The sequence below is a fragment of the Anabrus simplex genome, chromosome 2 (assembly GCF_040414725.1).
Source record: "Anabrus simplex isolate iqAnaSimp1 chromosome 2, ASM4041472v1, whole genome shotgun sequence".
Lineage (NCBI taxonomy): Eukaryota > Metazoa > Arthropoda > Insecta > Orthoptera > Tettigoniidae > Anabrus > Anabrus simplex.
Genome location: NC_090266.1, coordinates 1,167,293,362 through 1,167,365,450, shown reverse-complemented (window position 1 = coordinate 1,167,365,450; position 72,089 = coordinate 1,167,293,362).

Here is a 72,089-nt window from a genome sequence, read left to right as displayed (position 1 = left end):
CATGTCTATCCTATCCCACTCCTCCTAATAGGCTTTCCAGAGGCCACTGATAGTGCATGGACGTCTATTTCGCAAGACGTTTTTAGGAGTCGAAATGCACAGAAGTTCAAGGGTGACCCATGGGTGCCTTCATAGGAATGTCAGTAAAAGGAATTGCACGGATTCCAGTTCCCATCTCCATTATCTCTAAGAACAGACGACTAGAACGAGAGGTGTGGTTGGATGCTTTATCTTGATATGCCCATACCTGATTTTTCGCCGTTCCATACAGTGCTGGGATATCTGTGTTGTAACTGACTGTAATTGTTGATAGCATGTAGGGTTCACCTTCATATTATTAGCGACATGGCGTATGGTTAACTTGTCAATGTAGCAGTATCCAGCGATGATCATGAACCCCTCAGGAAAACTTTCCTGGCATTTTTTATACCATGTTTGATAATTTCGCATGTCCCTAGGGCGGTAGTAAACCGAGCGGGATTTGTTACAGTCACTAAGGTACACATATGTTCCGTCTAATGCCACCACATTCTTCCATACAGCTTTCTTTCGTTACAGCGACGTTCCAAAATGTGACGAGGCAACAGCTTATGAACTCGGCGCTTACGTCCTTGTTTATTATGGTGTTAACTGTTGAAAAAGACATCAGCAAGTTACGTGCGATAGCCCTTTGGAGGCGGGGGGGGGGGGGGGTACCACCTGAGATAAGGGCCTTCACTTTCCTCACCACTTCTGGTGTACGACTGGTGGCTGGTCGTGGATTTGTCTATTTCCCTCTGGAATTAAGCCCAATCATCCTTTGCCTGTTTTATTTCATACAGCACTGATCTTGTTCTTTGATATCGAGAAATCGCTCTTCTTGCACACTCCTTGAATTGCAGTGTAGCTATATTTAGCAAAATCATTTATATCATTCAGAAGACTGGGTTGAAACAGTAAATATGGACAATACTTGGGTTAAAATTGACTCTACTCAACACGTGGTCACTGAGTGTCTAGAAAATTGTATTATTATTATTATTATTATTCAAATGCTGTAAAACTCTTCAACGGGTGCTCACTTCACCGGAACGCATTATATCGCGTTACTAATGCTTCCAAAAATTTTACATTTGCCCGCAGCAGGTAAACATTTTCCAGGTAAATATTTCTACAGCTGAATACAACTTCATTTTATTCCACATGAGCAAATCTATTTTCATTTATCACTCACGACCTTTATGTCTCCATTTGACCCGATCTTAACTTGCCTTATTATTATTATTATTATTATTATTATTATTATTATTATTATTATTATTATTATTATTATTATTGTAGATTTTTAAATCTATCATAGACGTCTGAAATACACATGACTGGAAGATGACACAATTGCAATGTTACGTGACAATGCAATGAATGAAGCACAACCTAGAATTTATCCCACAATGTTTCATGAAATTCATAAATGATTCTTTAAAATCTCATTTATCCGGGAGGGCAATAAATTATTAAATTCTTATTTTTTGAGAATACGATATGGTGGTAACATTTCAGAAACTACCCTACTTTTAGTCTAATAGAACCCAATACACACACGTTCACTTTCAAATCTACCTGTACCTGGGTAAGAATTAAATATTTCAAAACTACTATCTATATACTGTATACAAAATAACCGCTACCAGCCCCATGCTCGATAAAATGCACCTTCTACTGCTCCTTCCTCAAAATACCTTCCTTTCTCACCAAATCTACCACATTATTGTAACCAACACAACCTCAAACCAAACTGCTACCACCCCCATGCTTAACAGTTGTGTTAGGCAGTCTCCAAGCATTCTATCTCCTGGACAATAGCGGATAAGGACGACGATTTGACCCAAACGTCTCAAATTTTGACTTATCGGCCTTTAGCACACGTTTTGGCTTGTCAATGGTCGAAATTTTGTGTGGTCTGGCCCACAAAAGTACCTGAATTTATGTCTGCAAGTTAAGAAAAAGTGTTTTGTCTGATACTTACCCACACAACCCAACATCACATAATACTGTATTTCGCAGTACACGCCGACACAGGCTTTTTTTCTAGTTCTGTTGAGCATAAAAGCAGAGCAGAAGGCCGTACTTAAGACATTCCTAATTTTGCAGGAACCTGCTGATTTGAACACACAAGCGTTCCGTAGGCAAAAATGGAAGCTTTTCTGCCCCATTCCTGCAATGCGTCTCACATTTGCAAAATCTAGGGCTGTAGCCTACTGACTGGAAGTCAGTGTTGAGAAATAGTCCAAACCATCAGAGGCAAACAAAAAACGATGGAAAGTAGGCTATTTTGTATTGTACCTAACAACAGAAGATTTCATCAGCAAATACAACCGAGTCTTTTAAGTTTCGTAAATGTTATGGTATAGCAGAATCCAGGCCGACGTATGGTGAACGGCTGTAGAAAGCATATTACAAGTATCACTCTCCAGGCACCTGTATTATAATAAATACCACATTTTAGTATGTAGTAGATCAGAATGGACAAAAAATATGCTGCCGGAATTTATTTATTTATTTATTTATTTATTTACTTATTTATTTATTTAGTCTGATCCAGGACACCCTAGATCTGCCATAAGACACAGAATAATACACAATAACAATTTTGAGGGAAGATAAAAAAGATTAATGTTTAAAAAATGATAGGTTACAATTAACCATGTTAAATGGCATGAACTCCATATAAATGGTGACGAAGAATCGAAACGGAGTATTTGATGAGTGAGACGACTATCTCATCTTGTAGGCTTCTCGCTAGTTTATATTTTTGTCGCCATGTGACGAAAGATTTGGGAATTATTTATTTATCCGAAAGTACACAGGTTTTACACACAATTAAGTACCTCATTGACACTCAGTAACAATCTGTATCTATGAAGTTTAAAGTTTAACAAAAACAAAGTTAAAAATCAACAAAAAACAAAATAGAACAAAATTAACATTACATATGAAACCATTTGCAATTTACAATTTAAAAGAAATGAAAAATTCACTAAGAAATCACACGGTAATACAAAGAAAAAGACAATACAAGAAACAGAGAAACTTAAAACACGAATGAGTACACTGGGAAATATGATGAATACCAGAAAGAAGGAATTATTAAAAATTTACAAATTGTAAAGACAGGCTTCTGGTTTCTTATTGAAATCATTATCCGATTCGGTGAATATACCGACTTCTTTTGTTACAGTGTTATAAAACGTTGTCATTTTTACGAAAGGTGAATTTGACTGATGCAAGGTTTTTGACCTTTGAACGTGAAATAATTGGTGCTGACGTGATCTTGTCTGCGGAATATGGAATGGAATGCGTTTTAACAGGTTCAAAGAATCAAATCGTCCTATTACAATTTTCCTTAGTATTTGTATAGAAATTAGGGACCGTCTGGTTTTCAATGAAGGAAATTGAAATATATTCCTTAATAACTGGGTTGATGTGTCGAAAGGGCAAAAAGTATTAAACGTTTTGAAATAAAGATAACGTAGGAACTTCTTTTGTACAATTTCAATAGCTTTCACTTGTTGCTTTGTATACGGACTCCAAATTATTACAGAATATTCCAGTATGCTGCGTACTAAGGTAATATATAATTTATTCATATATTCATATTATATATGGAGGTATGCCATCTGGGCCACTCGATCTTTTAGGCTTTAGTTTACCATTAATAACCTTTTTCATCTCTTCAACAGATACCTTACTGACATGTAATATATCAACAGAGGGAAATAGAGGAATGTCATCCAAAGCCAAATTATCCAACTTATAATTAAAATCTGATCTGACGTAAACTGACGGAAAATATCGAGCAAAGCCATGAACAACATTACCGCCCTCGTAGCTCTCACCATTATACTCAAACGTAATTCCTTCTGATCTCGTGAGTCGCTTATTTTTAATGTGCCTCCAGAAATGTGTTATATCAGATTTTAAAGTAACCTCTCATTCACTGATGTAATCGCGATATGCGGAATTTATTTTTACTTTCAATTCAGATCTGAGCTGCTTGAATCGTTGTTCCTCTTTTTGGCACACTTCCTTTTCTTTTTGACTATCTGAATGGTGTCGTGATTAAACCAGACTGGAAATTTTGATTTTTTTTAATGACTTGACCCTTAGGTATGCAATTATCGAAGCATCTATATATTGACGAGTAAAGGAAATCCACACCCTCAACCACACTCTGATATGTACACAACGGGTTCCAATCCATATCTTTTAACTCGTAATACAGTTGTAGAAAATCCGCTTTCTTGAAATCGTAGTATTCTCGATTTATATTTTTTGATAATGAACGTCTCTTTACTGGAGGTAATGATAAACAGAGGGGGGGTGGATGATGTAAATCTTCAGACACAAGAGCAAATTCCTCACGTTTCACGTCAACTACGAAATTGGCCAGTACAAGATTCAGCGTCCTAGAATTGTAATTAAGAATATTATTGTACGACGTTAAACCTAAATATGATATCAATTGACCCAATCTTTTACCAGTCACAGTTCCTTCTGTAAATGAACAACCAGTACCATTAATTTCAGGAAGATTGAAATCACCCACGATAACGCAATCCGAAATCTTAAGATTGTCAGTGCTTTCTAAATAACCAAAGTAGTCCTGATAAACATTTAAAGATGATGCTGGAGTAATGTATAAAACATTTATAAATAACTTCCTATTATTATTTGAGATGCAGATAGTAAGTGATTCACAATGCTGTTTAGAGTACTTGGATAATAGTTTCGCCTTAAAACCCTTTTTGACGGCAATCAAAACTACCCCGCCCCGCTCCTTACCGGTTACTAAAGGATCTTTGTCATTTCTGAACACTAAATATCTATTGTTAAATAATTCACTATCATATATACTATTTGATAGAGAATTTTCAGTCAGTACAACATTATCGTATGAAGAGCACAGGAGATTTTGGATAAATCTATCAACCTTAGTTCTAAGTCCTCTAACATTTTGGTAATAAACGAAAAACTCAATATCATGGCTCATGAAAAAATCGAAGTTGTAAGAGTAACCACATAACGATGAACATTACAATTTATCCAAATCTCCCTCACAACGAATAGCATGCACTTGACCTCCATCAGTCTTTCTCATCAAAATGTTTCCACTCCTCTTCACCCACAGATACTTATATTCCCTATCAAGTTGCAATTGTTTAGCTTTAGCAAATAGAATTCGCCTATTAGGAGCTAAAGACTGATTAACCCTATAATGCCCGGCGTGACAAATTTGTCACACGACTTTCAGATGCTATCAGAAGCTATAATACATCTCTTTTATTCTTCCCGGACCACAGTTGAAGAAAATATCCACCAGAGTGTGTTCACGACTGTGTGACAAATGTGCTACGCTGGGCATTAAGAATAAAAGAGATGTATTATAGCTTCTGATAGCATCTGAAAGTCGTGTGACAAATTTGTCACGCCGGGCATTATAGGGTTAATATATATAGGACTAGGGACGGAAAGACCAAGATGAGTTGTGGACAAATTCCTTTTGATCTTACGTTTTTCTAAGATCTGTTCCTTATAACACCTTCTAACACATTTTAAAATAATGCCAGGACTTAGGCGATTATGAACTTTTTCCAGCCCATGACACGCATCGATCATATTGTCTTTTATTTCTACATCTAGCGCGTTGGCGATACTGATGACAGTCGGGCAGATATTTACATTCGGTACTTCCGGAATACCGTATATCTCAAGTGTGTTAATTCTAGAATATTACCCATTGTCATCGCACTTGATTTTAAGTTCACTGAATTCTTTTGCAAGCCGATTGTTTTCAGATAATAAGTTATCAATAATATTTTGCTGACTATTAATTATTGCCTGCTGATTTTCTAGAATTCGTTTGTGCTCGTCCAGCTTTTCATGACACACATCAATGGACTTACCTAACTGTTTTTCTATTTCACTAGATGTTTTCTTCAATGTAGCCATATCTTCAATTAAAATTTGCAGCAGTTTATCCCCAACTGATGGTCTGACGCAAGTGATTGCGCTTCTTCTTGCATGCTCCTACGCCGCTGTGAGTTGCACTGGTCACACCTCCATGTCTGATCCTGGGACTTCAAATATTCAACATCTTGATCGTTAAGGTTAACACACTTACTGCGAAACCAACTGCTACAGGTGTTACATTCAATTTTAGATGCTATGTCCTGCCTAGGTACTGCTTTCCCACACTTCACACAGGTACTCATATCACTATTCCTTAATATAATATTAACCGATGGGCAAGTGATGTGATGTGAGTAGTGTGTTGTGACCCCGATACTATACGTTCAAGTTATCTTGACTCGAAATATCGATTCGAAACCAAAGACATTATATAAAAGTGTTATAACCTTTCAAAAGCTCATTAAACTACCTTGATGTCTTTGTTTACATACACTTGGCCTTAACCCAGACAATAATGATCACAAATGTAACTTTTAGAGAAGGATTAGTTCCAATATTTATAGTTCCATAGCATCCATAACACTTACAGAATCTGCGGGTCCAGGTTCTAATCACTAAACTTACATACTTTTTATAAAATAACTCACATTTACCGGAGCACTATTCACACACAACCTTACCCAATCATTGCCAACTTCGGAAATCCAACAATATCTCAATAAATATCACTTCCAAAAAGGTATAGAGAAGAGATTAAATTTTTAATGCGAGGGTATGTATGCATTGTGAATGTATTGTTTGTGTATTCTTTGTCTTTGGCAGCCTCCAAGTGGGGGAAGATTTTGAAAATAAAAAAATAAGTCCCACTCCATCTCTGGCAGACCTCCTCAACCTAACTAAGCTATCTGCACAAATTCCCGATCTCCCCAAATGTTTTGCACAAAAGCCACTCCAACTGCCCTCAACAGAAATCCAGAATGATTCTGCAACCCATAATGTTCTGAATATCTCACATCATACTCTCAGTGATCATGAAACATCAGTCCTGTCCAGGGGCCTCAGTTTCTGCCCTCTACGATATCTGCCATATTTCGAATTCTGGTTGTTAGCCACTCTTTTGTAAGAAAACTCCGCCGTTGTTTTCAATACAAAAACAGTTAATCGTCAACTGATGACAATGAGCCATCCCTAACTTACTTCAAAGGGCCCATCTGGTATTGAACCTCAACCATCTGAACATCCCCTTCTAACAGCCCGCCTAGTGGGCATACATCCATAGAAACCCATTCGGCATGTTTTCACCCTAAGTTGATATTGGCATTTAAAAGCGGTTTAGTGCTCCTCAACCAAGATATTGTTTTATGCAAAGTGTAGATATTAAAAATGGCAACAGAAGGAAACTTCCAGCAGAAAAAATGTGCTGCTATGGTTAGTTTACACACATCAGGCCTGAAATAGCAATGCAAGAACGTCTGTCATTGGAAAGTGTGCATATACTGTGAAAAGACAAGTGTCTAATCAGAGTATCAGCCATAAACACTGTATTGCCTTCCATGTTAATGCGTCGAGCACCGACTGTGCCCAAGTTCGATCCGTAGATGATCACGTACCTTATCATTTTCTGCATTTTCCGTACCAAATGTCATCACAGCCTCATGGATTTCTTGATTTAGGGTTTAATACACTACAGAAACATTTTTAGGGTCACTGAGGCAAATACACTGCTAAAACTTTCAACAATGTTTACAGATTTCTCAGCAAATCAGGACGATTACAGTCTCCATAAATAGACTTGCTCCTTCAGAAAGTTCGCGGTGTTTAAAGCATTCTTCATTTCTGTTGTATTCACGCAATGGACCACATACAGTGGTGGTCAAAATAATAGAGCCACCTGGCAAAGGTTTGGAATAAAGTACAAATTTATTACTAGACATGTTTGTACTATGATGGAAACAAAATTTTACGTTGTACAGGAACCATTACAACAGAGTCACATTGTACCACAGTCAGTTATATAGATAACACAACTCAAACTAATCAATAATATTCAAAAGAATACCAGACCACAGGGTCAAAAAATAGAGCCAACTGACACAAATATTTTGTACTTGATCTCAGTCTTACGAAATTTACAGGAAAAGTTGTTTTTGCATAGGAGTGAATTAGTACTCCGTGCGGTAACCCGTAGTTTTGACGATTGCCCTGCACCTCTTACCCACAGAGTTGGCTAAATGCCTGCATTCGTCGCTGCTGATCGCATACCAGGCTCTCTGGATTTCTTCCCAAAGTTTATCTAAAGATGTAGCTTTTGAGCGGTCAATTTTCTTGTCTACGATCTCCCATGAGTTCTCAATGGGTGATGCGTCAGGGGACTGAGGTGGCCACTCTAATACTTCGATATGGTGGTCTTGAAAAAACTGCCTTATGATCCTTGCAGTGTGCTTTGGATCGTTATCGTGCTGAAATTTCCATTTCAGCGGCATTTCCTCTTCAGCATAAGGCAGCATAACATTTGCCAAGATGTCTTTGTACATTTCTGCGTTCATTATACCATTGATACGGTGTATTAGACCAATGCCGTACCATGAAAAGCATTCCCATACCGTAACACTTCCACCACCGTATTTCACAGTTTTTAAAGTGTACTTGGGATTAAATTCCTGCTTTGGTGGGCGGCGCACATAGACTTTTCCGTCTGAGGCAAACCTATTATACTTGGATTCATCGGACCAAAGGATGTTCCTCCACCAAATATTAGGTGTTTGTTCATTTCTCCGGGTGAAGGCCAACCTTTTCCGAACATTAGCTTTTGAAACATGTGGCTTCTGTCTCACAATGCGCCCATTCAATTTTGCGGATCTCAGTCGTCTTTGAATCGTTTAGGTTGATGGTTGAACATCATTTTTGTCGCTAAACAAAATGGCTTTCAGTTGTGGTGTTGACAAAATGGGTCTTTCTTTAATTCCCTAGTGATGAGTCTGTCTACGCGAGGAGAAGTTACACGAGGTCGCCCCCAGTTCTCCACCTGCGGCTTTGTTTGTTTTGCCAGTCTAATGGCGTTCTGGACTCGTTTTCGCGAAACGTGTAAATCTTTGGCTGTTTGATTCATGGACATCCCACTTTTGAACATCCGGAACATTACGCTCATCATCACTCGTATGCATTGCTCCGCCCATCTAGAAGAATGTAAATAAAACCAAACGTCAATTTACATACAAAATAATATTGAGTGGAGATTTGTTGACAAATAATATCGCTAGCCTCCAAAAGAACTGCAAAAAATTATTTTGAACGGGACTTCTGTAAAACGGCTCTATTATTTTGACCCATAAGATTCTTACCTTTATGCCTCTTTTCGCACGTCTAGCTCAAACGCTCCCTTTCGCACGACTACAGATAGCAGCGACGTCTTCCCTGATGATGTCTAAAACGGACTGACAGCAGGGCACTCGTGGAGATTTTGCGAACTAATAGATATCCTAGTTCTTAATCTCCTCAATAGAGGTGGCTCTATTATTTTGACCGCCACTGTACATTAGGCTGGGATTCACAGTCGGTGGTCTAGGGCCTGGAAATTCTTTTACGATTTACTTTATGTCACGCCGACATGCCAGTCACAATCGAATTAGGGTGTTTTCATAAAAATGGCAGGCCCACTTGCTTACTGCCGGTTGCACTCGACTTCGCGATGATGGAAAAGGTAAGGGCTAGAAGTTGGAAGCAAGCGACCATGGTCTTAATTAAGGTACTGCCCCAGCATTTACCTTGCGCACATTTGGGAAACCGCGGAGAAACATCTTCAGGGCTGCCGACAGTGGGGCTCGAATCCACTATCTTCCAATGCAAGCTGGCAGCTACGCGACTCATACCGTGCAGCCATTCACTCGGTTATAGAGGAAATCATACCTGATATGAACATAATGCTTCTCACGCATTATGTCTTGTTTTTCATATTCATGTGCACGTCACCTCAACACCTATGATTTGATTGTGTAGACAGGTTTGTTTTGTGGCATAGACCACAATAAGTCCAGATGGTCGTAACCATTTACGATGAGAAGAGTATGCATACCTACATATATTACTTGATTGAATGACTTTGGCTTAATGCTGACAACAGTATACACAAAGTATTTGTCCACAGTCGATTTTTAAGTAGAAATACTTATTACTTTGGAGAGATTGGATCACCTTGTTTAACGCCTCTTACGATAGGGAATTCTGGAGTTGCTTCACCGACATTAACAAAGGCTGAAGAGGACTTGTAGATGTTGTTGAGAACTCTGATATAAGCCACCTCAACTCCCTGTTCATCTAAGACTTGTAAGATAGCTATAGCTATTTTCAGCTGTTTTGGAGATGGCAATGTCGAAGTTAAATTGGGAAGGAAAGGGTATAAGGATCAATGGCAGAAGGCTTAATAACTTAAGATTTGCTGATTGCATTGCACTACTGGCAAACGACAATGATGAACTCCATACATTAGTTACTGATCTCTCCACGGAATGTGAGTCAGTCGGCTTGAAGATGAACCTTTCCAAAACAAAAGCCATGTCCAACAAGTGGGTCACAGCAGGAAGTGTGAACATCAACAACATGCCGTTAGAGAAGGTCAATGAATATATCTATCTGGGCCAGTTGATGAATATGAAAGGTGATATAAGACCCGAAATTTTTCGACGCATTAAGCTAGGATGGCAGGCGTATGGAAGAAACTCAACTGTCTTCAGATCAAACATGCCAGTAAATCTGAAGAAAATAGTTTATGATCAGTGCATTCTACCTGTGCTGACTTACGGCTGCGAGACTTGGACACTGAACGAATTTACGAAAGGGAAACTTAGGACAGCGCAGAGAGGCATGGAAAGGTCAATGCTGGGTTTTACAAAGAAAGATAAGAAGAGAGCAGATGACATCAGATCAATCACTAAAGTTAATGACATTCTTGAGAGAATAGCCACCTTAAAATGGCAATGGGCTGGACATATTGCTCGAAGGGAAGATGACAGATGGACGAAGCTAGTGTTAGAATGGAGTCCAAGAGATCATCAAAGGCCTAGAGGAAGACCGCCAGACAGATGGGACAAAGACATCAAGAGAATAGCTGGTGCTACCTGACAGAGAACTGCTCGAGACCGTTCTACCTGGAGAGTTCTGTTAAAGACATACCTGAGTTCACGACTTAAAGAGGCCACATCATGTAATGATAGAATTGGCTGATGATGATGATGATGATGATGATGATGACTTATTACTACCTAATGTACCCGTACTTCGCTACTGAATTCTACATTGTATACGGAATTCTCGGTAAAATACTATACACGTTTTGAGTAAGATTTTACTACATTCCATTGTTCTTAGTATTACCCGAGAACACCAAGGGGAGGTCGCCGTGCGTCGTTTCTCATGTAAAGTCAGGGTTGGGGAGTTTTAATTACAAAGGCAGACCCCCTTTCCTACTTCCAATCATATTCAAGTTGGGGAGTTTTCAATATAATGACAGACCCCTTCTCTCCTGCCAGCTACAATGATTCGGGGAGTGTTAATTACCAAGGCAGCTCTCTTCATACTTGCAGTAACATTAGTTCGGGAATTTTCGTAATAATGAAGGGCCGCCGTTTCCTACTGCCAGACAAAATCGAACTGGGGCGTTTTCATTATAATGGCAGGCCCTGTTACCTACTGCCACTTACAATCGAGCTGGGGCGTGTTTTCATTATAATTACAGACCCACTTGCCTGCTGCCGGTTACACTCGACTTCGAGAGTTCAATAATGTCAGGCTCCACTGCTTACAGCCACTCACAATCGAGTTCGGGTGTTTTCATAATAATGGCAGGCTCCGTTGCCTTCTGCCTGTCCAAGGTTGTTGTTGAAGTCAGATTAATTTATAAAACTCCCTTCTTAACTACCGGTACATTTTTCGTTCGCCCCTGTGGCTACAGAGTCAGAAAGATATCAGGAGAAATTACACGCGAACTGGCTACCTATAACTGTCAAAGGAAAAAGCTATCATTCCTTAAGTCCACACTAGCAACATTCAAAGACTGCCCCTGAGTTTTGTTTATTGCCATTGCGAAGCATACTTTAACAGGAAGATGCAGTCGTTTGAATACGAAATGGTGGTCAGAGGGAGTCGAAGAAATGCAAGGGATAAGAACCCGTTTCTCACATACTACATTTCGTGACGATGGTTACTTCTATCACGTTACTATGTAAACACTTCTACCGCAGCCTGGTGCCATGACAAAGTTTAGGAGATATCAGATTCTGTAGCAGCAATATATGTACTCCAACTTTCAGACTGAGATTGTGAGGTGGAACTCCACAGGGTAGTGGACCACGTTCTCTACCTCCACCACGGAGCCCACAGACCAGGGGCGTAACGAATAAGTTACGGACCCACCTGCCAATATAAAAATTCATGCCCCACTCAAATAAAATGTAAAAAAAGCAATGAATAACTAATATAAATTTCACTGCTGCAGGTAGAAGTAATGCAATAGATTGTCAAGTTATATTATTTATTATTATTATTTATTTTTATTATTTTTCTCTAGATCACAGTAAACAAATACCAAATCGATCCGTTGAATGAGAAAAATAACAGCGTTCATCTTTAGCCACACACACAAACTACTACTAACTTTAAAACAAACAGACATAGTTAATATACATAAAAAGAACGAAAAGAACACCATAGTTTATAGACAAAAAAAACAAAAGGAAAAGAACACCTTATAATAGCCTACCGTCCGGCCGAGTCATCACCCCTGGTGAGAAGAAGGCCGCCCTCCCAATGATGACCCCGACCGGCCCTTCCCGTGGAGACCTCCTGAAGGCCCCAAGATCTAACCAGATGACTATGCTTTCCCTCTCACCATTCCACTCCTAATCGTACTCCTTGGACATGCCATGAAGTCCGTCAGATACTCCGGATATGTGACCCCCTCAGATAGGGCCACCCAGTAGCCATCCTCAGTGTCTTCATGTCACGTCCAGCATAAGTATATTTGTCTTGGGCCCTTCCCACCTCGACTTCTTACGGGTGAGTCCATCTCACCCTTTCCCCGCTTTTCTTGCCATCTACACCATCGTTCCTCTATACTTTTTCAGCACCACCTTTCAACATACAGCCAACTTCACTTACAACTTAAAAATAAACATAGAATACCACATATGCAATCCCGGAGCAAGACTACGCCTCCTACCCAACTGTCCTTGCCGACACGGCACATTCCATCACCGCCATTGTTTTTCTGCTTGACCTACTCCGGATTGCTGAGTCCAGACAACCTTACCTCACCAGCCTTGTCTGTGTTTACATTATTCCTCTCCTGTTGAAACTTCATTCTTGCTTCATCCTTGCTTAACCATGCTTGATCTAATTCAATACCAAGCCATACTCTACATTAAATTTGCCATCTCGTCCACAAAACCACAATTTGCCAACTCTCACAAATACATATAGACCCCTATGTACTACTTCTCTAAAATACAATATAGTTAAAAGATATACCTCTACCATCATTTCTCCAACTCCACACTATAGCAACGAATACACCACACACCCTTCCATCTCCACAATTCCACCACAGATAGATTTACATATTACAACAATACATACACCATCACTTCACCGTATTCTCTAACACCCCATTTCCTCATACCACACACACTTCATCTCCCACACCACTTTTCAACATCCAGCCAACTTCACTTGCCACTTCCTCGATCCTTCATTCAATACCCACACATATTCATACTCCTTGGACATGCCATGAAGTTAATCGGATACTCCGGATATATGACCCCCACACGGTCACCCAGTAGCCATCCCCACTGCCTTCATGCCACGCCCAGCCTCTAATGAATAATACATCGATACCTAATATTCATCAATATCCAATACTACAACCCTATACCAACACTTCTCCATCACCACACTTCAACCTCCACAATCATAACTCTACTCCCTCTCCACATTCACACATTTCATCAATAACTAACCATCCACCAACTCCGCATTGTACATCCAATTAAAACATCCCTTCTCCATCACCACATTTCAACCTCCACACTCATAACTCTGCTCCTTCTCAACACTCACATATTTCCTCACATATTTCATCAATAAATAACCCTCCACCAACTTCTCATTATACATCCAATAACAACATCACTTCTCCATCACCACATTTCAACCTCCACCATTCTAACTCTACTCCCTCTCAACAGTCACATATTTCATCAATAAATAACCCTCCACCAACTACACTTTATACATCCAATTACAACTTCTGTCATCACTATTCAATACTCTAATGTTATTTAATTCGAGTAATAACACCCCCTTCATTTCCACCTGTACCCCACATGTCTGTCAATTTTTTATTCCTTCCTGCTTCTTTACCACCTCTCTTGGCCGCCGTTTCATCGCTATCTTCACTCTGTTGACTTTCTTTGCCATCAACTTCAGCTCCCTTCAGGTCCCTTAAGCTTCTGCTCCTCCCTCTGCTCCTACTCAGATCAAGACTCCCCCAGGTTGCCTCTGACCTTGCCTTTTTCCCCTGCTCTTCCCTTACTTTGCTGCCTTGACTTTCCTGCCTTTCCTCTTCACTGTTTCTGGTCACATTTTCACTTGGTACCTCTCCCTGCTTCTGATCACACAGTACATTGTTACTTTTGATATTTTGCCTATCTTCCCCACTGATCGCAGCACTTCTCTCTTTTTCTTCGGCTTGTTTTATCTTCCTTTCTAAGTCCATCAAACTATTCACAGTCCATATTTTCTTCCAGTTGCTGCCTGACACCACTAGTTCTTGACCTTTGATAGTTGCTGTCAAGTTATATAAAACTATTATCATTTGCAACTTGCTTTACGTCGCGCCGACAAAGATAGGTCTTATGGCGACGAAGGGATAGGAAAGAGTTAGGAGTGGGAAGGAAGCGGCCGAGGCCTTAATGAAGGTACAGCCCCAGCATTTGCCTGGTGTGAAAATGGAAAACCACAGGAAACCATCTTTGGGGCTGCCGACAATGGGATTTGAACCCACGATCTCCCGAACGCAAACTCACAGCTGCGCGACCCTAACCGCACGGCCACCTTGCTTGGTCTTTTGAGAGCCATGAAAGGCACTAATAACAAATCTATACTAATATTATAAAAGGAGAAAAGTTGTGAGCCACACAACCGATTTCAGTATTTCTTTCACCATTAGAAAGGTTATTTCTCCCTGTGTGTTTTTATGCTAGTTTTTAAAAAAGAGAAAGTCGGAAAAATTATGCGTTGTGACCCTGGAAAGTGAATACGCTATCTGAACTAGTCGCTCTATGAATAACACGTACTTAGAATTCATATTTCTGCAGAAAAGTTCGTATGCTTTCGTTCGTTTTGGCACGTGTTTAACAGAAATTCCTCCGTGCTAAGTGTTCTATATATTCTATGACTCTATGACTGTTACCCGGCGCTTCACTCGCTTGGATTTCGTAATTTGATAAAAAGTAATCTTTCCTCGGTACTGCACTAAGACATTATCTGAACATCCCTAAAGTATAAAAACTCACGGAAAAACTGAGTTCCATTTACCCCAGAACCTCTTTTGTGGTGTTGCTTTTTTGGGGCTAAAATAACCAGGCTACTGGCAGAGCTAACTCTGAAACATGCGACAGTCCTTTCGCAAGTCAAAAACACAAAAATGTGCATTTCCTTATTTTTAAAGGGGGTTCCATTACCTACTTCCATGTCTGTAACATCTTCAGTTTTGAGATACATGTATCCCCATAAAAAGAATTGAACCACTATTTCAGTGCTTCCCCTCGCCCCAACGAAGTGGACTTTCCGGAAACAAAAAGTAGGCCTACGTGTCTTTTATTTTTAAAGGAGATTCCAAATACCAATTTTCACGTCTGTAACATCTTCACTTTTTGAGATAGAAGTATCTTCATAAACAGAACGCAACCCCTTCACGTATTCACCCGCTTTTACAATTCTTTTTACCCCCTAGAGTGGATTTTCCAAAAACAAAAAAATATACATTTTCTTTATTTTTAAAGGAGATCACAAGTACCAATTTTGGCGTCTGTAACATCTTCTGTTTTTGCAATGTAATATGTGTCCTCATAAAAAGAAATCAACACCTTCACTTATTTTCACCATCCCCCTTTCCCTTACATTTCCGAGGAAAAAAAACCGTTTATTACTTTTAATAGGGATTCCAAATTTCAATCTTCATGTCTTGTACATGTTAAATTTGTTAGATATACTGTATTGTAGATATACTCATTTTAAAAATTTGCCCAATTTTACAATTCTGTCCACCCCTTAAATGGACTTTCTGAAAACGAAAAATTACGTGTTTAATTATTTTAAAAGGCATTCCAAATACCAGTTTTCACGTCTGTAACACCTTTAGTTTGTTTTAGATATAAGTAACCTCATAAAAAGTATTCAGCACCGTTTTACTTATTTTTACCCCTTAAGAGAATTTTCCGAAAACAAAAATATACAGGTTTCTTTATTTTTTAAAAAATTCCAAGTACCAATTTTCAAGTCTTTAATATGTTACTTTTTTGAGATATAGACTTATTCATTTTTTAAATTAACCCCTCTTTTCATCCCATTGCTCATAGGGTCGGTTGGTGCATGCATTTCAGTGGGTTTGGCAGACTGATATGTGACAGCAACTTCTGGCTCGGCGAGGAAAGCAACGGGAAACTACCTCACTCCTCATTTCAATAGTACGATTCTTCAGTGATGCCTAGGTGATGGCAGGGCTGTTGAAGATCCAACCAGCCTTCGGGCTGACGACTGAACACACACACACATACATCCTCCCTTAGTGAGTAGCTATAATGTAATGCAAGTGTATTCCTTTCCATGGGAGCTAAACAATATAACATTTACCAAAGCACTGTGAAACATCAAATTACTCACCACAATAAATGATCATATTTAGTATTATCATCCCACAAATGTGAGCTGTTTAACTCACGATTATTATTTCAATCAGTCATCAATGATCTGCATGTAAGGCTGTCGCCCAGGTGGTACATTCTGTACCAATGGTTTACCTAACATTTTCTTAAACGTTTTCAATGTTCAAAATTTAATGGACATTTCCCTAGATAATTTTTTTCCAATTCCTACTCCTCGTCTTATAAATTAATATTTGATCCAATTTGTCCTCTTGAAGTCCAGCTTTATCTTCATTTTACGATTTTTATACTCTCAAAATGTCTACTCAAGCTTATTCGTCTCATAATTGTCTTTCCAAGCCATCTCGCCTCTGAAAATAGAACTTAGAGACTTAGAGTAGGTGATGCATCATCTGATCCTGTAATCATTAAGACGGGAATTCCACAAGGCAGCACTTATTGGCCCTTTATGTTTTCTTATATGTATCAATGGTATGAGTAAAGAGCCCGAATCAGAGACAACGCTTTTTGCGGATAATCTTATACTGTATAGAGGAATAAATGAGTTACAAGATTGTACGAAATTGCAAAAATACTTCGACGATGTTGTGAGATGTTTTTTTTTTTTTTTTACAATTGGCTATACGCCGCACCGACACAGGTAGGTCTTATGGCGTCGAAGGGATAGGAAAGGCCTAGGAGTGGGAAGGAAGCGGCCGTGGTCTTAATTAAGGTACAGCCCCAGCATTTGCCTGGTGTAAAAACGGGTGTTGTGAGATGGACAGCACGCAATGGTATGATGATAAACGGGGCTTAAAAGTCATGTTGTGAGCTTAGTTAATAGGAAAAAGGAGTCCTCTCAGTTTTAATTACTCCGTTGATAGGGTGGAAGTTCCTTATGAGGAATCACTGTAATTACATACGTGTTAATATAAGGAAAGATCTTCTTTGGGGTAATCACATAAATGGGATTGTAAATAGAGGTTACAGATCTCTTCACATGGTTAGGAGCAGTGGCGTATACTGAGGGCTACCAAGGCTATCAGTGAAGCCCAAACCTCAAATGCGAGCGATGGAACTCTAAAGCACATTATATTGTAAGCATCTGACACATTGTTCCATTTGCAAAACTTGAAAGCAATGAGAAACACGTCGCAAGTATTTCTGAGAACAAGGCTTCGGAGACTGATATTGCAGCCCAGACTCTCGTCCCTTCACATCGACTCGCCTCACGCGGCTTGCTGCTGTCTGCCTACAGGCGAGGGGGCCGGCGGAGGATAGCTGTGCTAGGCTTCGGTCCGTCAGATCGCCACTGCTGTCATCCATGCGTTACTCATCGTATATACTTCCTCACCTCATCCTTCTGCCTTAAATATATGGATAAGGGAGTGCTGGTATTTCACTCCCGTTTACTTCTACATCCTTGTAGGAAGACACTGCAGGGCTGCTGTTATAGGATTAATATAGTTTTCTTTTTATTGGTAGATCTGCTAAAATGAAACGCAATCTTTTAGGTTTAGTGTTCTCTTTTGTTGGTTGGAATCGAACCCGTGATCATGGGTCGGACACCACCACTGATCTTCCGAGGAAGACAATTAACCATTGAACGATGGGTACGACCGCTGTAAAATTCAACATTGTTATTTAACGATTATGATGTTAATAATAATAATAATAATAATAATAATAATAATAATAATAATAATAATGGTGCATGGCATCTACATAGGCTTGGTGGTGACCTAATAAGGATAAAATGAATGACGAAGACGTCATAAAGACCCAGTTCCCAAGTCAGGGGAATTAACACTATAAGGGGGTTGATTCCGAAAATTGAACCGAGGCCGTCGGACCAAAGACAAGCATTCTATCCATTTAGCCTCAAAGCTGGACTTCAATTTGCTAAACGTTAGGCTACCAACTCGATTGATCAGGTGTTGCGTATTGACGGTGGCAGAGGCCAGGGCAGTAGCTTGTGAAGCAGCCTTGACAACACAGCGGGCAACTCCGTTGGCTGTTGGCTGCAGCTCAAAATGCTTAAGGCTTGATGTTCCCTAAACCAATTATCGAAAAGGGGTAGCCTAAGTCTAGTGGTAGCCCACGTCTTGATACCACCATACGCCACTGGTTAGGAGGGTATTTAGGGGTTGTAGTAAGGATGACAATGAGAGGGCATGTAAGCCTCTGGTAAGACCCCAATTAGGGTATGATGTATGGGACCCCCGCCATTATTACTTGATTTGAAAACTGGAAAAAGTCCAAAGAAAAGCAGCTCGATTTGTTCTGGGTGATTTCCGAGAAAAGAGTAGCGTTATGTGATAAATGTTGCAAAGTTTGGGCTGGGAAGACTTGGGAGAAAGGAGACGATCAATTCGACTAACCGGTATGTTCGGAGCTATCATTGGAGAGATGGCGTGGAATGACATTAGTAGACGAATACGTTTGTGGGGTGTTTTCAAAAGTAGGAAAGATCACAATATGAAGATAAATCTGGAATTCAAAGGGACAAATTGAGGCAAATATTTGTTTTTAAGAAGAGGAGTTAGGGATTGGAATAGTTTACCGAGGGAGATGTTAAAAAATGTCCATATTCTTTGCAATTATTTAAGAAAGTACTAAGTAAACAAGAGAGACGTAATCTGCCACCTAAACGCAGATCGGTGGTGGTTGACTGGTAAGTAACCTGCGGTATGTTAATTGCTGAAAGTATCAAGTTTTCAAGATTAATTTTGAAATCCAGATGCCTAGTCTGTCCTACTCACTCTTGATTAACACACGTACACGCCGTCTGGTCTGGTTACACATGTTTTTCTGCTCTTGAATTATGCCCCGAGTTGAGGTTATTCTTCGATACAGACTGAACCGTATCTATGGCTTTGTCTGTCACTAATCTCAAGTATACTGGGCGAGTTGGCCGTGCATTTAGGGGCACGCAGCTGTGAGCTTGCATCCTGGAGATAGTGGGCAGACCTGAAGATTGTTTTCGGTGGTTTCCCATTTTCACACCAAGCAAATCTGGCAATTAAAGCCATGGGCGCTTCCTTCCCACTCCTAGTTCTTTCCTATCTCATCGCCACCATAAAACCTATCTGTGTCAGTGTGACGTAAAGCAAATAATAATCATTCAAGAAAATATCAAGTATCTTTTTTTTTTGCTATTGGCTTAACGTCGCACCGACACAGATATGTCTTATGGCGACGATGGGACAGGAAAGGGCTAGGACTGGGAAGGAAGCGGCCGTGGCCTTAATTAAGGTACAGCCCCGGCATTTGCCTGGTGTGAAAATGGGAAACCACGGAAAACCATATTCAGGGCTGCCGACAGTGGGGTTCGAACCTACTATCTCCCGAATACTGGATACCGGCCGCACTTAAGCGACTGCAGCTATCGAGCTCGGTATATCAAGTATCGCGCTTTCTAAAGATGAAGTCGTTCGCCAAATGAGGAAGAAATGTGAAGGATTATTATTAGTGCTGAAAATTACAGCAGTCAGCATTTAGTAGTGAAATTTCGGACAGTGACACTGTGACGCTGTCCGCCTCTGTAGTGTAGTAGTTAGCATGATTAGCTGCCACCCCCAGAGGCCCCAGGGTCGATTTCCGGCTCTGTTACGAAATTTGAAAAGTGATACGAGGGCTGGAATGGGGTCCGCTCAGCCTCAGGAGGTCAACTTAGTAGAGGGGGATTCGATTCCCACCTCAGCCATCCACGCAGTGGTTTTCCGTGGTTTCCCACTTCACCTCCTGTCAAATGCCGGGATGGTACCTATCTTAAGGACACGGTCGCTTCCTTCCCTCTTCCTTGTCTATCCATTCCAATCTTCCCATCCCCCTACAAGGCCCCTGTTAAGCATAGCAGGTAAGGCCCCCTGGGCAAGGTAGTGGTCCTCCTCCCCAGTTGTACTCCCCGACCCAATGTATCACGCTCCAGGACACTGTCTTTGAGGCGGTAGAGGTGGGATCCCTCCCTGAGTCCGATGGAAAAACCGACCATGGAGGGTAAACGAATAAAGAAAAGAAAAGAAAGAAAGAAAGAAAGAAAGAAAGAAAGAAAGAAAGAAAGAAAGAAAGAAAGAAAGACACTGAAAAATCTAATTTTGCGTGTTTTGCAGAATGCAGGTATAGAAAGGTGTTTTGAAATGACAGGTTATCCGAGATGTTTGAAAACTAGTCCTGTATAGGATGAACATATCAAGGACCAATTTACTAGGAACCATCAGTTAACTCTATGCAACAGCGAATTCAATAATAATACAGAATATCTCAATAACGGGTTTGAAAAAACAAGTTCTCGTTAAGCTGACTGCAGTACGATTACGAATCGGGGATTGCCACGTTCTTGTGATACCATTTCCACGAATAACAGGGCTCGTGCCTAACTGACGAGTTGAAAAAAAAGACGCAAACCGCATACATGTTTTGTTAGTTACTCGTGGCATGTATGCTACATACTCGTGCGCAAGCAAGGAGGAAGAACAGAGAATTAAGAAGTAGAATATTTTTAATGTTTTTTTTACTTAACATCCCTTCAATTGCAATTGACTTTAAATGACGCAGGGGTGTTTAATGTGATGGAAGCAGGAGCATAATGTGGTCCAGATATCATCCACATTCAAGTAACGTAATGTCGTCTGCAGCCGCTTCGACGTCTTAAATCACAGTAAAGTTGCAAAACCCATTTTTATCGAGGTCTAAGGTTCACAAAATGTCAAGATTCATCAAAACCCATACGTCGAATTTTTGCATGAAAGCAATATTTCCTTCGCCCCTGTCGTCTTTCGACGGAGCCGTGACCAAGCACGATGATCACACATCCTGTAGATATGTCAAGCTAGTCGGGAGAATTCTTCCTTCCTTGGCCAAGAAGTTATTTATAATTATCTCTGTCAGGTTGCTTTCATCAAGTTCCAAGGACATAGGCCTATAATGCTATTTTTATGGATACAACTCCCGCTCCCCACCTCCGCCATGCTGCAGTAGCCCCTAAGGGCCATGGCCTACCAAGCGACCGCTGCTCAGCTCGAAGGCCTACAGATTGCGAGGGGTCGTGTGGTTGACACGACGAATCCTCTCGGCCGTTATTCTTGGCTTTCTATACCGGGGTTACTATCTCACCGTCAGATAGTTCCTCAGTTGTAATGACGTAGGCTGAGCGGACCTCGAATCAGCACTCAGATCCAGATAAAAATCCCTCGAGCGATACAACTTATTTTTTTTTAAATTTATCATCGATGAGCTTCCAGATTTGCCCTGTGTAGGGGGTTAATTCACTGAGTAAGGACTTGAATTTTGTGAATAATCACTTCTCTCATAATTTTAGTATTTGCAGCAGATACAGTAGAAAGTGAGTTTAAAATACGTTCTTAGGAGGTGGTTAGAAACGTTATCCTCATTAGAAATTGTGGATACATCTCCCAATGGAATGGTTTTCGGGAATCCACTCGCCCCTTACGATCTAGTTATATGCAACCTACCGCGTTTACTACAATTCTCAAATACGGTACATCCGTCCCTCCCTCTGAACCGGGGTAGAAGACAGCAGGAATCGTAAACGCCACTATTTCATAATGGGTACCCAGAAAGAACCCCTAAAGACGAGCACAAATACGATGAATACGTATCTTACGAAACAAGGTGCACACACAGACCAGTATCAGGTATAATATAGGCTGGGAATTGGCAGCTAGCTAGTACATGTCAAGCCTCGCAATAGCTCAGTGTCACGGTCTTCAGCAATCTCCTCACCACAGCTAGTGTTATAACTACGGCTCGGAAGTTGAAGAACCTATACATTGCCTAAAAAAAAAAAAAGAACTCTGAAAATACCTCAAATGTAAAAAAAACACCTAAAGCTGGCAAAAAGGACGTAAAAATGCAATCCCAATTCATTCATAATTTTAGTTTTAATGACATATTTAATGAAGGAATATAATGTTGAAAAATGCAAAATTCTGGTGGTTTGCAATGTACAGTGCAAAAATGTATGGGTGAAATTCTTTTAAATACTTCTTATTACAGACATTATTTAATTTTTTTGTCATTTGCTTTACGTCGCACCGACACAGATAGGTCTTATGGCGACGAAGGGATAGGAAAGGGCTAGGAGTTGGAAGGAAGCGGCCGTGGCCTTAATTAAGGTACAGTCCCAGCATTTGCCTGGTGTGAAAATGGGAAACCACGGAAAACCATCTTCAAGGCTGCCGACAGTGGGGTTCGAACCCACTATCTCTCGGATCCAAGCCCACAGCCACGTGCCCCTAACCGCACGGCCAACTCGCCCGGTATATATTTTTGATTAACATAATTTGAAAAAAGGAATTATGCGTTTTTTAAAAAGAAGTTCTTGCAGAATTTAGAATGAAATGTTTTTCCACCTACAACAAATTGAGCGAATCCGCAAGGGCATCCAAGAGAAAGAAATTTATATTTGTTTTTCTCACTACACTAGGGTTATACAGAAATTGGAAATCGAAAACCATACCACAGTTGGCCTTTCAGTATTTCACAATAGTCATCTCGCGGTTGTTATTTGTAAAGGATCGTCGTTTATTTTCACGCAGCACGTTGCGAAACATCGAGAAACTTCTTTCCACATCAATGGATAATTTCACTACCTTCCACATAATTTGATAACCCTGTTTATCTCAAGCACTAGTTTAATTTTTCATTTCATTTTCTTTCTTTTCAGATGTGGATCAAATATATGTATTTACTAGAAAAAAAGATGTTTAAGAAGTAATGGATGAAATAATGATTATTCGAATTGAGAAAGGGCAGTAAAAATGTAGTCGAAAGAAGGTGAAGTTGAAAAAAGCCATTAAGAACTAAAAAGATTAAAAAAGAACCTATAAGCCAAGAAACGCCGAAAAAGGCAAAAAAAAAAAGGACATATAAAACCCACCAGTTTTTGGTCTACAATGACCTAATATGAACATGTATTATATTGGGCCTCGTCTTCAGACACTAGAGAAAACAAGGATTTTTCCTCAAATTCCGATCCCTACTTATAACTGTCCTCAAAGAGACAGTCAACCTGTGTCATGGTCTTCAGCAACCTCCTTAGCACAGGTAGTGCTTAACTGTCCTCAAAGAGACAGACAACCTGTGTCATGGTCTTCAGCAACTTCCTCAGCACAGCTAGTGTTTTTAACTGTCCTCAAAGAGATAGACAACCTGTGTCATGGTCTTCAGCAACTTCCTCAGCACAGCTAGTGTTTTTAACTGTCCTCAAAGAGATAGACAACCTGTGTCATGGTCTTCAGCAACTTCCTCAGCACAGCTAGTGTTTAACTGTCCTCAAAGAGACAGACAACCTGTGTCATGGTCTTCAGCAACCTCCTCAGCACAGGTAGTGCTTAATTGTCCTCAAAGAGACAGACAACCTGTGTCATGGTCTTCAGCAACCTCCTCAGCACAGCTGGCGTTATAACTGTCCTAATAGAGACAGACAACCTGTGTCATGGTCTTCAGCAACCTCCTCAGCACAGCTAGTGTTTAACTGTCCTCAAAGAGACAGACAACCTGTGTCATGGACTTCAGCAACCTCCTCAGCACAGGTAGTGCTTAATTGTCCTCAAAGAGACAGACAACCTGTGTCATGGTCTTCAGCAACCTCCTCAGCACAGGTAGTGTTTTACTGTCGTCAAAGGGTCAGACAATGATGTTCTAGCCATATGCTATGTTGAAGGGTCTAGTTCAGTAGGTTAAAATTCAACACCCCACTTGGTCTTCGTCGAGTCATATACCTTACCGGTACTGTACAATGTTTCCTCTTGAAATGCATTCAAATCAGATCCGGCACAGAGGTGTATGTAACGGGGGTAACCGTTTAACCCCCGCCCCTACTTGACTATATGAGTTCCTCTTCTTTAATGGCAATAAATAATAATAATAATAATAATAATAATAATAATAATAATAATAATAAATGCCTTTGCCGGCAAGATGTAGTGTTTACAGTGCACTATGTCTTCTGGTATGGGCTATATCAAATTTGTTACTTTCATTGACATGTCTTAGTCTCATCCTTGGCTTTGACAATATGAAAGTGACTGAGGTATGAGTGATGCTAGTAATACCATTCCTTATGCAGCCAGTCCCTGTTATGAATGGTGTGAAAATATCGCTCATAGGGTCGGTTGGTGCATGCATTTCAGTGGGCTTGGCAGACTGATATGTAATAGCAACGGCTGGCTCGGTGAGGAAAGCAACGGGAAACTACCTCACCCCTCATTTCCCTAGTACGCCTCTTCAGTGACGCCTAGGCTATTGATGACAGCTGTTGGCGAAGCTGCAGAGGATCAAACCAGCCTTCGGACTGAATACCCAACATACATACAATAATAATAATAATAATAATAATAATAATAATAATAATAATAATAATAAAGACCGGGCGAGTTGGCCGTGCGCGTAGAGGCGCGCGGCTGTGAGCTTGCATCCGGGAGATAGTAGGTTCGAATCCCACTATCGGCAGCCCTGAAGATGGTTTTCCGTGGTTTCCCATTTTCACACCAGGCAAATGCTGGGGCTGTACCTTAATTAAGGCCACGGCCGCTTCCTTCCAACTCCTAGGCCTTTCCTATCCCATCGTCGCCATAAGACCTATCTGTGTCGGTGCGACGTAAAGCCCATAGCAAAAATAATAATAATAATAATAATAATAATAATAATAATAATAATAATAATAAAGGACATTGAAAAAATTGAACGACAGATACTGAGGAAGATATTCGGGCCCAAGTTTCAAGAGGGTATATGGATGCGAGAAAGCTCGGAAGAACTCTATGCATTAACTAAGCGATTCACACCAGTCGCACGCAAACGGCGTATGAAATTTTATGGACATTTAGCGCGAATGGATGACTCACGACTGACTAAGAAAATATTTCTTATTATCAATGGAAACCGACAAACCAAAGTTCGCTGGCTAGTGGAAACACAAAAGGACCTCGCAGAAGTCGACGTTGATCCAATGGCACCACAAGGAATACATACAGACAAGGGATAAACATCCATAAATTTGCACCCAAGAATCCATCTGAGAAAAGCTTGAAAATAAAAAACGCATGGACACAAGAAAGACGGCAGGCCCATAGTGAAAGCATGAGGAAGTTTTGGGAAGATAAGAAGAACAAGAAGATGAAGAATACCAGTGCTATTTAATGGTTCCACGTGCTCCTTAGGGGGCTAAACGAATGTATATAATAATAATAATAATAATAATAATAATAATAATAATAATAATAATAATCGAGTGGAGTGGCCGCGCGTGTCAACGCACTACGGCTTTAAAGGCAAGTTCCAAGCTCGGGAAGCGAGTGGGTTCGAACCATCCCATTGGCTGTCCTCAGAATGGCTTTTCGTGGTTCCCAGTTTCATTCCAGACAAATGCCAGGATAGTTCATATTCATAGGCCACATCCGATTCCTTCCACCTCCTTATCCAATTTCATTCACCATGATTGATCGGCCGGGCTGAGTGGCTCTGGCCTTCTGAGCCCAACTTGGCAGGTTCGATCCTGGCTCAGACAGGTGGTGTGTGAAGGTACTCAAATACGTCAGCCTCGTGTCGGTAGATTTCCTGGCAAGTAAAAGAACTCCTGCGGGACTAAGTTCCGGCACCTCGGCGTCTCCGAAAACCGTAAAAGTAGTTAGTGGGACGTAAAGCCATTATTATTATTATTCACCATGATTCATCTTTATTTGCTCCTCAACTAAGGTTGGTGTCAGGAAGGGCATCCGGCCGTAAAACATGCCACATAATTTTATCTCACCTCATAACAGGAAACGGGACTAATGGTTAGATATAGATATAGATATAGAGACACACTCTGAGGCTTTCAAGAATAAACTCTGCACTTGATGGGGTAGAGTGGTTAGCTCTTATGCACGGCCGCCCTTGCCCCCAGGAATTAACCTGGTACGCATTTTTTGTGTAGACAGAGTGAACCTCAGGGCCATGTACACCTCCGGAAGTGAAAATATTGTTTCTTACATTTGGCCGGGAATCGAACCCACGTCCTTACGGGCGGATGAACCAAGCACGCCATTACTGCCTCGGCCAAGCATCTCCTAAAATTCTCTTTATAGCCTAAAGTGTAATTGTTTCTCATTTCTCTAAGGCTTGCAATATTCAGCTCTACTGCCTTAGCGGACTAATATACGGTATCCTGTTTTGAAAATTACCAGGTTCTTGTAGGCTTTCAACTGTTGCTAGGCTCATGGACTGCGTGCTTGAGTCAGCGTCTCTGGCACACAATGGAAGGAAACGGTAAAACAAACACATTAATACGAAGAAAGGACCATTAGCTCATTTCACAGAACCTGACGCGAACTACGCAGCTGGAGCAAAGAGGAAAAAAGCAGTAGCGGCGATTGGGAATTAGAAGTGGTGGGGGGCACGACAAAAAGGACCGCGGGTCTGGAGAATATAGTGTGGGCTAAACAACAAAACTGAAACAAACTAGCTACAAAATGATAAGTTTTTGATGCTCTCTGAGCGAATTTCCATATTGACAGTTTACCAACTTAACTGCCGTGATAATAGACTTATTTTTTTTGGGGGGGGGGGAATTTTGATTCAATAATATACAATAAAACTTTCACCAGAGGAAAAATTACACATGCGCGCAACTAAGCTTTTGTGTCATCTATATACATAACTTATATATATATATATATATAATAACATGTCCTGACTGACACTGATTCATCATCGCCGAGTCAAAACTACTGGACATAAAAAAAGAAAAATTAGGGATACATTTATATCACAAGTGTAGGGGCTCACTAAGGGAGGATTTTTGGATATTCCGTCGCTAAGGGGGGTGAAAAAAGGGCTGAATCTTTAAAATGGGTATATCTACATCTCAAAAACTTAACAGCTTATAAAGATGTTAAACTGGTATTTGGAATCTCTTTTAAAAATAAACAAACACGTATTATTTTGTTTTCAGAAAATCCAATTAAGGAGAGGGGGGTGAAAATAAGTGGAAACGTGGTTGCATTCTTTTTTATGAGGATACTTATATCTCCAAAAATTAAGACGTCACAGACATGAAACCTGGTACATGGAATCTCCATTAAAAATAAAGAAGGACGTATTTGTTTGTTTTCGGAAAATCCATTTCAGTGGGAGTGGGCGGGGGAGAAAATAAGGGCAAAATAGGATGATTCTTTTAAAATAGAGTTTATCTCAAAAACTTAATACGTTAAAGACTTAATCATTGGTATCTTGAACCTCCTTTAAAAGTAAAGAATCAGGCATTTTTGTTTTCGGAAATTCCAGTTAAGGGGGCTTAAAATAAGTGAAAATGGGGGATTTTAAAAATGAGAATATCTCAAAATCTTAATGTGTTCCGGACTTAAAATAGGTACCGATATCTGGAATCTCCTTTAAAAATAAAGAATCATTCTCGTAATTGTTTTCGGAAATTCCACTCGGGATGGGGTTGCGAAAAGGATTGAAAAAGAGTTTGAATAATTAAATGGGGTTAATTACATCCCAAAACTGAATATGGTACAGACGTGAAACTGGTACTTGGAATCTCATTTAAGAACAAAGAAACACGTATTTTTTTGTTTCCTTATAATCCTATTAAGGGGGTGAAAGGACGGAAAACGGTTGAATTATTTTTATGAGGATACTTATAGGCCTATCTCAAATACTGAAGATGTTACAGACGTGAAAATTGGTACTTGGGATCTCCTTTAAAAAAGAAACACCTATCTTTTTTTTTGTTTTCGTGCAATCCACTTGAGGGAGTGAAAAGAAATGAAAGATCGCGTGAATAAGTGAAGAAGGTTGAATTCTGTTTATGAGGATACTTATATCTCAAAAGCTGAAGGTGGTACACACGTGAACATTTTTATTTGGAATCTCCTTTAAAAATAAAGAAGCACGCTTTTCTTTGGAAAATCTACTTAAGCGGAGGGAGATGGAAAGGACTGAAGAAAGGGTATACTTATATCTCAAAAACTGAAGAAGGTACAGACGTGAAAATTGGTATTTGGAATCTCCCTTAGAAATAAAGTAACACATATTTCTTTTATTGTTGGAAAATCCACTTAGGTAGAGGTTGGGGAAAGGACTGGTAAAGGTGTTGAATTCTTTTTATGGGGATACATATATCTCAAAAATTGAAGATGTTACAGACGTGGAAATAGATATTTGATATCTCCTTTAAAAATGAAGAAAAACACACTTTTTTTTTTTTTTCGACAGGAGAGAGTACTGTTTCTCACATGTACAGTCTTATGTCATACATTCTAGACTTAGCTCTAGCAGTAGCCTGCTCATCTTAACCCCAAAAGGCAATACCACAAACATGGTTTACAAAGAGGTTCTGGTGAGATTTTACACTTAAGGGATTTTCAGATAATGTCTTAGTGCAGTGCCGAGGAAATATTACTTTTATGAAATTATGACATCCACGTGAGCGAAGCCACAGTTAACAGCCAGTCAATATATGTAGGTCTATATAATATGTACTAACTGACTGACTGACTGATTGACTGATTGATTCATCATCGCCGAGCCAAAACTACAGAACATACAGAAATTAAATTTTGGGGATTCATTTATACTACAGTGTAGGTGCTCTCTGAGGGAGGATTTTTGGATATTCCACCACTAAGGGGGTTGTAAGGGGAGTGAATTTTCTAAGATGAGTATCTCTATATCTCAAAAACTTAACAGTTTCAAGGTGTGAAAATTTGTATTTGGAATCTTCTTTTAATATAAAGAAACCCATATATTTTGTTTTTGGAAAATCCTCATTAAGTCAAAAATGGGTTGAATACTTTTTATGAGGTTAATTATATCTCAAAAACTGAAGATGTTACAGACGTGAAAATTGGTCTTTAGAACCTTTTTCTCAATAGCACTGCCAACCTAATAATCGTATGTCACCCAATGCGGGGGCGATAAACTGCTATCATCTACAAATGAAATTAATGCACATTCCCAGCCCATTACAATCTGAAATATGTATACCGTATCACATTTCTGCAGTTTTCCAATAAAAAAGCAACTATACACCTCAACATAATGTTTTAACTATCACACTTCAGTAATGTATTCCATCAAATACTGAAACAGAACAGCTCTCACTTGTTCTTATAATAACATGATGTGAGAAACAGTTATGGTACTGGCCCCTAAATTCAACATGTTCTGTGAGTTACGTATGTTTATGGAAACAAGCAAAGATTAACAGACCTTACAAGAAACTGAATTTAGCAAAAAGTCAGCTAATGAGAAAAATGATAACAAGCATAAAATGGAAGGGTACGTATTTGTACTTTAAGGCAGAAACAAGTTCTAGGAAGGTCACTCACGGAATCATTAACAAACCATGTGAGTGTCATTATGAAGTTATACAGAAGGTGATAGGAATATATTTCTGAATTGTCCTATGGTATGTACAGCAGTATGTACAGATGGTTGGATGTATGGAAGATGTCCTGATAGAGGAGGTAGCTACAGTAATACTATCAATGTACTGAAATATACCTATGACAATAAAGATATTTAAAATAAGATACAAAAGTTGAAAATTAGAAGAGCATCTGGAATTGGTAAAATTACTGGGGATATATTAAAGGCAGTGGGTTGGGATATACAAGTTGCATCTATAAATTTTGGTTATTGGTAACACAAAGAATACAGGTGTTGGAAAAAAAATATTTTTAGTCACCTTCAAATTATTCTTCATTGGCCTCAATACCCTTTTGGTAATGTGTATACAGATGCTGGAAACTGGCAACAAAGGCGTCTTTAGGAATCGATGGAAGAACTGATGTCACACGTCTTTGGATGCCAAGTAAGTTAGCTAAATGTGCGCCCTTCAGGATTCCCCTGAGGTGGGAAAAAAAAAGCAAAATCTGCAGGCATCAGATCCACGTTATATGGTGGATGTTCGAGATGTGGCAGACCAACAAGAGTTTCCCATCCACCCTGAAATGGTTCAAAACCATCATGAACACATTTCATACTTTCGGCTTCTGTTCTGTACACTGGACTAATACCGCATGCTTCTCCATCGATGCTTTCCCAATTTGTAACAAAACTTGATGTTTATACGTTGCTCCATTGCATTATGACATGAATTTTCACATGCACTACGATAGACTCACTGCAGCAGACTAACTTGCTTCACTTCCACGTGTTCAACTCTACTTCGTGCTTTTCGAGAAGTCTCTCTGTTCACATGCACTTACACGCAGTGTTATCACATTTTTCCCTTGCGATATCAGTAAATCCACTATACGTTTATACACACCTTGTAGTACCATATCAGACATGTTCCTATTGCGATATCAGTCAATCCACTATACGTTTATACACACCTTGTAGTACCATATCAGACATGCTCCTATTGCGATATCAGTCGATCCACCATACGTTTATACACACCTTTTAGTACCATATCAGAAGTACTGATCTGATCACTGTCTGCATAAATGAGCTATACCAAATGAACATGGAATTGATATAGAAGCCCTAGTGTAGAAGGGAATTCTTTATAAACATAAAGAGGATAATTAAAGGTCAGTCATCTTGACACATGTTGTAAGAAAGCCCTGGCAGAGCATTCTCTTTTTATTACCGGTACATCAGGCATTTTTTCAAAACTATTACAAGGTTAGGTGGAAGCCAGTTTGTGTTTAAAAAATGTTATTCCAGTGAGGCTCAGCTTACACAAATCTGACAGATAAAGCAGCTGTTTAAGTTTCAGGAAGTCAAAATGGACTGTATCCCCATTGATCGTTCCATGGCTTTTGATGGGGTAGATTATGGAACACCATTAATGAAAATCTTACACAATGACAGCAAACTCACAATACAGAAAAGAGTGGCTAAATGGGTAAATGCGATTTTAGAAAACAGAACAATTAGAGTAGATGAAGCATGATTTGACCCTGTAATGGTTATGAGAGGTGGCAGTGGTCACAATTCGGTATTACTGGACTTTCATGTTTTCTTATATATAAATGATGTGAGTATAGAACTAGAATTACAGATAACGCTTTCTGCATATGATGTTATATTGTAGCCTATAACAGTAGAGTAATAAATAAGTTACAAGACTGTGAGCAACTATAAAACGACCTTGACAAGATTGTGAGATGGACAACAGGCAATGGTAAGATCATAAAAGCCCTGAACGCAGATCAGTCATGATGATGATGATGATTTTATGTTAATTATTTTTAAAAATGAATTTGAAAATACCTCTTCCAGTACCGGTATGTAATGAAATTTTTATTCTATATATGAAGTAACAAGTGTGAAACAATAGAAAGGTCTGATCTTTGGACAGTCCAGAGAGTCACATTGTATAATATGTATGGCCATCGAAGTTGAGTGGCTCAAAACAATGTTGTGGAGGTTTTTATGGTCTCTTTTGAGTGTGGGTTTTCCATTTCATATTACTGTAATTCTTCATTGCAAAAAACATGATACTGTTCCATAGTACCAAGCTAACCTATCCCAATTCAAGACTTAAATTAATAAGCACTCTAACAGTCTAACGCCGACCCCGTGATGTAGGGGTAGTGTGTCTGCCTCCTACCCGGAGGCCCCGGGTTCGATTCCCGGCCAGGTCAGGGATTTTTACCTGGAACTGAGGGCTGCTTCAAGGTCCACTCAGCCTACGTGATTAGAATTGAGGGGCTATCTGAGGGTGAGAGATAGCGGCCCCAGTCTAGGAAGCCAAGAATAATGGCCGAGAGGATTTGTTGTGCTGACCACATGACACCTCATAAACTGCAGGCCTTCGGACTGAGCAGCGGTCGTTTGGAAGGCCAAGGCCCTTCAAGGACTGTAGTGCCATGGGGTTTGTTGGATAACAGTCTAACAGTCACTGCATGTGCATGAAAACATGTCATTTATTGCAAGTCATTTGGGACATCCGTAGTTATCATATCTAAGTGCCCAGGAATGCAGCTACTTCACGTAAGTTACCATTACTGTACTCTACATTTCCTAAAATTCTTTGTACATGTCCTTGAAGTAAACATAATTTTTAAAGATATTTTTTATTAGCTTGCTTGTCCCAATATTCCTGGTGAAATCACAATGATATTGACAAGTGACAGATTTCTAATTCTTCTCCTTATCCAGCTGGTGTTTTGTGGAGTTCATTTAGCTGCGCTCCAAGAGATACAGGAGTTAACCCAGTGTATGTGATTTTCATTTGACAATATTACATAAGTAAGTACATGCTTTGAATGCATTATTACCACCCTATCAAGTAGATTTTTTATTTTTTATTTATTTAATGTTTGAAATGAATTCCTTTGTATTTAGAGGGCTCATTAAAGACAGTTTAAAGGATTGTGCAAGTTGGGTTCTAATATGTGCAAGATGTTATTAAAAAATGTGGCAATTAGAGCCTATGAAAGAACTTGAATATGTTAAAATGACTGCTAAACAAGCCAAAAGATGTAAATATCAATTGGACTTTGTGACTGTCAAAAATCTGTGTATTACCACTCCCATACATTAGTTTGGCCTATTTCTGAATTCAGAATATGCGTCTTGGTGGGTGTGCTAGGTACCAACTGATGAGCCCAACCTAGCACACAGGGGCAAAACACTGGAAGCCAGGAATGAGTTGGCTGAAAAATTTATAATGTCCAATAATGGACCATTTATATTGGTATTATAAATTTACTCATTCGGGACAAATATTTCAGATTCCCTATGGGAATCAACATATATATACAGGTATTCAGAATATTTTTCGCACTGTTACGTGGGGAATACAGATCAATTTTCTAGGTTTATTAGTATAACTTTCCCAGGAATTATAATATTAAACTGCAAAAATTATATTATGTTTAATTATAACTTGCCATTATCTTGGCAATGAATTGAATTTTTTTGCTTTCCATAAAATGGGAGGTTAGATTTAAAAAAATATGTTTTATGATCAGTGTTACCCCATGGTATTGGGTAAGACTGATTATATACTTGTTTTGCATTCTACTGATCAATATTTTAAGTTTAAATAATATTACTGATGACTGCAGATGGGATGCAGCAGTGAAATTTACTTAATTAATTATTAATTATTTAAGAACATAATGATATACTAATACAGAAAACATAACGAATAACCATAATAATAAATCAATGGATTAGAATCTTCATTTCCTTATATCTGTAGGAACAACCTTATATAAATTAAACAAAAACAAGTCTTCAAATTCTGGATATAAATAATTGATAATCACTATTCAGATGCTCTCCATTTGATCTAAAATCCCTTTGTATTTGTGGAGATAAATCTTCCTCATAAAACTGACACCATACACTAATCCTCCGAGATCTTCTTCAATTCTCCTATAAAAGAACGAACTGCCCTTTTAGTTGGAAATCTGACTATTACAAAGTCACCTGCAAATACAAGCATTTTTTGGCCAGTCAATTTCTTACATACTCTTCCCATAACCAGTTTTATCCTATAAAATTACAAAATGTTATAGTTATGTAAATATACTGTATAATGTTTATATTAGCTGAAAAACACAACTAAATTTGTTTTCTGCAGCCCCTTAAGTGCAGCCAGTATGCAGTATTCGGGAGACAGTGGGTTTGAATCCCACTGTCAGCAGCCAAAAGATGGATTTCCATAGTTTCCCATTGAAACACCAGATAAATGCTGGGGCAGTACCTTAGTTAAGGACATTTTTAACATCACTTACCTTCTGAATGAAGCAAGTCTTGTGCAAATAACATTTTCTTGTAACTTTAATAGGCCTAATACAGATTTCCATCTTTCACTATTTGATTTCTTATTTTCATTAAATAAAGATGAATGCATGTAGTCGGTATTCATTGTTGTCAGCACTTTGTCAGTACTTTACCTCTGTAGATTGGCTAAGCTTGGACCAGAAAAAAAAAGGGGTGTTCAGTAGAAATATATTTTTGAAAAATAACACAAATGATCAGTGTTACCATACTATATCGGTGTTAACCCAATCTATGTTACCTAATTTTTCCTTTATAAGTTTTGGAGAATCTGATGATTTAATCTCCAAATTTTCAACCTCTGTCACTGCAGTATTTTATTTCCTAACAGTTTTATACCCACCGTAGATCAGTTAGTTTTGGTAGCATTGTAGAAAATCAGCATCATGAACTGAAGGCTATGCCCTGTAACTGCAACCATTCTTTCATATTCTCCACTGCTCTATTCAATTCTAAGTAACTCTTGAAACCCATCCTGCTCTTTAAATTATGCAAGTACTGCTTTCTTGGTCTTCCCCTTCCTTTCTTCCTTAGGACCCTTCCTTCAATTATCTTTCCCAAGAAATGGTTGTGACTTAATATGTGGTCTAGAAACTTAATATTACTGTTTTCCATATCTTCAAACAATCCTCACTTTTTGTTCACTTCTTTTCAGATTTGTGTTACCGTATGGTTTTTCTTCCCTGCTTGCCTTATTTTGATCATCTTCCTACATACCTATATACACTACAGAATCTTCCAGTTGTCCCCTTTCATATTTGGCTATTGTCCAGCTCATGCAGCCATATAATAATGTTCTGTAAACATATGTTTTAACAAATTACTTTCTAATATTCATATACAAATGTCCAATTTGTTATGTTGTATTTGTTGTTGAAGAATTTATTTGAAAGCTTTATCTTTCTCTTGTTTTCATTTGTAGATATCTTATCATAATACGTGATTAAGCTTCCAAAGTGCCAAAACTGATGCAGCTTAACATTATCAAGGGCAAGCCCTAAATTGTGGTCTTTGACTGGGTCCTTGCATTATTTCATTTATTGTTCAGTTTATCACACTAATATTAAGTTACTGCCATTTCCTAGCATATGGCGAGGGCTCCACAGAAAACAGTATTGCCTCTTTCAACAGAACTGTTCCAGGATTAAGACGCCCACCCACAATGACAATCACAGTTACTAATCGAAGAGTTTCCCAAAAACAGTGTTTGAATGCCAGAAATATATTTGGATTTTGGTGCTGAAGAGGGAAAAAATATACAGATTACTTACAAGCAAAAGGAGTGGAAATGTAGATGATGTTTGAAAATAATATATGCTATTCTTGCAAACATATGGACCTTCATCGACGTATTGTCCCAATAATTCCAATGTGTAGCCAACCAATACAATACTGAGAAACCCAATGACTTTCCAGACATTGTGGATTACCATATGGACACTGAATGATGTATGTACAATGTTTTTCCATCTCAAGGGTACAGTCATTAAGTTTGCTGCTTTTATGATACATTTTTCTTTGAGGGTATTTTCCTACAGAGTCCGTTGCAGTTTTTCTCCTTGGCCTGTTAGAGAAACACAATATGCACTTCATGTTCAATGAATGTGTTACTATGTGCTGAATAATTATATAACTGAGAACTGTCCTTGCACTATACTGTGTCTACTAAGGTGAAGAATTTTGATACATTTAATGCAAAACTGTTGCTCTTTTTTTATTTCATCTCTGCTATTATGAAGCATTTTTTTAGTTGACATGTACTAATACACCTTTCAATTAGCTAACTAATTCATGATAAGTTTCTTTACACATTAACATTTTTAAACCTCTTTTCTGCAAATTAGATTATCTTATAACCTCCAAACTATCTTTGTAATGACTTATGTTCAGGGGAGAATGACTACACATAGTGAAACTCCCTGTTTTACATCAGTTAAGTAAACATAGAAGACATATTTCTTCAGAAAGGAAGCTGGCTATTGAGTATGGCCTATTGAACTAGGTGCTTTTTGTAAGAAGAATATTTATTCATCAAACCAATATCCATGTCACCATGACTTGAATCTATCATATCAACACTTGAAATTCTATTTTAACCCTCTACTGCATACTGTTGCCTTTAGGCAACAAATAACTTTTCACCTGTATAAATGGATAAATATTGTAGAAAGAGGTAGTTTTACGGCACACCTTCTACTATACAATCAATTAAACACATATCCCAGTGATGCCTTGTTTTTCTTTACATAACATAAGACAAAACAGCCCTACAATCAAAGGTACTCCTTCCACCCCGTCAACATCCACGCGAACGAACCACCGTTTATTTTACGTGGGCCCTGCCCATCACATTACCACAGGCTTCAGGAGTACCTCTGGCTCAACCTCAAAGACATTACCGACCTACGGTTCTGCAAGTTGTACTTGCGCCTTGCAGTACGTACCCATGGCCAGTAGGTAGTAATGTTCGGTCTTTGAATGTTAAAAGCTTAGCGTAAAATCGTGAAAAATCGTATATATATTCAACTATGGCAATCCACATTAAGTTTGCTGCTTTTATGATACATTTTTCTTTGAGGGTATTTTCCTACAGAGTCCGTTGCAGTTTTTCTCCTTGGCCTGTTAGAGAAACACAATATGCACTTCATGTTCAATGAATGTGTTACTATGTGCTGAATAATTATATAACTGAGAACTGTCCTTGCACTATACTGTGTCTACTAAGGTGAAGAATTTTGATACATTTAATGCAAAACTGTTGCTCTTTTTTTATTTCATCTCTGCTATTATGAAGCATTTTTTTAGTTGACATGTACTAATACACCTTTCAATTAGCTAACTAATTCATGATAAGTTTCTTTACACATTAACATTTTTAAACCTCTTTTCTGCAAATTAGATTATCTTATAACCTCCAAACTATCTTTGTAATGACTTATGTTCAGGGGAGAATGACTACAGATAGTGAAACTCCCTGTTTTACATCAGTTAAGTAAACGTAGAAGACACATTTCTTCAGAAAGGAAGCTGGCTATTGAGTATGGCCTATTGAACTAGGTGCTTTTTGTAAGAAGAATGTTTATTCATCAAACCAATATCCATGTCACCATGACTTGAATCTATCATACCAACCTATAATTATGAGGGTGCAGAACAGTCCAGAAAACCGGACTCTTTGTATGTTGGCAATTTGTAAACCTCAACATCAGCATAAGTGCTTTTCTTTTATAGGGGATAGATCATGAATTTAGACTCGTTGGTTAACTTCTGAACTAACATTGTTCAAGCAGTATGAAAAAATGCAGTAATTTTTGGAACATACTGTAATACATGCAATGGTCCAAGTGATTTAGTGACTTGTGTGTGGAAATTGCCACCCACCTCCCAGGCAGCAACTTTGATATGATTGTGAGACAGCTCACATCAATTTTTCATAACTTGCTACCTTCCTTTCTATTTTTGCGGGTCATATAAAAGGAGAAATTTCCACCCAGAAATGAAATGAAAATATTGAATGGCATGCAGTACCAATATGAATTTTTTTCAGTCCAACTTCCCCTTGAATGATGGTGATACTTGTACAAAGATCATCGGTCCCTAATGGTATGAGATGAGACAACATGGAATAATAATTATAATAATAAAATTACCCAGACTAGAAATTTTAAAAACTGATGATGAAGAATGATTATGAATTTAATATTACCAGTGGATCCAATTTGCTATGCCTTATTTCTTGTAAAATTATTTAAAATTGGATTAAAATGTAATAACATGAAATACCGCATTGCCTTTGAAGTAAAATCATACATTTCATTAAAATTAAAATTAAAAGAACATATATAAAATATACAAAGAAAAAAGAATTAAAAATAAAAACATAGTTAACAAAATTAAAAATTAAAAGCAAATAAAAACATCGTATTTAAACACCACAAAACTGGTACGTATCCCTCTTAAAATAGATGATGAGGTCTGCTGACTGCTCGTCATCTCGTAACATGATGGAGATCATACTTGGAAGTTTTAGACTACGGCGCAGATTGACCACATCCACGCACTCCATAAGAATGTGTGCTACGGACAGGTGACTGCTGCAAATACTGTGTGTATACCGGGCGCGGTGCATCTCCCTTCAGTAAGTAGGTGTGCGTTGCTATACTGCGATTGGATTGAAGATCATATAATACCATTGCTTCTCTCCAAGAAACCCGAAGGGAAGTCTTCCACATGTTCTCAGTTCCTTCAACTGTTCTCAGCTTATTTGGAAGAGGGGTTCCCTGTCATTCCATCTTCCAATGTGATATTACAAAATGTCTCAGCTCTGAATGAATATCACCAGCTGGAAACTTATAAGACTATGGGGGCAATGTGACCACCTCCTTGGCAGCCCTATCAGCTAACTCATTTCCCGCCACATCCATTTGACTTGGCAGCCACAAAACGATTCTGGTGTTAGGAATTCAGCACCCAGCCTGCAGGTCCTGGTTCTGCTGCACCGAAAGGTGCTGTAGGAATCATGCATCAATAGATCTTCTTTTTACAATTCATGGTATGGGTTACTATAGTCACGTCCTAGTTCGTGAACCATGGGCATCGGCTGAGTGGCCCAGTAAATGGTCCTGAGAGTCGGAATACCAGTTGCTATGGAATGGGAGTGGGTATCACGGACATATTCTGACTCATGGCTCTCCTTGTGCTTAGGCGGCTAGGACTATACAATCCACTGGTGGTCCATAACCCATTAGAGGAGATATCCTCACTTGGACTATGTGTAAGTAAGGTAGCATCCTGCTTCATGAATTTACTGAGCTCAGAACATTTTTTTTTTTTTTTTTTTTTTTGCTAGTTGCTTTACGTCGCACCGACACAGATAGGTCTTACGGCGACGATGGGATAGGAAAGGCCTAGGAGTTGGAAGGAAGCGGCCGTGGCCTTAATTAAGGTACAGCCCCAGCATTTGCCTGGTGTGAAAATGGGAAACCACGGAAAACCATCTTCAGGGCTGCCGATAGTGGGATTCGAACCTACTATCTCCCGGATGCAAGCTCACAGCCGCGCGCCTCTACGCGCACGGCCAACTCGCCCGGTTCAGAACATTTTAAGCAAGCCTCAGACCCATGGGAGTAATGGAGACCCACTCCCATTTGACAGGTGAGGGACTCCTTGGAAACAACTTGGTGACGAAATGGAATTTGATGGGGAGCTATCAATATTAATGGGGATTAGGGAAGAAAGAAAGTAGACCTGGCTGAATCACCAAAGAGCAGGCATCTGGATGTACTAGAAGTAAGTGATATTCTGGTAAGAGGAGATAACGAGGAAGAGATAGGAGATTATAAAGTGTACTTGACGGGTAATAGAAAGGAAAGGGCAGGGCAGAGTATGGGGTAGGGCTGTTTATCAGGAACACAATTGCATGCAACATAGTTTCTGTTAAGTACATAAATGAGCGAATGATGTGGGTAGATTTGTTAGTTGGATGAATTAGGATGACAATTGTCTCAGTGTATTCACCGTGTGAGGGTGCAGATGAGGATGAAGTTGACATTGAGTGACATCGTGGTCAGGGTCAACAGCAAGGATAGGATAGTGCTAATGGGCAATTTCAAAGAGAGAGTTGGAAATAGAACTGAAGGATACAAAAGGGTGATTGGTATATGTGGGGAAAATATGAAAGCTACTGGGAATGGGAAGTGTTTGCTGGACTTCTGTGCTAGTATGGGTTTAGCTATTACCAATACATTCTTCAAGAATAAGGCTATTCACTGCTACAAATGGGAGGCTAGGGTACAAGAACCATTATAGACTACTGACTTCGAATTCAGGAAATCTGTTAAGAATGTAAGAGTCTTCTGGGGATTTTTTGATGATACAGACCATTATCTGATCTGTAGTGAACTAAGCATCTCTAGGCCTAGGGTAGAAAAAGTGAAATCTGTCTGCAAATGAATAAGGGTAGAAAATCTCCAGGATGAGGAAATTAGACAGAAGTACATGTATATGATTAGTGAGAAGTTTTGAACGGTAGACAGTAAGCAGGTTCATGATATAGAAGGAGAATGGGTGGCATACAGGGAGGCTGTAGAAGAAACAGCATGGGAATGCCTAGGAACAACTGTGTATAAAGATGGGAAAAGGCAAACATCTTGGTGGAATGATGAAGTGAGAGCAGCTTGTAAACATAAAAAGAAGGCTTATCAGAAATAGCTCCAAACAAGGGCCAAGGCAGACAGGGATTTGTACTTAGATGAAAGAAATAAAGCAAAACAAATAGTTGTTGAATCCAAAAGGAAGTCGTGGGAAGATTTTGGTAATAACCTGGAAAGGCTAGCAGGGAAACCTTTCTGGACAGTAATAAAGAATCTTAGGAAGGGAGGGAAAAAGGAAATGAACAGTGTTCTGAGTAATTCAGATGAACTTATAATAGATCCCAGGGTATCACTGCATAGGTGGAGGGAATATTTTGAACATCTTCTCAGCGTAAAAGGAAATATTTCCTCACGCGGAGGAGGAGGAAAATGATGTTGGTGAAATTACACTTGAGGATGTGGAAAGGATGGTAAATAAGCTCCATAGTCAAAAAGCAGCAGGAATAGATGAAATTAGACCTGAAATGGTGAAGTATAGTGGGAAGGCAGGGATGAAATGGCTTCATAGAGTAGCATGATTAGCATGGAATGTTGGTAAAGTACCTTCAGATTGGACAAAAGCAGTAATTGCACCTATCTATAAGCAAAGGAACAGCAAGGATTGCTACAACTATCAAGGTATCTCATTGATTAGTATACCAGGCAAAGTATTCACTGGTATCTTGGAAGGGAGGGTGCGATCAGTTGTTGAGAGAAAACTGGATGAAAACCAGTGTGGTTTCATACCACAGGGGGGCTGTCAGGATCAGGTTTTCAATATGCACCAGGTAATTGAAAAATGCTACAAGAGGAATAGGCAGTTGTGTTTATGTTTTGTAGATCTAGAGAAAGCACATGACAGGGTACCGAGGGAAAAATGTTCACCATACTGGGGGACTATGGAATTAAAGGTTGTTTATTAAAATCAATCAAAGGCATTTATGTTGACAATTGGGCTTCAGTGTGAATTGATGGTAGAATGAGTTCTTGGTTCAGGGTTAGACAAGGCTGTAATCTTTCACCTTTGCTGTTCGTAGTTTACATGGATCATCTGCTGAAAGGTGTAAAATGGCAGGGAGGGATTCAGTTAGGTGGAAATGTAGTAAGCAGTCCGGCCTATGCTGACTACTTGGTCTTAATGGCAGATTGTGCCGAAAGCCTGCAGTCTAATATCTTGGAACTTGAAAATAGGTGCAATGAGTATGGTATGAAAATTAGCCTTTCGAAGACTAAATTGATGTCAGTAGGTAAGAAATCCAAGAGAATTCAATGTCAGATTGGTGATACAAAGCTAGAACAGGTCAATAATTTCAAGTATTTAGGTTGTGTGTGTTCCCAGGATGGTAATATAGTAAGTGAGATTGAATCAAGGTGTAGTAAAGCTAATGTAGTGAGCTCGCAGCTGCGATCAACAGTATTCTGTAAGAAGGAAGTCAGCTCCCAGATGAAACTATCTTTACATCGGTTTGTTTTCAGACCAACTTTGCTTTACGGGAGTGAAAGCTGGGTTGACTCAGGATATCTTATTCATAAGTTAGAAGTAACAGACATGAAAGTAGTGAGAATGATTGCTGGTACAAACAGGTGGGAACAATGGCAGGAGGGTACTCAGAATAAACCAGCCGGTGGTGGGTTGATGTGAAGCAAATGGAGGAGGATACTTTACCTAGGAGGATAATGGACTCTGTTATGGAGGGTAAAAGAAGTAGAGGGAGACCAAGATGACAAGGGTTAGACTCAGTTTCTAACAATTAAAAAAAGAGGTATAGAACTAAAATGAGTCCACAGCCCTAGTTGCAAATAGAGGATTGTGGCAATGTTTAGTCAATTCATAGAGGCTTGCAGACTGACCGCTGAAAGGCACAACAGTCTTTAATGATAATATACGTATCGCTGAAGGTCTTTAATGATAATGTATGTATGAATGTATGTATGTTGCTTTACATCGCACTGACACAAATAGGTCTTATGGCGACGATACGATAGGAAACGGCTAAGAGTGGGAAGGAAGCAGCCATGGGCTTAATCGAGGTACAGTCCCAGCATTTGACTGGTGTGAAAATGGGAAACCACTAATAACCATCTTCAGGACTGCCAACAGTGGGATTCAAACCCACCACCTCCTGGATACAAGCTCACAGCCGCGTGCCCCTAACCGTACGGCCAACTCGCCCGGTATAGATTATAGTGAACTGAAGGAGCCAGTACACATCTGAAAGTGCTGACATTCATTGGATGCAGAGCTTCAGTGGTAGGATAGTGCTATGCTGTGTACACACTACAGGTTTCTGGTAGAGGAAGAAAGGAACCTCTTGTTACTGAAAAAGAACGCACAGCCTACTTTTGATTCCACCCATGAACTATCCGTATAAACAACTACTGAATCTGGATACTGGCTAACGGCAGACAGGAAGAGCATCGAATAAATAGATGGATCCATGCACTTTAGGGCCGGTGTGCAGATCCAGGATGATTTCAGGTCATTATATTAACCACAGAGTTATCTTACTTGGTCATCTAACAAGACAAGGATCTGAGGGTACATGAAACAATCTATTACTGCTATCCAAGCATATACCAATCGTTTACATTGCTGAAGGATAAACAGCATACAGCCAATGATTTCAGTTCTCATACAATTAAAACTTCATAATGATCCTTAGTGACAAGTATTTGACGTAGTCATCAATCGATTACCTATCGCAAATTTGCAGCTAAGGACAACAGCATTTAATTGTACCTCTGGTGTATAGACGGCACACGAGATTCAGTGATCAGGGTATCAATGGGGCATGTCCAGAATACCCCTCTTGTCAACCTAACTCTTATTTGGTGGATGTTATTCAGTCCATTAAGAATGCTTTCCATTGCTGATCCATATACTGCATTACGATAGTCTAGTCTAGATAGAATAACATGCGGTCAGGTCCCCCCCCACGTAGTACCACTAACAAACTTAAAAATGTTCAGCTTCCTAGTGCATTTAACATTAGCTGATGCATGTGCAACTTCCATGATAGTCTACAATTGAAAAGATGGCCAGGAAATTTGGCACATCTCAGCTACAGGAAGTGCTAACACCCACCCCTCCTAAATAAAGCTCAGGATGAGGTGAAGGGTGCACTTTTGGCAGAAATGAACATCAGAGTTCTTTGCAGTTGAAAACCAAAAGTCATGTTCTAAGCTCCACTGTTCCACTGTCCCAGTAGCTCGCTGTAATTATCTCTCTGCGACTACCATATTTTGTGAGCTATAATGCAGAATAAAATGATCTACATATAGTGATTATACTACTTCCAAACCAACAGCAGCAACAATACCATCTATGGCAATCACAAACAGAGTGCCAATGAGAATCAACCCCAAGGGTCTACATTTTCCTGAATGTGATACTGTAAATATGCCCTTCCTACTCGGACATGGAATGGACGGAGTGACAAAAGATTTGCAATAAAAAAGGCAAGTTACTATGGAATTCCCATTGATGTACGGCTGAAAGGGTGCCATATTGCCATGGGGTGTCATAAGCCTTTTCTAAATTGAAGAAAACAGCTATCAAATGCGGTTTGCATAGAAAGGCATTCTGTGGTGGAGTGAGCCGCATGTGGTGGAGTGAGCCGTACTAAAACTACACTGGTAGTTGGAGAAAATTACTCTTTTCCTCAAACACCACATAAGTTGGTGACTTGCCATTTTCTTAAATAGCTTACACAGACAGTTGGTGAGATAAACAAATTCTGTATGTAAGGAAATGGACTAGAATACAAATAATAATATTTGAAAATTATTCAATTTATAGAAGCACCAATGCCAAATTTTCTCCATACTCACTTGAAATGGTCAAGGCAAATGACCTGGAAGGGATCATTGATGTTCAATTTGTCAATGAAGGTATGATAAAGAAACTCTACATCTAAGGAAGGAAAGGGCAATGCTGGTGGAAGTGTATGCACCACAGACCAGATGCAGCTGGAATGATAAAACCCAATTCCTGGATTGCCTAGAAAAGGCCAGCCATGAAGACAAAGCATTTACCTTAGGCAAAATGCTGTTGCTGCCGTTTGTTGTTTAAAGGGGCCTAACTTCTAAGGTCATCGCCTAGGCAAAATGAATGCCCAGATTGGGACATGGAGGACTGGGTATGGGTTGGCAGATAGAGCACAGAACACAGAAAGGGAACATCTGCTTCCCTTTGGCATGAGGAAAGGCTTGGTGGCAAAACAAGAACAAAAAAACCTGCTGGTTCAAGAAAAGAGTCAGACAAAACTTCACGAGATACACTTGGGTTCAACAACCTACATTAGCAACAATAAGTATTATGACCAACACATTTTCACCCCTAGAGCATGCATTGAGCATGTAACTCATTGACCTCACAGCCCATGCACACTCTCAGTGAAACGTGTACGCATGAACACTCGGATCAGGGCTATGCACAACTGTGGTGAGTACAGGAGGAAGAATCGTTTGGGTAGTCAGAAAGTATTTTGACAGCATTTGACGCATCATATAATTTGTTAATATTAGATTTTCTTTTGTTTGTTTTTGCAGACAAATACAAACATACTGGTACCAAAGACAAAGGAATATTCAAGAGACCTAACAAAATGCAGTGATAAATGCTGTATGTCAGGACAAATCACAGGCATAGGTGACAAAAGATTTGGGTCTGTCCAGACAAATAGTAAACATTTGAGAACAGACACAAGAAACGGAGAATGGGTTGATCAGGTAAAATCACATCTGAGTCTAAAATCTAATTCGAAGTTTGTCAAAAGCTGATCCAACAAGGACTGCTGTGGACCAAACAAAGAGCTTCATCAACACTACAATGTCAACATATCGAATAGTAGCATAAAAGCAATCCTCAGACAGTTCAATTTGCAAGGACGATACCCCACCAAAAAACTGTTCATATCACTGAAGAATAGGAAGGCATGTCTCCCCTTTGCCACATCGGATAAAGACGGGAACAGTCAATAGAGGTCTCATGTACTTTAGAGTGATGAGAGTAAATTTCATCTGTTGTCTTCCAAATGAATTCAATATGTACATGGTTGTGTCCATGTGATGGTGTTGGGGAATTTTCTCCTGTTCAGATGTTGGTCCATTGGTACCAATAAAATGTTCAATGGATGCCTTCAACTACTAAGACATCCTTAAAGAAAGCACACACCTCATCACGTCAAAGACTTTCACAAGAAGGGTACTTGAGAAGCTGAGCCAGAGCCCAGATTTAAATCTAATACAGCACTTGCTGGAAGAAGACTGAGAATAGGATGTTCAACAAGAGGGCTGGACTTCTACAGCATTTGAGCAAAGAAGGGAAGAAAATACCCCAGAAATGCTTGACCTCACTAGTCTACACCATGTCCTCAAACTGTGTCACAGAATGCCCCATACTGAACAGAAATGGATTGTTGGGAAAACTGGAGGTCCAGGAGGGAATGATCTTGAGAACAGTCACAATCATAGTCAGGAAGAGGCATCTGACGTTCTATGGACATGTCACGAGGACGAATCCAACTAGGATGACCTAGCAGCTTCTCAACTACTGGATGAACAGGAAGATAGGGTCATCATGGCTACCAGAAGTGAAGAAAGACATACAGGAACAGGGAATAACGGAAAATTACATCATAAAACGAGCACAAATAATCAAACAAAAGAGATTTCAGTAAAGACCACCTATAGGAAAAGAGGTGCCCCCTAGACAAAGGAAAGAAGATAGAAACATAGCCAGAGAATGCATGATTAGTGGGCATATCAAGTCCCTCTCTAAGGGGAAAAGTTGAACAACATGGTGCTCAAATTGCCTATTTGAAACAAGTATAAGGAGAAGATACTGTCTACTGTTCCGAATAGCAGTCTTTTCCTACTTATTGGATATATTTTTCCAACAAAAATGAAACAAAATGTAGTCCAAAAGAGCGGAGAATGAAGTATTTTTGAAGTGTGAATACAGAATGGTGGTGATGGTGGATTATCGTTTTAAAAGGAATTACTACTAGGCTACCATCCTCTCTTAATATTAATGAGAAGGGAAATAGGAAGAGGTCCAACACTTCAAAGAATGAAGATAATGGGAAAAGAGATGAAAGGGCCACAAAGGGCATGAAAATGAAATATTCCATAGGCCTCACAAAGCTGATACTGTCACAGATAGGAAAGATTAATGTAAGGAGACTGGCACAAGTAAGTGAAACAATGCCAGACTAAAACCGTGCTTTCACGTTAAAATCCTCTGGGGCATTTTTTATTGACCTATCACAACAGGCAGCAAACATTGAGAATGTATTTTACTGCCCAAAAAAATAGGGTGATAGCGATGAACAAAATGTGTTAGTGTTGGTGATTATTGTTATTTTCATTCTTCTTCTTTTTATTATTATTATTATTATTATTATTATTATTATTATTATTATTATTATTTTAAAGAGGAAGTACTACTGGCCAACCATTCTCTATTAATACTAATCAGATATGAAACTTTAGGAGGTCCCATCCTTTGACAAATGTAGCTATCGGGAAAAGAAAGGGAAGGCCCATGAAGGACGTGAAAATAAAAGACTCCCTCAGCCTTGCAAAAATAAGTTATCTGGAAACGTTATGAGTTTCATCTTGTTTTCTTCACATGGGAAAAGCCCAAAAGCACATATGTCTACAATTACAGGTCATGAAAGCATCACTGTTAACAAAGATAATACCGTCAGGATCGGAAGATAACAAGTGTTGACCAATGGAGGTCTGATGGGAAAGATTAAAATAAGGAGACTGGCACAAGTGGAAGCAATGCCAGTCTCAGCTAGGGTTGCAATCCCCGCTCAAAAGTTAAGAGCTTCTGAGGTCACTTCTAGTCGCATCTTACGATGGGCATGGTATACCATGGGTGTATTGGACAGACATATTGATGATGATGATGATGATGATGATGATGATGATGATGATTGTTGTTTTAAGGGGCCTAACATCGAAGGTCATCGGCCCAATGACAGACATATTTTTCTAATTCATTGTTATACTTGCTCCAAGGCATGTAAATAAAGTAGTGGCAACGTAGTCCAGACACACGCAGGACAGCAGGCATAGGGTATGGGAGTGATCAGGTGGCGCTGTTGTCAATGTTTTGTGTGCATTTGACAAGCGTCCAGTTGGGAGTGTTGTTGCCATGTGCCGTTGAAGTGAAGAGTGTCAATTTCACTGCAGTACAGCATGCTTTCAAATGTTTATCGGCTTTTGTAGATTAAAATCAAGGTTGCCCATGGCAAAAATACATCAATATGTTACCGAGGATTACGTGAAGTCTGTGGTGATAATGCATTGATGAATAAGATGGTTGAACGATGGGTCAATTCATTTTGTGCAGGTCGGAAAGGGACTGTGGATTTGCACCGCATGGTTCACCGGTCCATTTCTCAAGATCAGACTGACATTGTGATTGGTCTCGTTTTCATAGAATTATCCAAAGAGGCTGGTCTGAGTCATCAAACGGTGTGGCACATACTGATAAAATGTCTTATCATGAGAAAAATCATCCCATTGGGTTCTACATCAACTCACCAAAATTCAGAAATGGCACCTGTATGCACTGAGTGGCACCCATGTTTATTGCAGATGCATGCCCTATCGTGTTAATAATATTATTGACTTAACGTTCCTCTAACAATTTTTACAGTTTTCGGGGACGACAAGGTGCCGGAATTTTTTCCCACAGGAGTTCTTTTACGTGCCAGTAAATCTACTGACACGAGGCTGGCATGTCTGAGCACCTTCAAATACCACCGGACTAAGCCAGCATTGAACCTGCCAAGTTGGGGTCAGAAGGCCAGCACCTCAACTGTCTGAGCCACTCAGCCTGGCCTATCATGTTGCATGACAATGCAAGTTGTTATGTTGCAAATAATGTCAAGCTCTTAATGCAACAGTGGCATTAGGACTTGGAACACCCTCCGTATTCACAAGAAATAAGTCCTTGTGTCCTTGATCTGTTTCCGAACTTGAAGGAAACCCTCCAAGGCCACCAATATCCTGATGTGGCATCCATACTCCATGTAGTAGTGCTCTCCTTTGCTGTCATCAACAAGGAATGCCTTGCTAATGGATCTTAATGGCTTTCCAACATTTGGCAAAAGGTAATACGAGGGCAGATCAGAAAATAAGTTGCACTTCCCAGTTATGGCCATTTATTACACCACCTATACAACAGCAACATGACTATAACGACATACACTGTAACGTCACTTTTCCACATAGTTTCCAAGAGACTCCAAACATTTCTGTGAATGCACAACCAACTTGTTGATGCCGGATGCATAGAAATTTCGTCCAGCATTCTGCAGCCACTCGGAGACAGCGGCCTTCACCTCCTCATCGGTCTGGAAACGTCGACCACCGAGCTCCGTTTTGAGCTTACCGAACAGATGAAAGTCACATGGCGCTAGGTCGGGACTGTAGGGCGGATGTTGCCAGACCTACCACTTGAAATGCTGTAGCAGTTCTCTCGTTTGGTGGGCCTTGTGAGGTGTTGCGTTATCGTGCAACAAAATCACACCAGCGCTCAATTTCGCCCAGCACTTCTCTTTAATTCCTTTATGCAACCGGTGCAATGTTTGACAATACAACGCCGCGCTGATTGTCATTCCTTTCGGCATGAATTCCACATGCAGCAAACCCTCTATGTCAAAGAACACTGTCGCCATAACCTTACCGGCTGAAGGTTGAACCTTGGCCTTCTTTCGTTGTGGTGATGAGGGGTGCACCCATTCCATTGATGTTCGCTTTGTTTTGGGGGTGAAGTGGTGGACTCACGTTTCGTCGTCTGCGACTATTCACCGCAGAAACCCGTTGCTGTTTGTGGCATAGCGTTGTAAAAATGCCAGGGAGGATTGGAAATGCTGTCTCTTGTGCTCATCGGTGAGAAGACGTGGGACCAATCTTTGACACAGCTTATGATATCCAAGGTCTTCGTGAACAATGGTGAACACACTGCCATACAACATGTTCAGCTGTGGAAAATTCTAATTCCCATGAAGGGAATTAGATTGCTCTATTAACTCTATTAGCTGTGTCGCGATTTCTCTCAGCTTAATGCACTGGTTCTGTCTAATGATCGCATTCACACTGTTGACCTTTGCACAGGTCCTGGATGTTGCGGGCCTGCCTTTGCGATTGTTGTCCGTGATATCCGTGCGTCCGGCTTCGAATTGCTGACACCACTTTATGATACCTTGCCAGGAAATGGCCCACTCCCCATACACAGCACTAATTTCACGATGAATATCAGTGCAATTCTTCCTTTTGGCCCATAGGAATTGGATTGTCGCATGCACCTCATATTTGGAGTGAACGTCCAGTTGACGCGCCATTGCATTTGGCCGCTTTTCACACAATACTAGACGAGACACCACAACGACGTGCCTAACAGACGTGTGGGCAGTGTCTGTCCCTTTCTCCGCTGTGCCCACGTTTGCGACACACAGCGCGCTGCTGCAAAGCAATTCTACTTGTTAGTTCATTAAATATTGGGTTCTATCAATATTGAGACTACTTTATTTACAGCCTTTGTATAATGACATAGTTTTGTTTTGTTTTTTCAGGTTCGAATATCCACTAAACTTGATCTGACCACTAGTAAATATGAAATCTGTATATCTATCTCTCTCTCTCCAAAGGAGAAAAGGAGTATCAAGTTGCAACTACTGTAATCCCAAAGATTTATACAGTTTATTTATTCCATTATATTGATGCACATAGTTTCTTTCAAGATCACATGACAGTAAAAAGTAACATAACAAAAACAAAATTAATGACATTGGCAAACTTTTAACTTAAGTGAGGAATTGTTAATTCAGCCCTCATATGTTAAATTACGCCACAGCATTTTGCCTTACATGTATAGCAAACCTGGCCCAAGATATATGCAATACCGTCTACAGATTAAACTTCTCTGTTTGCATGATTATGTTTAACGGATATCCAACGTTCAATATTGAAGAAATATTCTTACAAGAAAAGAAACGAAAAACATCTTGTACCTCGAGTTAATTCATGAACAAGGTGTACGTATTTGGCAGTGACGACTCCTGACTACTGGTTTAGGGGATGTAACCGAAAATTTGTTTGCGAACTTCAATGCAAACAGATCGTCATTCCAAACACATTTTCCAGGAGAAAATAACAAACAAGGCCTACAGAAAACTACGCCAATGGTCTGTTTCATAAATATACTTGTTGAAGTGATGAACACACGTCTTAAGTTTTGTAGTTACATTCAGAGTTGGACGCGGTTGTTCTTCATTTATAATTCTCTTTTTCTCCGTAAAAGCAAATTAAACTAAATGGTTTGATTACACAATGATTAGAATACAATTCAGATTGTGCAGCAGAAACACGTGACCCTGGTGCTCCTATGCCTGCTGAACTACTCTCTGATCGCTGTGATGTTATTTCAAAATCGCATCATTCCAGCATTTTCTTGGTTTGATATTTACACTACAAGCACACGAAACTGAATCAATTTTATTACTATAACGTACATTTGTCATATATCATCATTTACAGCACAAGAAAAGAACCACTCACAAGCAAGAACTCCAGTATTTCACAAAATAGCAAATAATTCCCGGCCGCATGCAATAACTTACAGGATTCCACTTCCACTGCATTCTTGAAGAATGTGGCTGTTAGCTTCGCATTCCAACCCCACGAATGATATCAACAACCAACAAGGGTTCAATGCTCGTGCTGCCATCTCTCGAGTAGTATCGCACTTAGTATCAGTCGCTAGCCAGCCACACTCGTTACAACCATCTCTGAATATCTTTAACTGTTCATTTGAATTTTATACAAATAACTTCCATTAAAATAATGAACAATGAATATTTCCTTTTTGTTGAAAATACAGGGGATGTAACACATCAATCACATGTATGGGAAATTTGCCACTGGTATTTGGAAATAAAGACATATGCACGTTTCCGAGAAAATATTATGGTAAGCATACTTTCGTATATTATGGGTTGGCAATGCTGGACAGGTACCAAGCAACAGCATAATTTCAATTGCAAAAGAGCATTCAGTCTGTTGTGTCATGTGTCGTTCCATCTATTTCTGTGTAGGCTGATGGTAATTACAGATTTTGTTTGAAACTTATTTGCTTTAGCAATGCTTTACATATATGAATTTAGATAAGAGTGGTTTACAATACTTACAATACTCATTATTTCACACAGGTTGTGGTATTTTAGTGTTTGCTCATTCACCATTGGGTACCCAAGTAACCATTGAGACATGTGAGAAGAAATCTCTCTAAGAGCTTGGAGATAGCTAAGAAAACTCAATTGGATGTCATATTTTTGGTTATACTAGCCGGGGAGTGCATATATAGTAAGTGGAGATGTAATTCTCCCCTAGTATGTCGGCACTGCATTGTGCTTATAGCATGTATCGCTTGCAGTGGTGTTGCTACGGGATGCTAGCTGGCCAGTGTCTTGGGAAGGTGCAGTATCCAATTAATGAGCCTATTCCACACTGGGGCGAAAAACTGCTAAATTGTGACGATTGACTTTCCTGAATTTTATTTAGCTATCTCAATCGGAAGTCCCATTTTTGGTTGTTTTTATGTATGTTTATGCATTTAGATGGATGCAGGTGTTTAATGTTCTTACATATACCAATTATTGTGATGGCTGATGATGAACGAAAAGGTTGAGACTGGTACCAAAATAAAAAATGAGGATATAACTAATAGTAAGATGCAGTTGTATTCACATTGTTTGTGTTGAATAGGTGGAATATTTAAAACCAAATCATATGCAGTTGGTGTCAAAACACATCAAAAATGAAACTTACAGCATATAAGAAACTGTTCCTTAATACCAAACTGTATGAAGTGCAGCTAAAAGCTCCTTGTGGCTTGCCCAAACTTACTGGGACATTTTCCAATGGCTCGCTCATGAAAAACTTCAGTGTAGCTCAGATAGTTTCCAACAGAATGAATATGACTTAAGTCACCATAAACCAATGGAGAGTTGTGAGTTCAGATTCCACTTGTGTCTCACTGGCTATTTTAGTTCTGTTCGTAACACTGCTTTGGCGCATATTATATGTACACAACATGACCGAAGAATTTGAAAGTATATGTCAATATCAGTTATAGTTTCATATACTTTAATTACATAGTTATAAATGTACGAACATCAAAATGTTTCCGTAAGACACGGTGAGTTCGCTGTGCGGTTTTGCCACGGAGATGCGGGGCGCTTCTTTCACAATTCTAGCCCTGTCCAATCCCCAGTGGCATGCACTGAATCCCATCTACCCCAGTGCTGCTAGTATAAATAACTTTGTATTAACATTTTCTAATTATTCCTTAGAACTCCTTTTATAATGTTTAAAACATTGCGAAGATCTAAGCCAAGCCAAGTACAGCTGTCTCGACAATCCACTTGCACTACCACAGTTCAGGTTCTCCAGCAAGCTGGGTTTCCTTGCCAGCGCAAAAGAGAGCTACCCCAGCAAAATTTAAGGTCGCTTGGTTGACGCATGCACTTGAAGCTTCCTTGTCCTGAGAGCGGGGTGGAGCTGTGGGCCCTCCCCTGACAGAAAATTACAGCGACAGGCCAGCTAGCTTAGGAAAGATATTTTAGTTTTAATACTTGACACTCGAAGTGTTCAGTGCCACATATTAGAGACTACAAGAAAAAATATCAATATGTTAACAGTATAGCCACATGCACATCGTCTTGCTAATAAAAATAGACATTTTTATGAAATCAATTGTATTATAGACCTGGGGGTACGTATTGATTTTAATATTTTGGAAGATAAATGGCGATTTGTATTCTGCAGTAGAATAACCCACGGTATCCGCTGCCTGTTGGTGGTGGACGGTACTACCGCTTTTACGCAATAATGACTTTTAAATCATTTTCTTGAAAGGAAAACACATGACTACACTAGATTTTTGCCTTTCCCTGAGAGCTAGAGAGGTGCCGCGGCCCCACCTTGCCCCCCCGGGTATGGGCGCCCTTGTAGAAGAATATATTTCATTCTCGGGTTTTGGCATGTATACAGTTTTTTCGAGCAATTCATTGATGGCACGTGTAGAGTATGTTTTTCGACAGCCACAGAAAAATATTTAGGTGGCCCAGCATGAACACACATCTAAGCGTGAAGTAAAAGAATTTTGTATTTGGTTGTCTGTGGTGATGGTCTATGGTGAATTTTTGCAGTAGGGCCTACTCCTGTTGGATTATAGGTGAAGGTTTTGTGAATTCTGTGGTATTCTTCATTAATACCCATATAATGCGTGTTACACATTGTGACGAGTATTTTCCGTTGTTTGTCGTTGATGCACGTACAGTCAGTATGAGAGTGAAACTATAAAACTTTGGCGATGGTAAAATACCAGTTAAAGTTTGCTGATTCAGTTTAGATTAGGCTTTTTAAGTACAAAACAAATAGTTAGTCCCAGTGTATTTTTGTGAAATCATGAAGCATCACCAGATTAAACTGTAAGTACACTGTTTAAAATCTGCTATAGGTTAGGTTATGATGGTGTCATCACTGCCGTGAATATTGACTTGGAAGTATGTGCGAGTGTGTGGTTGAAAATATTCTTGAAAGATCTTTCTCAGGGTAGACTTTTCCACGAAAAATGCAGCCTTATAAAATGGTAATGTTGACTTTAGAGAATATAGTGAGGCTACAATTGTTTACATTTAATAAACACTTTTGTAGCTGGGGTAATGACTATGTTCACAGCACGCCACTGCCAATCCCATCATCACCGTAAGACCTGTCTGAGTCAACATGACATAGAACTAATAGCAAAAGCAAAATATTTAATTAAAAATGGAGTTTCTTTTATGATGAATTTCTCTGCCACCAGTTATGTCACTTGAGAGTTAAGAAGTGCATAGCACAGGTTGAAGAGTTTAAGATGCTTCGATGGTGACAGGTTTTCAGCAGGTTGGATCACGTCAATACAGATTTTTTCAAAAATATGAGAATGAATCTTTCTTGTTGGAATGAGTTAACATTCAATGAAAATTGTCGAGTATGGTAATAAAAGAAAATAAATATATTTTGCCTACATATCTTAAAAGTATTTCATAAATCAAGCTTCCTTCCATGTGGAAAATGTAGATTCATGTTTAGAGAGAACTACGTCCAGGGTTCGATTCGTCAGTGAGATAGTGTGTATGAATTTATGTTATGAAAAGTGTGGCTTCTGCCACGAGATGATGCCACGAGACGATACACTGCCTAAAATAGTGTTGTAGAGATTCATGTTCAATCCCAATTGTTTTGTTTATGAGGTCAAGTTTGGCTCAGGCCGATAAATTCTGTAAGCTTGGTGGTAGTACATGGTTCCAGGTTGAAGTAATCAAGGTAGAAGTAATGCTGGAATCTAGTGTTGGAAGGACCGAATGATTTTGTATCGAATGGTATAGGAACAATTTTAGTAATGTGGTTCTGAGTTAGATTTCATGTGAGGCAGCTGATCCTTTTGTCAGAGTCATAGCTGTAACTATTGTAATAGTTTGGATTGAATCCTTTCACATATCCGATGACTTGGTAGATCTCATTATAAGACAAGTGTGACTATGGCAAGAATCGCATTCAAGATCATTAGAAATTACTGTGTGTCTAGTTTGTGCAGTCAGAAAGAAAAAAACGTGTTTACCTGTGTGACAAAGCTAATAAAAAGCATCTCAGTTAGAATGAACACCTGCCAGCTGATACCTTATTAATAGCCTCTGGGGTGGGGGGTGTTGGAGAGATTTGTCAACCCTTTGTTTTTATTTCAAGGGAAATATAACCTCAGCAGATAAAAAGTTGTTCACCCCTGGAGAAATCATTATAAGCATCATTTAATATTGTGTAAGTCTGCCTCTGGATTATATAACTGCCAGGATTTGGTTATGATGTGAGTACACAAGGTTGTGCAGGTAAGTCGCATCCAGGTTAAGCTACTCCCTGAGGATTTTATTGCAAAATTTCACCAAATTGCATGAATGCTGTGGTTGGCATTTTACCCACTGTTCCAGCATGAACTACAGATTTGCAAAAGGGTTCATGTCAGCTGATTTTGTAGGCCAATCGAGATGTAAGAGGGTGGGGGAGTGTTCATAAAACCAGTCACATATGCGTCCAGCCCAATAAACTTTAGTGTTGTCATCTTGAAAAATTTGGGTAATCAATAGCATACTTATCATGCAGATGTCGGCTGAAAGGCAACATCTGATCATCCTGAATGTTTAAATCAACATGCTGGTTCATGTTAGTGTTCACCTCAATGAGCGGGCCTAATACATGATAAAAAAAACACCCCCCCCCCCCCCAAATTATCACAGACCCACCTCCAACTTGAACCTGACCTTGCACAAATCCAGATGCACTTCATTAAGCCTTCGGTGCACTCAAAAACATTCTTCATTGGAATACAGGCAAGAATGTGACTGTCAAACCGCACTATCTTCTGCTAGTCAGCTATTGTCCATGTTTGATGATTTCTAGCCCAATGAAAATGCGTAGATTTATGTGCCTCTGTGAGCAATGGCTTTTACGAGGGGACTGACTCCAACTATTCATTTTATGCAATTCCTGTCGCAATGTTTTCTTGGTAACAGGTTGGGATGGACCTTAATTCACTGACTTCAACAGTTCCTGTCCTGTTTGGAAGCGATGTTGATTCACAAGCCGTGAAACGTGTCTCCGGTCCCTCTCAGTCAGGATATTTTTCCAACCACAATTCTGATGTCGTGTTTCTAGGGTCCGATGACCTTTGATGTTAGGCCCCTTTAAACAACAAGCATCATCATCATCTGATGTCGTGTTTCATGGCCATGAGTAGTACACCACTGCTAGCAGACACGCTGAACAGTCTCCTGTGAAACACCAACAACTCCACCCACCGAATGGCCATGGGCACGGCCAAATACATTAGCCCTATTTGTCACTGTCACATTCTTACATCCACCCAAGTTGACATACACTGTCGGCTTTAAACATCAATGTCTCACTGATTGGTACTGTCTTTGCTCACATAGTGGCAGTGCATGTGTATTTGTGCATGGGAATCGTTGGCTGCGCCATCTGAACAGGCTTAATCATTCATCTGTGCGTGCACACTAGAGCGATTAATTTTTAGACCGGTGAGCTTAATCTTCAATCAAATCTAAATGTATTTCATTGATAAAGGAATTGGTAATTGTCAATGTTTCATGGGCAATGATAGAAGTCAACAGTCCACATTTCATTATTTTGGGACTGTATGCAATAACCGCAGTTATGTCTTACACTCTTGCCTAAATGGAGGGATATCCAAATATGATTTTTATGTTTCAAATTTTTCTTAGAGGGTTGACTGAGATTTATGTTGAGTTTAGAATCGGAGATGTTTCTCAGTTATTAGTAGCTAGATAGTGATATGGATGCTTGGTTGATGTAGTAGTCGATTCATGGCAGAGAAAACGAACACGTGCCACACGTGCACTGGACCTAGATTTGCGGATGGTTACCTGGAATGCTCAAGTCGCATATCCCACATAAAGCTACATGAAAGGAGAGTGCAATGCATTAGTCCAAGGATGTACCAAGGCGATTGTACACATGTGGTGTGGATTTCTATTATTATGGTTTGATTTACCAGTGTTCTATGTGAAGATACTTTGTGGGAGTTTGAGTTAGAAATTACCCACTATAATACTTAGTTTGGTAATGATCTTAGGTGGTGTTGTATAGGTTTAATATGGGAACAGTGACAAAGCAAAGATAGTATGTGGCAGTCATGCATGGTAAGGTTTCCTTATAGGCGCTTCAAGAACCATACGACTGTTCATATTAGTAACGACCATTTAATAAGAAATATTAAAAGAATTATCTCAAAGTTTACTCAGAAGAAGATCAATCAGATTCAATGAAAAGCATTTTTCCAGTATTTATTGTAGTTTGTTTTAATCTATGTGTGATAAGACTGACATAGTTTAAATATTTAATTTAACCAGACAAATCATGGTTTGAGTGATAAAGTAGATCCAAGTAATTATCTTGAGGGTAAACCTGGAAGTTTTAGATTTTTTTATTTGTGGGGAATTACATTCAATAAATTAAAGTAAAGTGGGATTGTTCTGTTTGAATGAACATAGTTTGCCGAATGTAATGTTGAACATTAATTTGTTTCACTTTTGATATTTCGAGCTTGTTAGCAAATGAAGTGCAGGATTTATTAAGTGATCTTCAATGAACATGCTGCAAGTATAGGGATCGTGTTGGCCATCAGCCTCAGAAACTTAAAACTTGTTAGCCATTGGCCTCAGTAACTTAGATCTGTAACGTTATGTTTGGTAGTTATCTGTCCATGACACAGATGTAGGTCACTTAGCTCAATTAAGGGTCCATGTCATGTAACCAATATCCCGCATGGTGTCACACACATTGGACGGTCTTCATTATAACAAGAGTCCCGAGCTCAGTTCATGAGAGCTGGTCTACCATGTGTCAGGATGGTGTTACATGCGATCTCACATGGCAGCCAAACCAGAGGGACTTCCACACTTTTTCTTATTGATCTCCATAACTTAAAGGAATGGTTTCCCAGGCATTTAATAAATACTTAAGGAAAACATGCAGCTGTATTTCATTTATTCACAAATTTGTAAATTGTTAACTTTACTTTAATTCATAAAGCCATCAGTTTTACTTTCCATTTTCATTACATATTTCGCATTGTAATTTTGTTTTCTCTGATTAATAAATAATTTACCTAGCACACCTCAGCCATTAATTCCAAGTAGGTTAGATATTCCTGAACACCTATAGGATATCTCAGCAAGTGATGAAGAGCCCATAAAAGAAGAGTCTAGCGATCATGCACCAACTAATCTGGGGTAAAGTATTCATACAGCTTATACCTGTCCAAAGGTTCAGTAGGTATGTACTATAAATTGTTATTTTAAGTGCTGATCACCAGTCAAATAACACCCATCTGTTAAGCCCCACTCTATCTATGGCATATCTCTTCACCCTACCTAAGCCAGCCACACTAATTCCTATTCTTCCCAAAGGGTTTCTATACAGCGCACTTAAAGAACACCCAACACAAACCCAGAATGCTCCTTCAACTGTTTTGCACTCTCACTGATCATGAAACATCGGTCCTGTCCAGGGTCCTCAGTTCCTGCCCTTCTAAGAAATCTGCCCTGTTTGAAATTCTGGCCGATGCCCACTCTTCTGTGAGAAAATTCCACTGTCGCTTTCAATCCAACAACTGTAAATCAACACCTAATAACAGTGAGCCATCTCTAAATTGCTTCAAGAGCCCATTTAGTATAGAACCCCAAACCCCTCCCTCCTGAACATCTCCTTCAAATAGCCCATATGGTGATCATCAGGGAATGGATTTATATGTAAATACATATCTCTTTAGGAAGCTAAAACTAATTATATTTTTCATTATCTTTACAAATCATGACATGTGGAGTTGAAAAATGGAGTATTCATTTTGCGTATTTTTCCATATTTTGGAGTTTAGCACATATGTTCCATATTCTTCATCATTAAAATAAATATAGTCCATATTTCGGCTAAAAAGTATTAAATTATATTAAATTAGCAGTCCTCTCAATAATGGAGAAATAAATTAAAAATCTATATTCGAAAAATTAATATTTTAACTAGTGTGCAGGTCATCATCATGCCTGTCCACGTCTGGGCTGATAAAATAAGCTGATAAGCGGTGCAAAGAAAGAGAGAGATTGAGCCCGGAAGTGGTGGAGATCAGCCGGTCAGTACCGTTATTATCTGAATCACACTTACAGCACTGATAACCTTACATAACATTGACTCTGTCTGTTCCATAATTTCGTAACTAGGGAAATCTCATTCCTCGACGATGTGCTAGTGGTTTCTGGATTAGTTCATAATTCAGGCTTTCCCTTTGATTGCTTCATAACTCCATCTAGTTCATTACCAGTCATTCACAGTTTGAATTAGCAGTGAGACGGATCATAGTGTTCTTGTACGTCAGAGTGTGCAGTTGTATATTGATATTCATTTGAGACATTAACGTTGTTACAATGTGCCTAAAGTAGCTCAGTCAACCAGTTTAAAACTGAAAAGTTATGTATCAGAATTTAAAGGAGATGGTTTATCAACTGACAGTAAGATATTATTTTGTAATTTGTGTCATTGTACAATGACATCTACTCAAAGGTTTTTTGTGCAACAGCACGTTTAAACCAGTAAACACCAGGCTAACAAACAACGAGATTCCAAGTAGAGACAGTTGTTTCTGACACAACCAGCAACTTCCAGTGTAACGTCTGAGTTCAACACCGATCTCTGCCATGGTCTCATCTCTGCTGACATACCTCTCTTCAAACTGAATAATCAGTGCTTCAGGGAATTCCTCAAGAAATATACTAAACGATCCATCCCAGATGAGTAAATGTTTAGAAAAACGTACTGTTCAGCCATATACGACGAAAACGTTCGGAAAATAAGGCAAGAGATTAAAGACGGTCCAATTTGGGTTTCCATTGATGAGACAACAGACAAAGGAGGCAGGCTAACTGGCAACGTGGCAGAAGTCGTAAGAGGCAGTTACCCCAAAGTAGATTATTTATTGATTTCCTCAGTGAAAAAAGTTTTTCTCAAAGCCCACAGAAGAGTTCATCTCTTGAAAGAAAAGTACCCAGAGATTCCATTGCCGCCTAAACCGATTCTAACTAGGTGGGGTACGTGGCTGCAAGCGGTTAAATATTATGTTGAATATACAGACTGTATTAAGAACGTTTTGCATGCCATGGACTCTGAAGATGCAGCCTCAATTGAAGCCGTGTCTGCGATACAAGTGTCAGAAATGACCTATGTTACATTCAGTATAATTTTTAATGCATCACAAAAACACTGAAAAGGCTCCAAAACTCACATCTCTCACTTTCTCAAAGTTGTGAAATCGTAAATAAAACTGTGGAACAACTAAATTTTGGTACGGGTAAAGTTGCAGATGTAGCAAACTTGAAGATGGCCACCGACTTTCAAAGAACCCTGGATATGAAGAAATGACAAAGGTTGCTGCAATGCTGTGTGGAGATTTAAGTGTAAAATTAACATTGGATTTAACCCCAGCAGATATTGTGAAGTTGGAATATACCCCCATTACCTCTCCTGATGTTGAAAGCAGTTTCAGTCAATATAAATCTGTCCTTAGAGATAATAGGAGAAGATTCACTTTCCAGCACTTAAAAGAAAATTTTGTAATCCATTGTTTTGGTAACAAAAAATAAAAGATTGTGTGTTCTTCAAATATATTAAATTGAGAAGTGCAACATTATGTTGCATGTAGATCTACTTTGTTTAGCTTCTTTGAACTTTGACATTAAATAGAAATTAATGTTATATGTGTAATTTTAAGTCCATATATAATTCCATATTTCAATAAAAATAAATAAATATATATGTACATATTTCAATAATTATTAGTACATATAAATCCACTCCCTGGGATCATGCATCCATAGCAACTCATTTAATAATAATAATAATAATAATAATAATAATAATAATAATAATAATAATAATAATAATAATAATAATAATAATAATAATAATAATAGTGGAAAATGGAATATCACTGGGAAGATCTGGAGTCAAAATTGACTGTCTAGCATTCGCAGATGATATGGCAATACTGGCAGAAGACACTGAAACAGCCAAGGTACAAATTGAAACACTTCAAGAGACTGCTGTAAAGACGGGACTTCAGATATCCTTCGAAAAGGTGGAACTAATGTTTCAGGACAAAAAGGATCCGACACAAAGTATTGTCACCAAATATGGAACAATTAAAAGAGTACAGAAGTTTAAATATCTAGGGGAATGGATAACCCCAACAGGACTACCAGGAATAGCATTACAGGAAAGGGCAAGAAAGATGGAAGCAGCATACCAGTTATGTCGAAATGTCTACAATAAAAAATCAGTTTCATTCATGGCAAAAATCAGACATTACAACACTGTCATCAAACCAGAAAGTCTATATGCGATCGAATGTATTCCACTGAACACGAAGGGCTTACTAGAAAACATTGAAAAGATAGAAAAGAAGATCTTGAGGAAGATACTAGGGCCCAGGAAAGTGGGTCAAGAATTTAGACTGCGACCAAATGAGGAATTATACAAAAGGACCGAAAAAATCACAACATCCTTCAAGAAGAGAAGGCTCTGCTTCTACAGACACATTAAAAGAATGCCACCAGAGAGAACAGCCAACCGAATTCTGGAATACATGGAGAACAGGAAGACACAAACTAGCTGGCTTAAAGGGGTCAAGGAGGATATGGAGGAAAATAATATATCACAGCAGGTAGTATACAACAGACAGGAATACAGAAAAATCATCAACAAAATTAAGGGATTCCAAGATCAAACTAGCAAAAAACGGACCGGCAACAACTGGTCACGAGAACGTAAAGAAGCCCACTCCGAAAGGATGAAGAGGTACTGGGCTGATCGAAAGAGGAAGAACCATAAATGAATGATGCTTAACGTGGTCCATAGTAGACCCATTCGAAAACAAGAATAATAATAATAATAATAGTAATAATAAGAAGAAGTTTTATTTATTCTGGCAAAGCTAGGGATGTGCTCCCTTTCTTACACGTAACCAGTCTTAACCTAGAACACTTAATAATAACTACTGATGATCGTAATATGATAATGTTAACAATAGTAAGTAGGCATTTCACAGATGGATATGAAAATGTTAGAATACTGTCCCTTTTTTATAACTACCTTAATTCTGAGCAGTGTAATCCAGTTTACTGCTGCTAAAGGAACCTTATATCATCACTGAACACCCTCTGTGCTTGACTGTAGTGGATATGCACTGAAGTATCAAGTGTTCCTCTTTTACAGGTCAAACAGACATCTTTTGTTTCCTGCCATACTGCTGGAATTTCTGTTGATCCATAAATATCATATTTTCCTACTGATTTACAGTCCAATTTTTTCTTTCTTTTTTTTTTTTTTAAACTCTTATTTACAGCTTTCAGTAGAGACCTTTTGCTGCAGTATATCCTTTAAGATTTGCCCACTGAAGTCATCTCTTTACTGTAGAAACATTTACTGGTTTATCCCTCATCTTACTAATCACTATCTGTGTTATTTTGAACTGATACTAATCACTGCAAAGTACGAGTATTATTTTTTAATATTTCACATCACCTTAGGCTTTTCTCTGTGGTAATGATCCGTATTACTCTGACTAGACACCTGTCTCTTGCCAGTACAGTGTAAACTACCCAATGACAGACATTCTTGCTTTACTATTTCAGGCCTGCTATGTGTAAACTAACCACACCAGCACTCTTTTCTGCAGGAAGTTTCTTTCCATTGCCATTTTTAATAACTACACTTGGCACAAAACAATGTCTACCTTAGCTGGCTTGAGAAGCACTAATCTGGTTTTAACTGGCAAATACCAACTTAGGGAGAAAACATGCCAATATTTTTGATGATATGATTTTTCTTTTTCTTTTTTTAAGTGTGGTTACTTTTTATTAATACACAGTGCAAAAGGAAGGAAAATATGACCAAAATTCAGCAGAAAAAGAACTAGGAATACAATGGGTAACAGTCTCAAACTACTTGTTGCGACTTGCGATACTCAGCTTTTTCTGTGATATTGCGAAGCGCTTAGAATGGGTTTCATAATGTAGCAAGAAAATGATCTTAAATATTCATTATCACTATGCAGAAAGTACCATATATTGAACAATCAAAAGCAAGAAGAGAACTGGGGAATATGGCATAGCCACCTCAGAAACACAACAGCAATCTGACAGAGTTTGTCTTGTATGATTTTGAGAGACAGGTCAGGGAAAAGGCCTATGACTAACATAAATGCACTGTGGAGACATTTGCTTAAGGAATGGAGTGAAATTTATGAGGAAATGCTGATGCACTAGATAGAATGTCTGGGGGTGTAGAAAGCAATTTTCAAGGGGGATACATGGAGGGGGGAAGTGTTCCAGAATAAAGCATAATCTGGAAAGCAATCTTCAGTTCCATTAAGTATCTCTTTATGAATAAATACCACACACTTAAATTCTAATGATTTCAATTAATCATGAGAATGAGAGGTGTTTTAAAACATTTGAGTCATAGTGCATACTGCCTATCACTTAAGTTTCTCCAGAGAGCTCAAATGTATATCCCAGGACCATGCCTGTAATATTCCTCCCCCTAGTTCATTCCATTAGATTCTTATTCAGCTAACCTTTCCAGATTAACATAATAGTTGGTCATGCTTTCTGTCATTTACGTTACCTTCCCAGTTAACATTTAGTAAATTGATATCACCTACTCTAATTAACAGAAGAAATGAACTTCATTTCATTTCAGTATTGATTGTAAACATCCGAATAAAATTCAAAAAAGAGTTTAATTATATTAAGTACACATATTCAAAACAAATTAATGCCATTTAATAAATGGTCTGTCTAAAATGCTACACAGTAGGACATGATTCAACCTAGCCTAGGGGTCATCTTCAGCTTAAAATACACAAGGATTAAAAACATGTATAAAAACAGTGATACAATAATAAATTTAAATGAGATAAAATACAATCAGCAATTGCAATAAAAATCCAAGTTTAGAAATTTTCATTGCTTTAATCTTGTTTTAAGATGAATCTAGTTGTAACGGGTGTGGGTCCAACCCTGTTTGCCACAAGTATGGATAGGCTGGAGGAATACCTTAAAGTTATGAGGACTGATAAATGCTATCTGTTTGTCACATTTCTGGAATGGAGTGAAGTTTTGAGATCCATATATTTCTTTATGGAAAATAATAATGTAACCATGATCTACAAGTGAAACCAAAAAGCCGAGTGTGACAACAAAAAAAAATATGATGTTGAAATAAAAGTTAACAAGAAGATTCACAAACATTACTCACTTCCCCATTCCTCCAGCCCTGTGCTTCAACTATACTCTTCTACCCTATCTGAACTCTTGGATAGGTCAATAGCGATACAGGCTGTTTTATGTCGTGAATCAAAAATATCTCCTATATCTTGTTGGAATCCTTCAAGTTGAGCTTCATTGGAATACCTTTTCCTGAACACAAATTGCCTTCTGCCAAAAGTCCCCCATTCAGATCTCCGGGTGGGGACTACACGAGAGGGGGTGATCATCAGGAGGATGGATACGGACATTCTGTGAGTCGAAGTGTGGAATGTTAGAAATTTGAATCGTTGTGGTAGATTAGAGAATCTGAAAAGGGAGATGGATAGTCTAAAGTTAGATGTAGTTGGTATAAGTGAAGTACATTGACAGGAAGAACAGGATTTTTGGTCAGGCGACTACCGAATTATCAACTCAAAATCAAACAGGGAAAATGCAGGAGTTGTTTTAATAATGAATAAGAAAATAGGGCAGCGGGTAAGCTACTATGACCAGCATAGCGAGAGAATTATTGTCGTCAAGATAGACACCAAACCAATGCCCACCACAATAGTGCAGGTCTATATGCCTACTAGCTCAGCGGATGATGAGGAAATCGAAAGAATATATGAAGAGATGGAAGATTTAATACAATATGTAAAAGGTGATGAGAATCTAATTGTGATGGGAGACTGGAATGCAGTGGTAGGCCAAGGAATAGAAGGTAATACAGTAGGAGAATTCGGATCGGGACAAAGAAACGAAAGAGGAAGTCGGCTGGTTGAATTCTGCACTGATCATAATTTAGTCCTTGCCAATACTTGGTTCAAACACCACCAACAACGGCTTTATATGTGGATGAGATCTGGAGACACTGGAAGGTATCAAATAGACTTCATTATGATTAGGCAGAGATTCAGAAACCAGGTGCTGGATTTCAAAACTGTCCCAGGAGCAGACGTGGACTCTGACCACAACTTGTTGGTCATGAAATGCCATCTGAAGCTGAAGAAATTGAAGACAGGAAAGAATGCAAAAGGATGGGATCTAGACAAGTTGAAAGAAAAGAGTGTGAGAGGTTGTTTCAAGAAACATATTGCACAAGGACTAAATGAAAAGGCTGAAGGAAACACAATAGAGGAAGAGTGGAGAGTCATGAAAAGTATAGTCAGTAGGGCTGTTGAAGAAATGTTAGGAAGGAAGAAAAGATCAACTAAGAATCAGTGGATAACTCAGGAGATACTAGACGTGATTGATGAACGATGAAAATACAAGAATGCTAGAAATGAAGAGGGCAGAAAAGAATATAGGCGATTAAAGAATGAAGTGGATAGAAAGTGCAAGGTAGATAAGGAAGACTGGCTGAAGGAGAAGTGCAAGGATCTCACTTAATTTACAAATGGTATACATTTATTATTCAACCTATTCAATACATACAGTACCACGTTATGTGGTTAATTAGACATAAAAGATGTGAATAGTATGAACATGTTTCGCCCTTCTTATTGGGCATAATCAGAATATTAACTAATCTTAAACCAAAGATTTTTTTAAAAAGACGACAACATTTATGGTTTATAAGAATTGAGCTAAGATTTGTTATGATATTAAAATTTATGAAACAGTGGTTAAAAAATTTGATATTGGGAAGTACAAGCACATGTTAGAATTATTGCAGACTAATTTAAAATCTTGTCTAAGAAAGTATTTGTATCGATATAAAGTTCTAAAAATGGCGTGTGTCTGGAACTGAAATGGATCCTCTTCGTTGTGAAAGTCAGCATATATTTGCTGTGGTAGCTGCTAACATAGGTCAGAGGGTGAATTTTGTTTATATTATATGTTCCAACATTAAAAGATAGGTTAAGAAAAGGTGAATGTTATGTTGTATCTTCAGTAAGTTGATTGGTTTAAGATACTCTCTGATATAAGCATTGCGAATGTGTACTGGTTGGAGCTGTTATGAGGAGAGATTATATCAGCGTTTGAAGGTTATACTTGATTTTCACATAAAAGCGTAGTCTTCTAGAAGATGTAGGAACCTCGATGAATAGAGTGTCATTAAATCAAACGCCATATGTATATCTATCTTGTTGTGTTAATAACACAATGCAACGCTGCTAACACAACAAGATAGATATGCATACGGCGTTTGATTTAATGACACTCTATTCATCGAGGTTCCTACATCTTCTAGAAGACTACACTTCAAATACTGATATAATCTCTCCTCATAGCAGCTCCAACCAGTACACTTTCGCAACGGTTATATCAGAGAGTATCTTAAACCAATCAACTTACTGAAGATACAACCTAACATTCGCCTTTTCTTAACCTATCTTTTAATGTTGGAACATATAATATAAACAAAATTCATCCTCTGACCTACGTTAGCAGCTACCGCAGCAAATATATGCTGACTTTCACAACGAAGAGGATCCATTTCAGTTCCAGACACACGCCGTTTTTAGAACTTTATATCGATACAAATACTTTCTTAGACAAGATTTTAAATTAGTCTACAATAATTTTAACATGTGCTTGTACTTCCCAATATCAAATTTTTTAACCACTGTTTCATAAATTTTAATATCATAACAAATCTTAGTTCGATTCTTATAAACCATAAATGTTATTGTCATTTTTTTTAAATGTGTGTTTTAAGATTAGTCAATATGCTGATGATGCCCAATAAGAAGGGCGAAACATGTCCACACTATTCACATCTTTTATGTCTAATTAACCACATAACGTGGTACTGTATGTATTGAATAGGTTGAATAATAAATGTATACCTTTTTTAAATTAAGTGAGATCGCTATTTTCAATACAGACAAAAATGAAAGTAATGACTTGTAAAGTGCAAGGATGTCGAAGGTTATATGGTCCTAGGAAAGATAGATGCTGCATACTGGAAAATCAAGGAAACCTTCGGAGATAGGAAATCTAGGTGTATGAATATTAACCACTTGACGACTAACATCGTCTCGGAGACATGGTCCTCCACCGAGACCAAACAGCCGAACCACGTCTCTCAGACGTGATGAACTTTCCCCGCTTGTTTGAGATCTTATTTCGGCATGTCACTCATAGATGGCACTTGCGTGCTATTCTGTAAACCTTCTAAGACTTCCTACTAAAAGAATATCCACATCTAAGCATTTAAATCACCAAAATCTTTAAAAATAAGGTGGGATATCTTCCACTACAGTAGTTCCATGCCAAGATGGCCATGCGCAGCAATAAACATTTGACTAAGCTTGGTATCAGTAATTATTTATGCAAAAGTGGTGAGAGTGAAGTGCCATGTGAATCTGAAGGTGATGAAGAGGAATTTATTATTCACAAAGGTAATGAATCTACATTGGAAAGAGATGTAGACTCCGACAAAATGTTAGATGTAGCTCAGCCATCCACATCGCAAAGACGCAATGTTGATGCTGGAACACGATCAGTTGAAAGTGAATGGAATTGGAAGGATGAAGACAATGTACCAGGTATTTGTAAATTTAGTAATGTATCATCTCTCAGTGCTGTAATTACTCATAATTTGGGTGAGAGACTTTCAGCGCTAGACGTTCTAGCTTGTGTTCTGACTGACGAATTCTGGACTATGATTACAACAGAAATGAAGAGATACGCTAAACAGTGCTTAGAAAACCCAGATTATGAAAGGAAACTTTATGATGATAAGTGGTTAGACACATGCAATAATGTATTGGAGGCTTATTTTGTGCTATGTATTATTATGTCACAAGTAAAAAAAGTCCCGTGTAAAAATGTACTGGTTGAAGGGGAGTATTATTGAAACTCCTTTATTTAGTAAAACAATGCTGTTTGTATGCTTTGTACTCATTTCCAAGTATATCTAAACATTCTAAACATGTTCACAACATTTCAATGATTTATGTAGTGAATTGTATGATTTATGTCATGTTCTTTGTCGCATGGGACATTCTGTATTACAGCCTCCATTTTAAATAAGTATTCAGTGTTATGGTGCAGCAAATCAAATTGGTACTCAAGGTGTTAAGAGCTCAGATGGAAAGCCACTTCTAGGGAAAGAAGACAAAGCAGAAAGATGGCAGGAACATATCCAACAATTGTATGAAGGTAAAGATGTAGATAATTTGATTCTGGAACAAGAAGAGCCTGTTGATGCTGATGAAATGGGAGACCCAATTTTGAGGTCAGAGTTTGACAGAGCTGTGAGCGACCTAAATAGGAACAAGGCACCTGGAATTGAAGACATTCCCTCTGAATTACTGACTGCCTTAGAAGAAACCAGCATGGCAAGGTTATTCCATTTAGTGTGTAAGATGTATGAGACAGGAGAAGTCCCATCCGATGTTCGGCAGAATGTTGTTATACCTATTCCCAAGAAAGCCGTTGCTGACAGGTGTGAAAACTACCACTCCATTAGTTTAGTATCTCATGCCTGCAAAATTTTAACACATATTATTTACAGAAGAATGGAAAAACAAGTTGAAGCTGAGTTGGGAGAAGATCAACTTGGCTTCAGAAGAAATGTAGGTACAATGTGAAGTTATCCTGACTTTGCGTCTGATCTTAGAGGATCGAATCAAGGACAAGCCCATGTACGTGGCATTTGTAGATCTAGAAAAGGCATTCGATAATGTTGATTGGACCAAGCTATTTAAGATTCTGAAGGTTATTGGGATCAAATACCGAGAACGAAGCATTATCAACAATCTGTACAAAAATCAGTCTGCAGTGATAAGAATCGAGGGCTTTGAAAAAGAAGCAGCAATCCAGAAAGGTGTGAGGCAAGGCCACAGTTTGTCCCTCCCCACTCCTTTTCAATGTTTACATAGAACAGGCAGTAGAGTAAATCAAAGAGGAATTTGGAAAGGGAATCACAATCCAAGGAGAGGAAATCAAAACCTTGAGATTTGCCAACGATATTGTTATTTTATCTGAGACTGCAGAAGATCTCGAGAAGCTACTGAGTGGTACTGAACCCGACAGGGGCATGATCCAAGGACCTTTGGTTGATATTGATCTTCGTAATTACGCACGCAATGCTATTTAAGGGAAATAATACTGAAACTGATTAATATTAATATCATTGATAGAGGTAATACCGAAACTAATTAATATTCATACCATTGAGATAGATAAATTGTGTCCTTTAAAAATTATTCTACAAGATTTCTTTGTATGCAACTTATTGCGCAGTATTGTCCTTTGTGTGGCGGGGGCCCGCAGAGGAAGCCAAGCCAACTTAGACCCGGGAGGGGTTATGAATGGGGACTCCCCGTGACATCACTCGAGTGAAGTCATCCCTCCTCAAGACTCACAGAATGAGGGGAAACCAACTTTTTCGAAACGAAATATAGGAGCCATCTTGGACTCAGACTAGCCAACTTAATTACCTACGATCCAGAAAATTAATGAAACTCAAATTATGGGGTCGTCTCCCAATTTAAAAGGGATAAATGTCACTGGGACATTTATTTAGAGTGTTTAATGTCCCTTTTCTTGATAACTTTCAGAAGAAGAAAGAATACTGTGTGGTTTCTGCATGGAAAAGTACTGGGCCATCTGGTTAGTCTCATGACACGTCCTCGAAGAAGGGAGTTCACCACGCAAGGAGGGGGAAGCCGGACAGATTTTAATTAATTGAAGGAGATCCACCGAAGGATAATGGAATGGTTATGTCTCAATCGCATCAACTAAATGTTGGTCACCGATTAGCCGTACTATTATACCTCGAGTATGCCGTGAATAGGCGATATGCAAATTAGTGGAAGGGGTATCGCTCCCTTGTAAAAACTACTGCAGGAAGGGACGAGCGTAATTCGGGGCTAGCGGCTCATCGACGGCGAAGCTATGCTCGGTTAAGCCCTCGTTAGTTTTTTGTTCAAGTGAAGTTAACTCCCATTTTAAGTGAAATAATAGAATTCGCATAAACAGTGTATAGTTTGGTCTCTGTGATGCCAGTGTTAACCTTTTTATAAAACCGTGATGTGTAAAGTAATATTATTATCATTACTATAGCATAATAATCTTACGTAGCAGCAGACTGAATAGTGGCTGAGAGATAGACGAGATTCGGTACTGAACCGCGGACTACGTAGTCGCTTACGAGATCGTGACCGGACGTTCACAGTGAACGCTGTTAACCGGAGTGTGAATTAAACAGTGACATTGTGTGTGTACAGGATTAACTGCCAGCGGCTCCACCAGCATCGAACAATGGATCTTCAACTTCAAGATGGAATGGAAATGGAAGTAATCATCGCGATGCCCATGGACCAGGAGTAAGCTCAGGATGGACCTCCTGAGCTGACGAAGGTGTCATCATGTGATAGAGATGAGTACAAAGTTTCAATATCTGGCATGCATAGAGGGAATGGGAAATGTTTATTGTAAACTGACGCTATAAGAGATTAAAGATGTAGTCCTGTTGAAATAGAGCGCCGAAATGGGCGCGTAGTTGTTAATTCTTAGTTTAGGAAAACGATGACAGGTCTGAGTAATTGATTGTAAATAATTTAGGGAATATAATACTTTAGCTTTGCATGGGGTAGAGATTTATTCAATTATTTCTTTCTTGGGAGATTCTGTTTGTTTATTGGCGTCAGAAGACCAGGAGTAATCAGTTTAGGGGAGTGCAGTGAGAGTAGTTATTAATTAGAGTAATCATTAAATTGATAAGTGCATGGCAAGTAAAACGGTAAGTACTACAGTGCGTAGGGCACGTAACTACGAGGCTCAGCAGCTGAACTGACAGCCAAAAACCCCACCCTTTGAAATACTTAGATAGGAAGTGATATGATTTAAATTGATTATGTGATTAAATTTAAAAGGAAGTGATCATAATGCGTGTGTCAAATATCAATCCGTGTGAATATTAATTAATTAATTAATGTACTGCCGTGTGACGATAAAGCAACCATGTGCTGACCATCAATTAATTAGCAGTCAGTAATCAGATGTTAATTGCCACGCGAGCACTTAATTGTGTTGTAATTGCTGAATAGATTCCGCACGATGACCAGGCATAATTAATGTAGCGGGTAAGCCATGTAGGACGGCAGGAATAATAATAATAATAATAATAATAATAATAATAATAATAATAATAATAATAATAATAGTGATCGGGCAAAGATTACCATTGTAATACCGGAGTCGCGTTGTGAAAATGACGTGATACTGTTGGGTAAATATGTGTTGAATTCATGGTGATTTGCGCTAGTCTTTGAGACTGCAGTTTATTGTAGACGTACTTCCGAGTGAAGTGTTACTGTTTCCTTTGAAAAGGGAATGTCACACGTGTTATGTGGGCCGTTGACCCTTGGGGTGGCGGACGCGCCCGTCTGACCTTGCCCCAGTTGTGTTTCCTT